General features: G+C 40.7%; 1 protein-coding gene across 1 annotated transcript; it reads left to right on the top strand.

The window, feature by feature from the left end:
* The first annotated feature begins 32,364 nt into the window (after positions 1-32,364).
* Positions 32,365-54,508, top strand: LOC128699506 (uncharacterized). The gene is made up of 6 exons (XM_053792269.2): positions 32,365-32,491; positions 35,612-35,762; positions 37,767-38,013; positions 49,282-49,407; positions 49,647-49,847; positions 50,461-54,508. Exons 2-6 carry the CDS (start codon positions 35,612-35,614, stop codon positions 50,663-50,665), a joined length of 930 nt encoding a protein of 309 aa, XP_053648244.2. The 5' UTR covers positions 32,365-32,491; the 3' UTR covers positions 50,666-54,508.
* The last annotated feature ends 17,581 nt before the right edge of the window (positions 54,509-72,089 follow it).

The raw sequence follows: 72,089 nt of genomic DNA, 5'->3' as shown, positions 1-72,089 counted from the left end.
AGGACCAAAGCATCCGAAAGGAAATAAGCAGCAGTGATTGGTTTTCTTATGTTTTCCTGGGTTAATAATCCTCCAGGCTTTATAATTCGAAAGAATACCGTTTTTATTTCATTAAAAATTCTTTCCAGAATGTTGAATGATAAACTTATCAGGGACGTTTCTCTGTCTTGTAAGACCTTGTCTCTACCATATTCAGTATTGTATTACATTAGCTACCCTCCATGCATATAGCAAACACCCTCCTGGGGCTTCAGAGATCCCCTCACAATTCTGACGTCGCTTGTGTTCCTGGATCCCTTTAGTCATGAACGGAATATTTTATTGATTACATATTTAGATTACAAGGATATGACCTGGAAATGTTATTATCTCATAGCGTTTTCTGCAACGTGAGAGAGAAAGAGAGAGAGAGAAACACTGATTGAAACACTACAAGGAATACAGATGGATGATAGAACACTCAGAAAGAACAGAGTAAACCTACAAAGAAACAACATAGAGTTATCGATGTACAGAGCACCACTTGGCGGAACGCCAGGCAGAAATGAAGCCAACACAGGAACAGCGGACGACAGGGCAGAAATAAAGATTACAAAAAAAATGAATTCACATACAACAGAACAGAAACAACAGACAGTAGAAGGCAGACATAGTAAGCTTCATACACAGAGCACACAGACAATGGAAAACCAAGTGCATGGAGCAGAAATCAAGAGCATGAAGTATGGAACAGGTGGGTCGCAGGAGAGAGCCACAGGAACACAAGAAGCGGGAGTGGAGGGGAGGGAATGGAGATGGAGATGAAGGAGGGAGGGAGGGAGGGCCGGATGGGCTATGGAAGAGAAGCTGTGCTAAGGGATAGAGAGGAGGGGCAAGCAGGAGAAAGCTGTATCACCAGCGACCTAATTTTTACTCTATAGTGGCGCCATGGTGCAGATACCACCAGCTCCAGGAATGTGGTGTGAAAGATGGCTGAGGAGAGTGTTGAGGAAAAACCTCAGTAATCCTTGTGTCACATTAAGTTAGTATGAGTAGAATTAATGAAGTGGGGAAGGTGTGGTAGTGGTATTGGTGGCAATGGTGGAGGTAGAGGTGGTGATAGTTTAGGAGTGACGGTAACGAAGGCCCGGGGATTCAAATTCAAATTCAAAGTTTATTGTGATGAATGGTTTGAAAAACCGACAAGTTGAAGATTGAGACACGCAGCATATGGGAATCTTTATTCAGGAAACGTTTCGCCACACAGTGGCTTCATCAGTCCAATACAAAGAGGAAGGCGTAAGGAGAGGAGGAGAATGAGGTAATCAGTCCCTCAACCTGGAGTCGATGTGTTCAGTCCAAGATTGATGGACTGAACACATCGACTCCAGGTTGAGGGACTGATTACCTCATTCTCCTCCTCTCCTTACGCCTTCCTCTTTGTATTGGACTGATGAAGCCACTGTGTGGCGAAACGTTTCCTGAATAAAGATTCCCATATGCTGCGTAAATGTCTCAATCTTCAAAGTTTATTCTCTATAAGGATTACAATGCTGAGTTTACAGAAATTTGGTTATTGTGTGGTTTACATGTAGTAAAATTGTGATTACAGAGTGTACCACTAGAACGCTTAGCATGGCTAGGCATTTCGGGTTGGGTAAAACCGTAGACTTTCAAGGTAGTAAATATAAAAGCACTTTTAAACGAACTTATATATATTAGTATTAAACAAATTGGATAAATTCATATTTAGAGAGACAAAAAAAAAAGAGGTGGTTTGACAGAGTTGTGGACGAATGGAACACACAGCCAAGAAGCGTCACTGCGGCGAGCACTTCCAGGAACTGTTGGGCAAATATTGAGTGGAAATTTTTAGTATGTGTAGGACCTCCTAAACATGAGCCAGTAGGCGTATTGCTGTGGTACTCTTCTAGTATGAGTTCTTAAACGAAAAAACTAAGTATAATCAAACCTACAATGTTCATCAAGGCAAAAGACCGGACGTAGCTCGAAACATATTGTTCTTTCTAGCAATAAATAGATACCTAGAAGGTATCTGTGGGTAGCATCCTGGGAGAGGATGGTAAGATATAAAGACCACAAGTGAAGTCAGCCACACCACTTGGTTTTCTTGGGTGATTAACTCCTGTGAACAGTGGCAGAATGAAGAATCAAACTATGTGGTGGTCAGGTGTTTGTATGCTCTACTATCATTGAATAATGACTTAAGAAATCGTAATGACACGATTGCAAATAAACCATTGAATAATGTTTGGGGTATTGTAAAGCTGTTCATATATAAATCAATGGATACTTTTCTTGCACAAAGCTCTGCTAAGAAGACGCCTCTGTTTTCCTTTGTTTATACTGTATATAAGACACTAGAAGTCAAAAATGGTTATAATCATAACTATAATTTTCAAAGGGGTGGACTGGCAAACCAACGGAAGGCCTCCGTCAGATGACCAAAAGCTCCAGCGGTGGGTCATTATATGACTAGGACCCGCGTCAGGAAACACTTGTCCTGTTTCCTGACGAACCCTAAAAAGAAAAAGAAAAAAACACTGGACCTCTCATACGTACATTTATAAACTGCAGAGACTTCTATGTCTTCAGAATTAAATTTTAATATAAAAAATTATGAGAGGTATGTATTATGAAGTTATTTAGAGTTTTACCTGTATTCTTATTATTTTTATAATATGACTGTACTCGTAAGGGGGTCATAACGTACCTGGTGGAAATAGAATTCATTGAGGTTCGATCCAAGAAAGGGTGGGGCAGGTCCGCTCCTTGGATCAAGAGCCCTATCACAGGCATCACGGATCCTCCCCAATGGGAATGACCAGTGTTCAGGGGTGGAGAGCCAGACGCAGGGGACGCTGCACCTGCTCAGCAAACACTGACTCAACTAATGCCAAAGAATTATCGTTTATATATATATATATATATAACTGAAGACCCAGATTCACATGCTGATTAAAAGAGCATTTTCAGCTACCACACTGTAATGCACAAGCTTTTATGAGCGCACACACACACACTGGTGTAAATGTCCAGGAAATCAAACAGAAACTACAAAATAGAGAAGTGGTCTTTACAATAGACACCTAAATTACAAGGCGAGCAAAAGACAACAAGAGATATAACACCAACGTTCGTTAACACTAATAAAACCATCACCATCGCCACCCCAACGCCATCGACGATGCCGGGAAACATCTCACTCGTATACTTTACCTGCTTCTTCCGCAAAAACTGGACATTAACCTCAGGTGTGTTGCAACAGAAGCATTCCACACTCATGGTAAATCTCCCGTTCTAACTGTCAAGGCCGGGAGAAGTAGGTCACTTTGCACTTTACAAGGTCACACCAAGTGCACTGATGCCACCGTTGAATCATATAATCCTCATGATCATCACGTTTTTAGCCTAGATGTGCTTTTATTAACATTTTTTGAGAAAGTCTATTCAGAATTGTAACCTTCGGAGGGGCATATACAATATACACAAATAACCCGCACATATGAGGAAGAAACTTTATGACGACGTTTCGGGTTGACTTGGACTATTAACTAGTAACACTAAATGGTCTGCGTCGGACCGAAACGTCGTCATAAAGTTTCTCCTATGTGCGGGTTATTTGTGTATTGTTCCAGTCACGGTATTTTGACTGTGTTCTTTCCTGAAGGATTAACTCGGATAATTCAGGGAAGCTAAGCAGAGTTCATTGGGGTCGTTTTCAGGATCTTCCCTAGAATGTAACACACAAGTGTCGATTAACTCTTAGATATCTATTTAATGTCTAAGTGAAAAAGATAATTTGTTAGGAGCCTTGACCATACGACAAGGATCTACTGTAAAAGTGGGTTGAGGAGAGTTGGTAGAGGAAGAGGGAGTGTTATTTAGGTCTGTAGGTCTACATGTTATTGTGGGTGATTGAGTCCGCTTGACCACAAGATGCGACGCTGTGTGTGTGCGCGTACTTGCTGAGTGTTGTTTGTGGAGGTTGAGACTCGGCTCCTGGCCTCGCCTTCTATACTGTGCACTCATCTGTATGCGGTTACAGGTGTCGAGTTACAGCTTCTGGCTCTGTGTGTGTGTGTGTGTGTGTGTGTGTGTGTGTGTGTGTGTGTGTGTGTGTGTGTGTGTGTCCGGTACCATGTGCTGCTACTTTTTTGTCTCGTTCAGAATACTAGTATACGTTAATTTATTTCACTATTTATTTATGAAAAAAATGCTTAATTCACAATCACGAAAAAAACTGTTTTAAACAGAAAATCTCTGAATTATTATTATTACAATCAAGGGGGAAGCGCTAAACCCGGAGGATTATACAGCGCCTGGGGGGGTATGTGGAAGGCATTCAGGCTTAATTTGGGGAACTGGAGCACAGATCCAATTCCCTAAATCAAGAGCCCCTCACCAACATCAAGGAACCTTCCTTGAGGGGAGAAAATCTCTGAAAAAATTGCCATAAAGAAATCCGTTGCAAAAACACTCACATCAACTCCTCGTTTCTAATGAGTATTGATCCCCCCCCCCCCAAAAAAAAAAAAAAAAAAAAAAAAATGTATATATATATATATATATATATATATATATATATATATATATATATATATATATATATATATATATATATAAATTATTTTTCGCCAAAACTCGTGTTTACTGATTATTGTTTAGCTTTGATAAATTGTATTTCCGCACTGGCGCCCCATGGCCAAGGAGGATAATGACAGTATTATTGGGTTGATCTAAAGAAGGCATGGGTAGTTCCAATTCCATGATGAAAGAGCTTTTCGGCAGCATCATGGCAACTTTATCCCTGCCATGAAGGGACGGTCGATTAGTGCTAGGTCTAGGCTTACTTGTTTGAGGAACGTGAGGCCCGTGACTTGTACTCGAATTTCTCTTTGGTTTTCATGATTAAAGGTTTTACTACTGGTCCCTCCTCGTTGATCAGGCCCTGATCCACCAGGAGGCCTGGTCATGGACCGGGACGCAGGGGCGTTGATCCTCAGAATCCCCTCCAGGTAGACTCCTCGCTGAAGGCCCCACCTTTAACAGACTCCCTCTTCGACGTTTTGACAGCAACAGATTTATTGCATAAACTTTGATTACATTTCGTTTAGCACTCCTCACCGCCCTCACTAAGTCTACCTGTTATACTCTCCACCCTCACTAGTCTAATCAAGCATTTTAAACCCTTAGCACGCCCTACCCTGCAGCGCTATATGACCCTTCTGGGTTTAGTGGTGAGTTATGATAATAATAATAATAATGGTTACTTGTGGGCGTGATGATAAATGATTTGTCTTCACTTAATACACATATAATCTGCTTGGTTTTCTGTGACAACGGAAAATCCTTAGACCAATCACGGTGGTTTCAGAAAATGGAGCGCTACCTGTTCCATGTGCTAGATCAGGTAGTCTGTGGTAGTGTTCCTTTGCAAGCAGCTAGCAACAACAGACTGGTTGACCAGTCACTGAACAAGAAAAATATCCTGGGGCCGGGCTGCCAGGTATGAACTCTCAGAGGGAAGTGCAAGTGAAATTCAGTCGCGTCTCTGGAAAATTTTGACGTCAGAGGTAAGAAAAAAAAAGAAAGTTCGAGGACCCGGCAGAAAATGTGGGGGAAAAAAGATACGCCAACTGAAAGTGACTCCATTACCAGCTTTACTGGTGTTCAGGTGAGTGGATGACCCCTGCACCACCTGTTCAGTTGAGTGTGTTGAACCCTATACCACCTGGTGAACTGTGTGGACCTCAATACCACCTCAAGTGAGTGTGTGAACCCCTGCACAGAGCAAGTACGTACAGTGTTCGAATCATAGGTTCAGTGAGACTTGTAAATAACTCACCTTACACCTGCTGCCCATATTCTACCTAGATGTTGGTTAACTATTTTCAGGACCATACTCTAGGGATAGAGCTGCTTTTGAAATAAATCACTCTGACTTCGTTTAAATCAAGGTTAAAAGCCTTTTTAATCTTATACATTCAGATTTGTAGAACGTTGCAAAAGCTGTAGAACTGATGTTATATTGTATAGAGACACTTAAATTATCTTACTTTTAAATCAAATTTGCTCTCTATTCTGCAGTTTTAGGGAAACATTGAGCAAAGTATTAGTATTTCATATGAAAGACCTTATTATTGAGCATCTTAAAATAGTTATCAGATACCTCAAAGACATTTTAATGTTGATCAAACACCCCAAGAGTGTCGTAAGGTAGCGATCAGAGAATCTTAAGGCTGATCAGACACGCAACTCAAGAGTATGTCTGGCCAGCGTTAAGTAGTGGTCAGACGCCTTACGAGTGTCTTCAGGTAGTGGTCAGCGTGGTTAAGGTTGGAGAGACTACTCAGTGTATGAAGGTAGGTAGTGGCCAAACATTCAACCGTGTGTGAGGGTGGTGGTCAGGTACCTCAAGTGTCAGACATCCTCGTGAGGTCTCGGGTGGTGGTCGGGTAAACACAATGAGTAACTAGAGTCGAACACAAGATGGGCCATATTGTCTTACTTTCCAAGGAAGAGGTAAGAGCAGACCACACAAAACAGGCTAGTGACACTCCTCTTGCAAGGCAGTTTTCTCTAGTATTAGCTGGTGATAGAGAGATGTGGTCTTGGGTAAAGTTGATTAGGTTAGGTTAAGTTAGATTAGAAGAGGTTAGGTTAAATTAGATTATGCTAGGTTAATACACAAGTAACCCGCACGTAAGAGAAAAAACTTATGACGACGTTTCGGTCCGACTTGGACCATTAACTAGTCATAGTGTAACTAGTTTCTTTCTATGTGCTTGTTATTTGTCCATTGTTCCAGTCACGGTATTGTGATTTTTTATTCTTCTGTTAGGTTAAGTCTGGTGCAGAGTATGGTAGTGAGGTTAAGTTATATTGTGTTGGGTTAAGCTTAATATGGAGTGTGGCTGTGAGGTTACTTGGAGTTTCCCTGATTTTTTCCTGAATCTTTTCTTGTGACTTTCTTTCGTTTAATCGTGGTGGAATATTCTTAAAAATCCTTCTATTATCTCTCTCTCTCTCTCTCTCTCTCTCTCTCCCTCTCTCTCTCTCTCTCCCTCTCCCTCTCCCTCTCCCTCTCTCTCTCTCACTTTCCCTCTTGCTCTTTCACTCTCACTCTTTGGGTTTATATATTTTTTTCTTTCGATTTCTCTTGCATCTTGCGATTTCACACACGGGTGGGGGAGCGCAGGAGCGCGTGAGACAGGGCCAGGTTCCGGGTCACAGTGCCTTCCATGTGAGCACTTTCTACAAGGAATGTTTGCCTCAGGCAGCTTATCTCACACCTCTCCTCTCTTCCTCCCCCTTTCTCCGCCTTTTTTTTTAGATTTAAGAGCCCTACCAGTGTTATGGGTTCATTAAGTTTGAAGCCTGTCGACAAGATTATTAGGACGTCTATTCACCTCTTCGCTGACATTGAGAGTAGTGTAGATCTTAGAGAGGTATCTTAAAGAGTGTATCTACACAGATACGCATGTCTGTGTATATACATAGGTATACATCTCTTAAGTTATATATACATTGAGGCGTATACTCACAGGTCATCCAGGAGAGTGGTCCACACTCAGTGAAAATGAACTCGTATCTCATAATGAATTTGCAGTCATTGTTGTTGAGCCAGTACATGATGCTGCTTGAAAGATAGTTTATTGGCTGACTTGCTTGAAACTTAGAGTATTGTCATACCTTTCCAGGTTTACCGTTAATGTGAGTGGAATAAAAATTAACCTATGGTTCTTAATGGTCATTGCAGAGTCCTTTTCCCTCTTAGTACTCCTGCCTTCCTTTCTCTCTCTCTCTCTCTCTCTCTCTCTCTCTCTCTCTCTCTCTCTCTCTCTCTCTCTCTCTCTCTCTCTCTCTCTCTTAAACATGTACACACAAAAGACTATCGACAATTGCCTTTGATGAGTGGTAACTAAAACAGTCACACCACACACACACACACACGATCAGTAAAGAGGCGGGGCCAGGAGCTATGAATCGACCCCTGCAACCACAAATAGGCGAGTACACACACACACACACACACACACACACACACACACACACACACACACACACACACACACACACACAGTTCCTCACAAGAGACTGGTGCAGAAACTAGAGGATCAGGCGCGTATAACAGGAAGGGCACTGCAATGGATCAGAGAATACCTGGCAGGGAGGCAACAACGAGTCATGGTACGGGATGAGGTATCACAGTGGACACCTGTGACGAGCGGGGTCCCACAGGGGTCGGTCCTAGGACCAGTGCTATTTCTGGTATTTGTGAATGACATGATGGAAGGGATAGACTCAGAGGTGTCCCTATTCGCAGATGATGTGAAGTTAATGAGGAGAATTAAATCAGATGAGGACCAGGCAGGACTTCAAAGTGACCTGGACAGGCTGGACACGTGGTCCAGCAACTGGCTTCTTGAATTCATCCCTGCCATGTGCAAAGTCATGAAGATCGGAGAAAGGCAAAGAAGACCGCAGACAGAGTTAGACTAAGTGGCCAAGGACTGCAAACCTCGCTCAAGGAGAAAGATCTTGGGGTGACCATAACACCGAGCATATCTCCGGAGGCACACATCAACCAGATAACTGCTGCAGCATACGAGCACCTGGCAAACCTGAGAATAGCGTTCCGATACCTTAGTAAGGAATCGTTCAAGACACTGTACACTGTGTACATCAGGCCCATACTGGAGTATGCAGCTCCAGTTTGGAACCCACACCTGGGCAAACATGTCAAGAAATTAGATAAAGTGCAAAGGTTTGCAATAAGGTTTGTTCCGGAACTCAAGGGTATGTCCTACGAAGAAAGGTGGAGGAAAATCGGACTGACGACATTGGAGGACAGGCGGGTCAGGGGAAACATGATAACGACATACAAAATACTGTGTGGAATAGCTAGAGACAGGTTGTTCCAGAGAGGGGACACAGAAACAAGGGGTCACAATTGGAAGCTGAAGACTAAGACGAGTCAGGGATGTTAGGAAGTATTTCTTCAATCATAGAGTCGTCAGGAAGTGGAATAGCCTAACAAGTGATGTAGTGGAGGCAGGAACCATACATAGCTTTAAGACGAGGTATGACAAAGCTCTGGAAGCAGAGAGGACCTAGTAGCGATCAGTGAAGAGGCGGGACCAGGAGCTATGTATCGACCCCTGCAATCACAATTAGGTGAGTACACACACACGTAACCAACAATCATAACCAACATTTACAGGGTCTCAGCTGTCACACCCAGACATGCACACAACTAGTCACTCCAGTTTCTCTCAGAGTGTGGGTTATGGCTCTCACGTTTTGGACATTAAACATTAGCGTTTATCATAAAACAAAATAGAAACTCTTCAGAGGAGTCCCCAGCTGACTGTGTGGAGTAATAGTGGGGAGGGGAGGGCAGCGCATACGGTATGTGGTGTGGAAACAGTGATATGCCACAACAGTTCCGGTCGACATTCCTAGCCATAAGTTTTCAAACATTGACCTTATGTGTTAGTGAAACTCCCACGTCAGGCGTCAATAAAAAACAGCACGAGGGATTTTTCTATTGTTTTCCACGGAGCTGAGGTGTATCAGCTGTTTGTGTCGAGTGTGTGACAGAAGGTTATAGGTTTTTTTTAGGTCAGACTTATTTATGCACACAAATAGGGAGTCCGATGGTAGTCACATTACACATTATTAGCACCTAAAACTTCAATACACACCATACCCACCTGAATGTTCCCAGGATAGTATTAAAAACCTGGTGCCCGGTGTGTGGTGAGAATTTTGAAATAAAATAAACAGGAAAAAGGAAAATACAGCATACTGATCCGTATAATGCCTGAGCCAGAGCTAAGGAATTGGCTTAAGCCTGATTGCCTCCCGTTCTAGGTTATGAGCGGAAACCTTGGAGAAAGAAAAAAAAATATCGCGACAGCCACTGTACATATATCCTATCGGAAGATGTTCGAGTGAATCTTGTTCCTTTTAGTCACCGAGTATAAACTCAGTGCAAAAGGGACACTGAAGTAGATGCTTAGTTTAGGTATAGTCACAATGCTAAGCATGTAGAGTTACAGGGGTAAACAAGTAGGTTCAGAACTAAACGATGTTTTGATGCCAGTGAGGAGTCTCTTGAGCCAAGAAAGTGAGCCTATCCTCCCTTGCCTTTGATCGAAGTTGATTACCCGATATTCCCTGGGCGCTGTATGACCCCCTACAGGTGTAGCACATCTTGAATATATAATGTTTGGCATGAGAACTATCCATCATGAACCTATCAGGAGGACGTTGTTTCCATATTGCTGAGACACAACAGACACTTGGTCGTAAATACACCAGAAGGGTGTTAATATTACGCAATAAAATGCCATAAACCGCATATTGTTTTATTAGTATACTGATATACATATGAAGTGATAGAGAGATACATAGAGAAGCGGTAGTAATGAGTGATCGGGGCGAACCTAACTGAACCTCTACAATATGTGGGTTGCACGCTGGCGCTGCACACTCAGCTTGTCCTGGCATACACAGCTCACTTTCCACAAGTGTGTTGCTACACTTGCAACTCAGTCTGCTGACGCTGTGTACGTGTACCTCGGGAACGTATATTTTGATGACTGTCCTCAAAGGACTCTCCTTAATGACCGCTTAAACTGGACATAAATCTCCATTTCCTTGAATCAAAACTGATAACCTCCATTTCCCCAGGCGCTGTATGACTCCTACTGGTTTAGCGCTTTTTTTCGTGATTATAATAATGGTACTGAACACTGGAATCACAAACACTTTCACATTTTCCAGTGTACAAAATAACGAAATTCTGAGAGAAAAAACGTTAAAAACTGAAAGTTGCAGTGAGAGAAAGTAAACCTGTTATCAGCGTTGATCAGCATTTTAGAAAAGTTACGAAAGTGAAATAACTACACGGAAAGAAAGTTGGAGATATTGCCTAGGATTAGCTAGAGAAAGTTGTTAGAAAGGAGGAGAAGGAGGAGGGAAAGCAGCAGCAGTAGAATAATAATAATAACGAGGAACATGACACGAAGAGGAAAAAACAGGCAGAAGAGGAGCATTAAGAAGGAGCAGAGAGAATAAGCATAAAGAAGAGGAGGAGGAAGAGGAGGAAGCCAATCAAGAAGTGACCATTACTTTATACTCAGAAAAGTCATTCTTCAACATAATATTAATATTATTAATTATTGGCTGAATATAGACACGGTTGACAGGTAGGAAGGAAGAGATATCCAACAATCCCCTAATTGCTATGCCAAGGCCTACCTGCTTTCTCCGACATACAAGGAATTACAGATTAAGCTATGTATTTCATTATTCTCTTATATCATCGTCGCATCCCTCTCACTTTCGTGCAGAAAATGACAATGTGTATAAGTTCCTCTAAATTTAATATGTACTACGACTCGTTCATGTGTTTTTACTTTTTCTTACATATATACCAGTCAGTATTGATGTCACATTTTCTTCTCTCATATGTGTAGCAGATTGTCTCGGGATTTGTTATAAAGTACAGTAATAAAAATTTAGCAAGCAACGTTCGTAGCAACTAAGATGCACGTGGCCGAGTCTCGGCCGACAGTGCTGTATAACTAGTGGGTTTATCGCTTCTTTTTTATTATAATAATCGGGCCTGTTGTAGATTCGCCGGTACAATCGCCGGGCCCCGGCCTTTTACAAGAGGTGGCCCGGCCTTGGCTCCCTGTCGTGGGAGTGTCTCAGACCAATGTCTGCCATGGGAGGAGGTACAATTACCTCCTCATCTTCTGAGACTAGCTGTCTCCAGGCCTAGCCCCATTCCCCGCTCCTACGTGGCTCGGAGGGAGAAGCTAGGCACCTTGGGCTGTCACAAACCCCACCCACAGTGGGCTCGAAGGGTATGGCAGCTGCATAGCAGCAGATGATGTCAGGAGGTGCAGAGGCAGCAAGCACTACAGGATCCTTTTGGAGCCACACCCCAGGTTTGGGCATTAAGCCCGAGCGCTGGGGAAGCTCAAGATGCCTCTTGCTGTGTGTGTTGCTGCTGCTACTACTTCACTTGTCCGTTGCACTCCGTGATAATCGGGATATATAAGTTTCTTGGGGAGGAGGGAATCCTATATTTGTTCACGTCTTCGTTATAAATGATCGACACTGTTTCCTTATCTTCAACGTCAAAGAGTCACAGAAAATTCTTCAGGGTATTAACTGCCGTCGTAGTAGTAGTAATTGTAATAATAATAATAATAATAATAATAATAATAATAATAATAAGAATAGTAGTAATAACAGCAACAACACATTTTAAGTTCGCTATAATCATCTGAACTTACACTGTTGTAACTTTCAAAAAACTAACTGAATTTTAAACCATCCTGTCACTCGAGGACAGTTCCTCGACGCTGATGAATGGGCTCTTGATGCAGGAAACATCACCTCCCCTTCCTTGAATCGAACTAGACTGACTCCCATTACCTCAAGGACGGTAGGACACCTATGAGTTTAGCGCTTTCCCCTATACAGGATTCTAGTCATGACCCCCAGGAGAAACTAAGAAAAAATTATGGTGAAAAAACCATTTGTTTAAGCTTCCTAACATGACGCTACTGTGAGTTACTTCCTTATAATACCTGAGGTGGAGTTTCAACTACCCTGTGTCAACATTAACATTAAAATTTAGTGGGTTATTATTTGCCTAAGCTTCTCTGGGTGTAGTTAATATGCAAGCTTGTTTCTCTTATTCTCTATATAAGCTGTGGTCAAACCTGACAGTCTCAGAAAGTCTTCATAACAGTTTCTCCCTTCAAAAAATGGATGCCTGTTGACTAAGAGAATTGGAGCTACCCTCCAATTCCTTGGATCAAACCTGTTTATTTTCCATTCCCCAAGCGCTATGACCACAGGTTTAGCGCTTCCCCCATAAAATTAATGGTAAAAATATTAATACTACTACCAATAATAATACTAAGAATCCGTATTAACTATATAGTTTACTATCTTAATGATCCTGTCAGTCGACAGATGTTCAACGTAAACACTTAACACACTCATACATTCCAACACACGTATAATACACACCGGTGACTAACGAACTAATTCTCCAGGTGTCACCATGCGGGTTCCTCCAGGTGTCACCATGTGGGTTCCTCCAGGTGTCACCATGTGGGTTCCTCCAGGTGTCACCATGTGGGTTCCTCCAGGTGTAACCATGTGGGTTCCTCCAGGTGTCACCATGTGGGTTCCTCCAGGTGTCACCATGTGGGTTCCTCCAGGTGTCACCATGTGGGTTTCTCCAGGTGTCACCATGTGGGTTCCTCCAGGTGTCACCATGTGGGTTCCTCCAGGTGTCACCATGTGGGTTCCTCCAGGTGTCACCATGTGGGTTCCTCCAGGTGTCACCATGTGGGTTCCTCCAGGTGTAACCATGTGGGTTCCTCCAGGTGTCACCATGCGGGTTCCTCCAGGTGTCACCATGTGGGTTCCTCCAGGTGTCACCATGTGGGTTCCTCCAGGTGTCACCATGTGGGTTCCTCCAAGTATAACCATGTGGGTTCCTCCAGGTGTCACCATGTGGGTTCCTCCAAGTATAACCATGTGGGTTCCTCCGTGCTACACACGCATTTCGCTGTTTCCCTACCTCGTCCCTTAGGTCCGATATTTCGCCTGCCGGACATTCCATTTCCCTCCATCCGGATACATTATGAACATTTACCACACCCACGGGTTCACTTTCTCCAAGGATCTTCCAACCAATCACCTATAATGGAAAAGTCCCCCGCGGGTAAAGTGTATACGAAATATTGCTAGGGATAACTGTGCACTCGCTTCAAGAATGAAATAACCATTAAGAAAGAACAGTACAGAAAAAAATCGAACTCTCTCTCTCTGGGGAGTAATAGTTATTTTATTAAGCATGACTGCAAGTGGGTCATTCAAGCTGCAGCATTTTACCAGTACACCAAAAATCGAGAGTTTAATTTAATCCTAAAATATGGATTAAAGTAAACTTACAGAGAGCATATTATGTACAGTGGGTGATATACACCTCTATGTATATACACTGAGATTAACAATAAGATATATACCTAGGTGTATATATATATATATATATATATATATATATATATATATATATATATATATATATATATATATATATATATATACTGATATCCACACCTCTGTATATATAAACATATATACATATAGGCGTATATGGTAAGTTCTTGATGTATAAATTTACCCGAGATATACAGTTCGAAGTTTATATAAACTGAGAGATGTACGTCTCTAGGTGTATATAAATTGAAATATCCACCTCCTGAGTAAATACACTTAAAGGGATAGACGCCTCACCGTGTATATACCCTGGGCTCTGGTAGATCCTCAGTGCCGTATGCTGATAGAATAGATGAAGGTTATTCTTAAACATGGACAATTCTTAGCAACATACTAAAGCTGTTTATCATATATATACATATATATATATATATATATATATATATATATATATATATATATATATATATATATATATATATATATATATATATATATATATATATATATGTGTGTGTGTGTGTGTGTGATCAAACTCGACCCCCTGCAACTACATATAGGTAAGTACACAAAAACATCACGCAGGCCAAGTGTCTTTGAGAACTGGTAACTAATATTCACACATAAAATGCACATATATACATACATACATACGCCTCCCTGAGCCGGGTACGCATCAGCAATGCTAGACAAAGTGGACCAACACAACACACTCGGCCAAATGACCTACATGAAGTGACCTCACAACCCTTGGTCTCTGGCCAAGATGGGAGAGGATGAGTACCTTGCAGTAAGGTTAGGTTCACGGTCATGTAGTCTTGACACCTCTCATGTCTAGTTTCACTTGAGTCTAGCCTAGTAGACATCTTATGCTTATGGCTTCACTTGTGTCTAGTCAGCTAGCAGACCTCTTATGTTAAAAGCTTTACGAATCTAGCCTAACAGGCCTCTCGTTTAGATGGCTTCACATGTCTAGCCTATTAGGCCTCTCATCATAGGTTCGCTTGAGTCTAACCTATGAGTTTTGGTTACACAATATTTAATGCAAGATAAAAAAAAAAAGTTCAACAATAATTTAACTCTCCCGTCTATAATTTTACTAAGGGTAATTTATGGATATTATTGGATTCTCATAGGGAATGTGTCACTTCTAAATTGGTTAAGATAGTTAATAGATCATCATGGGTAATGTGTCACTCTTATATTTACACCAGTTATAACCTAGTCTTGAAACTGCTAATATTTAAAATTTGACAATTATAAGCTACTGTTTGGGGCAACCTATATAACAAATACCCAGAAAAGTTATTAGTAACAGCTCTTTATATTGCATATATATAAATATTAAAAAATGAGTATATATATATATATATATATATATATATATTATATATATATATATATATATATATATATATATATATATATATATATATATATATATATATATATATGGGGTGAGTTGTGCCAAGGACCTTTCCAAGTTGGCTCGCCGCGCGTCACGTGTTTAAACCGTTGTGGGATCTGATAGTGAGGTGCCGACCAGACCCCTTATATAGCTTCCTTGGATGCTTTACTTTCATAGTTCCTTGATAATGTGAGTAGTCACGAAAGCGCTTGGAATTTCTCTATTCTTTCAGAGTGGTTGTTTTGCATATATATATATATGTATGTATATTAAGCGCATGTCTTTAAAAACATGTTTATGTAAAAGATATTATCCTAACAAAAAATTACGAAATTATATATGTTTTATAAACCAACTTTCTACAATGATTTCCAAGAGGGTAAGAAATTGCATAAAGAAGGAAGTATCTGCTGCCGCAATGTATATACCAAGACGCTTCAAGTTAGCACTGGTGCTCTCTCTGTGTGGTACCATGGGTGGCTATCACCTTGCTACTTGCTTATAAATGTATACACAAGTGTAACAACACAGGTTGTTTTACCGTACCTGCCTCCTGAACCCACAGCTGCAGGGGCTGACTAATAATAGTGGTCACGGTAGTTTGTTACTTGTGGTCGTCTGGGAGTTTACATGTAGCAGTAGTTTGTTAATGGTGGTAAGGGTAGATGGTCACTAGTGGTGGTGAAGTATTCGGTCGCCCGAAGTGACCAGGGTAGCCTTACCACTAGTGATATTGAGATATTGTCTCATTAGTGGTGATTATTACAATCATAACCAAGTGCTAAGGGTCATACAGCGCTGCAGGGTAGGGTGTGCTAAAAGGTGTAATATGCTGATCAGAGACCAGTAAGGGTGAAAGAGTATAACAGATAGAGTTAGGAAGGGCGGTGAGGAGTGCTAATGAAAATATAATTAGTTATAATAAAGCTGTTGCTGACAAAAGTCAAAAGGAGTCTGTCAACATGGGGTCACTATTGGTGAGAACCTTGCTAACTAGTGTTGTTTAACTAGTGGTACTTAAGTAGTTTCTTACTAATGGTAGTTAATGTATTTTTTACAAGTAAGGGTTAATCTAATTTCTAATAAGCAGTGGTTACAGTAGTTTCTAACAAGTTAGTAATGTTTATGGTAGTTTTTACTGTGTCTAAATTTGGTTTGGGTTGTTTCTAATTCACACACTGCAACATTCACCCGGATACACTATTAACAATTTTTTTTTACGTATTTTTATATTTAAGTTCTGGAGGCGAGGTACTTTTACTTCGCCCCCAAAAGCCAAAATTACCAGCTGGTGGGTTATGATTAGGAAAACCGTTACTTTAGCTTCAACATGTGACAATTTTCAATAACCGCATTATACGTGATTAGGTAGCTTACGTGTTATGGCTGCTGAATTATAGTGAGACTTGTTAGGCTTTTATATATGTTATCTGTGGTAAGATTTATTAGCAGTACCTCGAAGGTAGGAATTCGTATCTTGTCAGATTTTTTTTTTTTTTATCTTCAACCGACTTGTAACTGAAAAAAAGGATCGAACATATTCTTTAAATAATTTGATGTGTTACCTAATCGCCATTTAGGCTTTCACTGTTAAAAAAAATCCAAATTTTGCCTACCGTTTATTATTACACTAAATTATGATGTAGGGGGTCCAAGGGTATTTGAAATGGTCTAGCATAACACCGTTCCCGCTGGTAACATTATATTTTATGGCAAAAATTCGCGCTTCAGGCTATTACTTTTTGTGAATTTCTTTTCAGTTTTTTTTTCATTATCTGCCAACGTTTTTGTTCAAAAGAAAAATGCTTGGGTTTTTCTAAATGTGGTTTTTGTAATTAAGTTTCTTGTATCGGGTCCGGCCCCCAGTCTCCACTTTGTGCTGGAAGGCCAGACTTTCTCCGGCACTGTTCCTAGGCTGGATTGTACTTGTGAAAACAAGTTCTCTCGTTCTCTCTCTCTCTCTCTCTCTCACTCTCTCTCTCTCTCTCTCTCTCTCTCTCTCTCTCTCTCTCTCTCTCTCTCTCTCTCTCTCTCTCTCTCTTTCTCTCTCTCTCTCTATGTATTGACATATTAAATACACCTTCATTGTCACGTTTAATCTGTTTAACAGAAAATAATGTAGGCATCACTTTATAAGAGATTCCTTAGTCACCAACACAAGGAAGTCTTGTACACACCTACCTTTCAGTGCAGGAGGAAGGTGCCGTGATGTTGAAAGTCAGTGATAGAACGAACTTTAGCTACCCTTCACCTCCATTGGATCAAACCTGATTACCTCTCATTCCCCAGGCGCTGTATGACCCCTATGGATTCAGCGCTTCCCAGTGAATATACCAGTAATATACTATGCCTAATCTTGGAATGTCTAAAGGAAAAAAAGATCATTGCAGTAGGAGTGTTGTGATTTTCTTCGTCAGAGCATGTCTGCTACAGTGGGTCTTACGTCTTATGATTACCACCGGCTCAGTAGCCAAGCAACAGCTGTCGTATCTGAGCGTCCAACCTATTAAAAAAATCAGATCACTTCTGTCTTGCTTATTGCTGAAGAAGTTACCTATGCTCAGTCAGGTTTAAAATCTATCGACAACACGAGGGCCATTAAGGCTGTATATAATCTGTATACTACAAGTCAAGAATACTTTAGTTCTGAAAAATAGGGATTCTACTAAACTTGGTTTAAATACACCAAGAACTGTACATTTCTCGGTGTATATACCTTTGTTCCTTGTGCCGCCTGTCCGGGAACATAAGAGACGTAATTGACAGTACTTTACCGCAGGCCACAAATAAGGACCCTGGGGGCGCATTCGGCCCAATGGACTGCCCTGATCTGGGTCATGGATCCAAACAACTTATTCTTAATTTCATCAATTACTTTTGTTGTGTGACTTTGTTTTATCAAACAAAATATTTATATTTTTGTTGCTACAGAGAATAAAGACATTCTTGAGGTAAGATTATAAATAAAATAATAACAGTGCAAGCCACATCAACATTCAGATGTAGTGTCAGTGGGTGAGCCCAGTTATAAACAAGAGAAACTCTGTAAGCATGTGTTTCTTGTAGACGGGACACATCTACAACGCTTTGGCATATTCATTTTTTTTATATATTTCACAAGGTATATATTAAAAAATGAGTTTATTTCGAGGTATATACACCAAAAGGGGTATATCGAGGTACATACACTGCCAAATGTGTATCTCACTGTGTATATACAATGAGAGGCGTGTTTTTTTTTTTTAACAAGTCGGCCGTCTCCCACCGAGGCAGGGTGACCCAAAAAAGAAAGAAAATCCCCAAAAAGAAAATACTTTCATCATCATTTAACACTTTCACCACACTCACACATTATCACTGTTTTTGCAGAGGTGCTCAGAATACAACAGTTTAGAAGCACACACATAAAGATACACAACATATCCCTCCAAACTGCCATGAGGTGGTAAGTTAGACACATAGGCATCTTTATTTCGGAATAAAGATGACTGTGTCTAACTTACCAACTTGTCGGTATTGTATACCATTTTGATATTCACACCAAGAGGTGTTTAATGACTCGTTCACTGGAAACGCTTTAAACCTAACTATTATCATATGCACCATCTTCATCACTGAAGGTACAATAGAAGTTTTCGGGTTATTAACCCTCGAGGGTTAATAACCCAAAACAGCCAAGTAGTGACTTATTTCCGCCCACAAGCTACGATGCAATTATGCCAGTTATAATGGAGTAATTCTGGGCTACGGTGGGGGAATTCTGAACCTGAGTTTGGAGGAAAATTAGTGTCCACAGAGTCCATGTTTGATTTCAGTATTTTTATATTTTACAAAATAGTAACAGATATGAACATGTGGTTTTTTACATACGGTAGCTGAAGTGATATCTTTTCTGTACATAGCTTCACGATTGTTTAATTTATGCAGCTTGGCCCATAAAACACCTAGTAGCCCGTAAGACGCCTAGTGGCCCATAAAACGCCTAGTGGCCAGTAAGACGCCTAGTGGCCCGTAAGACGCTTAGTGGCCCGTAAGACGCCTAGTGGCCCGTAAGATGCTTAGTGGCCCGTAAGACGCCTAGTGGCCCGGAAGATGCTTAGTGGCCCGTAAGACGCCTAGTGACCCATAAGACACCTAGTGGCCCGTAAGACGCCTAGTTGTGTACGAATGGTATATAATACCGACAAGATGAGAGTAAGACACATGTGCAACATCTGGGTATCTTTATTGTAGACGTTTCGCCATCCAGTGGCTTTATCAATACAAATTCCAGGACATAACTTGAAGACAGTAGAACTATGTACAGAAAATGAGGTAATCAGTCCCTCAACCTAGGAGTAGGTGCGAACAGCACCATAGTCGTGGAGATTCTGAAGCAGAAGAAAGAATCCTGGCGCTTATATAGTAACGTCAGGTGAAGCAGACGAGGGCAAATTCACTGGTGGGCGGGATTCCCCAGTGGAAGTAGGTCCTTCCCAAAGAGATGGGTTAGTTGTTGTAGTAGTAGTTGTCGTAGTTGTGAAGGTTATGTACATGTCCTCAGAATTAAGATTCCATGATGTTGCAGTGTCTGACAAGTTGTGTACGAATGGTATATAATACCGACAAGATGAGAGTAAGACACATGTGCAACATCTGGGTATCTTTATTGTAGACGTTTCGCCATCCAGTGGCTTTATCAATACAAATTCCAGGACATAACTTGAAGACAGTAGAACTATGTACGGAAAATGAGGTAATCAGTCCCTCAACCTAGGAGTAGGTGCGAACAGCACCATAGTCGTGGAGATTCTGAAGCAGAAGAAAGAATCCTGGCGCTTATATAGTAACGTCAGGTGAAGCAGACGAGGGCAAATTCACTGGTGGGCGGGATTCCCCAGTGGAAGTAGGTCCTTCCCAAAGAGATGGGTTAGTTGTTGTAGTAGTAGTTGTCGTAGTTGTGAAGGTTATGTACATGTCCTCAGAATTAAGATTCCATGATGTTGCAGTGTCTGACAAGTTGTGTACGAATGATGTTGCACATGTGTCTTACTCTCATCTTGTCGGTATTATATACCATTCGTACACAACTTGTCAGACACTGCAACATCATGGAATCTTAATTCTGAGGACATGTACATAACCTTCACAACTACGACAACTACTACTACAACAACTAACCCATCTCTTTGGGAAGGACCTACTTCCACTGGGGAATCCCGCCCACCAGTGAATTTGCCCTCGTCTGTTTCACCTGACGTTACTATATAAGCGCCAGGATTCTTTCTTCTGCTTCAGAATCTCCACGACTATGGTGCTGTTCGCACCTACTCCTAGGTTGAGGGACTGATTACCTCATTTTCTGTACATAGTTCTACTGTCTTCAAGTTATGTCCTGGAATTTGTATTGATAAAGCCACTGGATGGCGAAACGTCTACAATAAAGATACCCAGATGTTGCACATGTGTCTTACTCTCATCAAGACGCCTAGTGGCCCATAAGACACCTAGTGGCCCGTAAGACTCCTAGTGGCCCATAAGACGCCTAGTGACCCATAAGACGCCTAGTGGCCCGTAAGACGCCTAGTCGATACTCCACTTCATTCTACATACTTTTCTTTTGTTCCAATGCCATCATTTCTTCTAGCTCGAAGCATTTTAATGTCAGCTAGTATCTGGAACACAATCCTACACAAACCACAACAAGAAAAAAAGTTTAAAAGCGTGATATCAGGAGAGTGTGGGAAACATCTGATGGAGTCATCACACTAGGTACAGCCAGCTGCCAGTCAAGTTCACATTACGATAATTACGCTACTTTAAGCAGAGGCTGTATCTAATAACTTTCTGTAAGAGGAAAAGAATGTTTATTCATGTATTATCATTTTGATTATTCGTCTTCTATATAACTGAGCTTAATATGAATGCTACAGCAATGTACTTGTAACAAAAATACATAATGTATATTTAAAGAATTCGTGAGTAATGTTTAATAAAATAATACATGTTTAATGTATAATAAAATATATGACATAAACTCCCGTCTACCTGGAGTCTGCCTAGAGGGTGTTCCGGGGGTCAACGCCCCTGCGGCCCGGTCCGTTACCAAGCCTCGCAGTGGATTAGAGCCTGATCAACCAAACTGTTATTGTTGGCCGCACGCAATCCAACGTACGAACCACAGTCAGGCTGGTCAGTATAATAAATGCATACATTGATTACCACTATAAAAGTATACGTTATTCATATAAATAACTAAATCACTATGGAAAAGCTGGAAGTGGGCGCTAGTTAGGTAGACTAATAATATAGCGAGTGTCTGATAACAATACACTGGCTATGCACTGGTAATTCAATGGATCTCGGCTATTTGGTATGACACACACACACACACACACACACACACACACACACACACACACACACACACACACACACACACACACACACACACACACACACACACACACACACACAATGTCGGCAAGTCTTCTTAATCTTTAACATGTAAATTATATACATATATTTGTAGCTATGCCGGAATTCAGAAAGAAACTTTAGACAACCATTCCAAGACTATTATCAAGTCGCAAATTATTTGATAATGGTTCTAGGCGGACCGAAACGTTGTCCAAAGTTCCCTCTCCGAATTGTGGGTTAACTAAACAGCTCTAGCTACCGTATTGTGAGTTAGCTGTAAATTGTTCCAGTAATATTATTCTGGGTTATGAATTGCTCCTGCCACGGTATTATAAATAAAAGGACACAAGTGCAACTAATGTGACATTTTATTGTGGCAATGTTTCGCCGTTACAAACAATACATGGACACAGAGGGTATATATAGGCTGTGAGTGAGATGTAGTACTCGTGCAGGTAGCAGTAGTAGTTATACATGTGGTGAAAAAGTCAGCTGGTAACATGAGAAAAAAGATTACAAAAGGTATGGCTTGGGTAGCATAAAAATAGGTTGGGCAAATGTATATGATAGTTGGATTTGAGAAGGCCTGTTTCAATGTTCCTCCTCTATTACATAAAAACATGAGAAAGTAGGAACACTGCAGCAGGCCTGTTGGCCCAAACTGGTCATACCCTTTTATGAAGTAGCAATTATGTGATGGTAGAGTTTACTGTTTTCAGGATTCTCGCTAAGACTTTCAGAGATGATAAAGCTCCTGGAAAGCGAAACGTTGCCACAATAAAATGTCACATTAGTTGCACTTGTGTCCTTTTACCTAACATAGTTGTGAATAGTGTCAGCCACGGTACTGTGGATTAGCCGTGAATTTTTGCAGCCCTGGTATTGAGTTAGCTGTGAATTGTTCCAGCCACCGTATTGTGAGTTAACCGTGAATTGTTCCAGGTATGTTATTGGTGCGTTAGCTGTCAATTCTTCCAGCCACGGTATTGTAATTTGGCTGTGAATTGTGAATCGGCTGTGAAATGGTTAGGCCATGGTCTTGTGATTTTTATTTTATTCATATTTGTTGATAATCGAAACAGTATCTTGGAATATGTATTGAGATACAGATTGACGATACTTAGTAAATGGGAAGGAGGAGGGGATTTGGTCGGAATGTGTACAACGGATATGGTTTTTTTCCTCTCGAAATAGCTTGTAATTTCTGTCAGATGCTGACTTCCGGAAACCTAGTAATGTGGAGCTTGTGCTACTTACCTCATTTTCTAAACTCCAAATCTTAGTTTTCTGCTGATAAATAATATTATGTGTGATAAATGGTTTTGAAAATCGAAAAGCTGAAGATTGAAACATACAACATATGGGAATCTTCACTGAAGAAACGTTTCGCCACACAGTGGCTTCATCAGTCCAATATAAAGCAGAAAGGTCTAAGGAGTGGAGGAGTTTGAGGTAATCTGTCCCTCAACCTGGAATCGATGTGTTCAGTCCATCACTCTTGCAGAAAGTACAGCATAGGGTCAGAGAAGTGGCTTACATACTGTAGTAAGGTGAGTGGAAGCAGGAGGAGGCGGGATCACAGTGGAACCATCCTCTAGTGTAAGTAGGTCTTCGTCCAAAGGTTGGACAAGTGCTGAAGAATTATTTGTATCAAGATCCCATGATGTTGAGCAAAGTGTTTAACAAACTTTGAGTAAACTAGAAACAATATTAACTTACGTTATAACCTGAAATTCGGAGGGGTTGATATTATTATTATTATTATTATTATTATTATTATTATTATTTATTATGAAGAGTTGCTCATCCTGTGGGGGTCAAACAGCACTTGGGGGATGTGAGGTAATCAGATTTGATACTAGGATAAGGAGAGGCTGTCAGTACACTAATGACAGGGAATCTCAAATTCCTCGGATCAGGAGCCCTTCACCAGGAACAAGGCACTACCCCCCCCCTCCCTACCCTTGAAGGGTAGTGTTGATAAAGAGTTAGAACACAGTGTCAGGTACAGCATGACTCGACTAATAATTCAAGTGGCTAACGCGACGGTCTGGAGTTTTGAGACTCTGATCGCGGGTTCTATCCCCACCCGTGGTATGGTTTAATTCAAGTGACAACATTCAGCGCCACAGTTGAGTGATCGGACGACGCCTTGATGCTAGCGTCAGGCTCTTGATGACAGGCAATGGACTTATCCTTCCTTTGGATCGATTCTGAATACATTCCATTTCCCATGTCATATGAACCCTACGGATTTAGCGCTTCCCCCTAATTAAAATAAAAAATATATTCACTTTGTATTAAAATTACACTTCAACTCGAAGCTAAACAAAAAATATATAAATTCTTCAAGTAATGGATTAAAGTAGCGTGTACATTAAACTAAGAGCTAGACATCTCCGTGTTTTTACCGTATTTGTTTCAATTTACATCAGCTGGTGATATATATTGTAAAGTTTAATTATTTCCTTTGAAAGAAGGTGCCTTGATGCAGATGAAGGGCTCTTGATCAAGATAATTGGAGCTACTCTACATTTCCTTGGAGTAAATCTGATTGCCTTTCATTCCCAGGTCCACAGGAGCTGTAATACCCATTCCACAGAACGTGTGGAATGGGAGGTAATCAGGTTTCATCCAGGAAGGGAATGGTCGCTCCTTATCCTAAGATCAGAAGCTCTTGACTAGCATCAAGGCAATCCCCCTCCTCCTTCCCCTTGAAGTGGGTGTATAGAGAAGCATTGGTTATTTATGGTAGTGGTCGTGTGCAAGTCTGCTAGAGGCGACAAGAATAAACACACCGACAGGTACATAGATCTCTGTGTATATATGGTAGGAGTTTACACTGATCCATATTTTCGGGATTAAAGTATTTTTGACTGATAGTGACTATAGGCTTAATGGCCGTAGGCTTTAAACCCAATTAATGGCTAGAGGCGCCCTGGTCAATACAAGTAAAAGCAAGGTGGCAACCGTCATGGCGTCAAGGTGGAGAATCACGATAGAAAGTGGAACTGGGGGAACTAGAGTATAAAAGTTGATCTTGCTGGTTCATCTTTTTGAGCAGTTGTTATATCAACGACATAACCCAGTCATCAAAGGGTTTGCGTGCTCTCCACCACGCTCAAAATTACGTTAGAAAAATTGGCTGCCATGGTATGATAATTCTTGCAGGCTTCCACCCTTCCTCTCAATGCACCGTATTAATATTCTCTTCTTAATATTTATATTTAGCTTCTGATTTTTCGTTTAGCTTGTCGCTAGTTTCAGGGCCCATTGCAGAGTATACATCAGATGAATCAAAATCATTACAATTGCTAGTACTAACTCTAAATGTCACATGAAATAGTGCGTGATGAAAAGGGCACTAAGAAGAGTCTAAAATTGTTCAGGTAAAAATGGTATAAGGAAAATAGATACAGGTTAAAATCGCACAAGTGAACAGTAGAAAAACATGGCATGTATATATATATATATATATATATATATATATATATATATATATATATATATATATATATGTAACAGAATACATTTACAGAAAACACAAACATGAATACAATGGTACAATTTATTAAAGATCATGAATTTCCTCCAGCTCCTCCGAAGCCGGACGCGAGCCAAGTATGCAGCAAGCATTTCCCCTCTGGATGGCCACGCTGAGGCGCTGGAACATGAAAGTGGCTGCCCTTGGGTCCCTGGTGGTGTCGATGAGTCTTTAAGGAAACGTGTGGCATTTTTTTCCCCATGATCCCAAGGTCTCTGATCCCACTGGGACAAATTGATACTGTTGGCTTATGTCCCTGTACTTGCTGATCTTGTATTCCTCCCTGTGGTCAGCAGCTCCTCCCTGTCGCCCAACACTATAATGAATATAGGTGTCAGCCAGTGTGGACACACAGGTATAGTCCCATGCTAAGAGCTTGTCATTCTTCCAAGGATAGATGGTGATCCCATCGGGGCAGTTTGCTGGGTTGTGGGTATTGTTGGCTGCTAGTGATCGGGGCTCCCTCTCGGCTGTAGCAAGGGTTCTCTTTATGATGTCGTTGACCTCATTGTGTCTTGCATGCCAGCCCTTGGTTTTGGAACAGTTCAGACCATGTAGACCATATTGGTCTGCTTGCGCTTCACCGCAAATACACGTATATTCTGTGTGAATTGGGGTAGCAATACGGAGGGTCTTAGGGTCGAGTCACGTTTCTATTGCCGATATGGGAACTGTTTGGAGGAAGTCCCCAGAGTGAGGTGCGCTCACAGTCTGGAGACAGGCAGTCTCCCTATCTGATGTTGCCGTCCTGAGCATGTTGGCAAGCACCTTTTCAGTGATCGGGCCATCCCAGCTTGACTGTGAGCCAGTGCTGCACTAGGGCTTAGTGCTGGAGCAGCAAGAGTCTCCCATTCAGTGATGGCACTGGCATAGCTAGGGTCCTGTATTCCTATACATACATACATATATATATATATATATATGTATATATATATATATGTATATATATATATATATATATGTATATATATATATGTATATATATATATGTATATATATATATGTATATATATATATGTATATATATATATGTATATATATATATGTATATATATATATGTATATATATATATGTATATATATATGTATATATATATATATATATATATATATATATATGTTATATATATATATATATATATATATATATATATATATATATCACACTGGCCGATTCCCACCAAGGCAGGGTGGCCCGAAAAAGAAAAACTTTCACCATCATTCACTCCATCACTGTCTTGCCAGAAGGGTGCTTTACACTACAGTTTTTAAACTGCAACATTATGTAAAACTGGTCAATTAGCAAGAACTCATTTAAAATTAAGTCTTTCCTAAAAATTTCTCTTATACGTTTAAAGGTATATTTTTTCATTTATGTTATTGTAAAAAATTATAATTTTGCACTAAAAGAATCTTAGAAAACTTACCTAACCTTATTATAACAAGCGCAATTTATTTTAGCCTAATCCTACTAAATATATTTTAAAAACGTTTACAGTAATTTAATACAAAACAAACACAATGAAATATATATTTTTCGTTAGGTTTAGAATGATTTTGGCGAAATTATTGCATACACAAATTATCGCTTATCCTATATGGCAAGATGAGCTTCTTCTTTCTTCTTAAAAGATTAGCCGGTATTCTCCCGGCCCGGGCCTTTTCCAAGTGGTGGCCCGGCCTTGGCTCCCTCTTTAGGGAGTGTCTGAGACCGAAGTCTCCCATGGGAGGAGGCACAAGTACCTCCTCATCTTTGGGACCAACTGTCTCCAGGCCTAGCCACAAGCTAGGCCTCTCTGGTCTGCCATCCCCGCCACAAGGGGGCAAATGGGAATGACAGTCTTACGAGCTAAAGGCTCGGGCTCAGGCACCTACCCTACCCTAGAAGGGTTAGGCATGGTGTCAATGCAAGATGAGCGTTGCTATTTAAGCCAAGATCGCAAGTTCTGCCTATTCGGCACGACATATATATATATATATATATATATATATATATATATATATATATATATATATATATATATATATATATATATATATATATATCTGTTTATTATTAAACGTTCACATAGAATATAAAATGTAGGGGGTGGTAGGAGAAGAAAATATTCCAACAGTTCCGGGGAGAACCTTGAGTTTTCCCTGAGGTACGTTTATTGTCTTCTCTGAGGATGAGGGTCCCCAGTCCAGCTATAGAGGTGGTACTTCCCTATATATATATATATATATATATATATATATATATATATATATATATATATATATATATATATATATATATATATATATATATATATATATATATATATATATATATATATATATATATATATATATATATATATATATATATATATATATGCATATGCTTATTACAAATAAAAAGAGAAATTTGTTAACAATGACTTATATGGTATTAACCTAGGTAATGTCTACACATTTTTTTCAGCTTTTTACCTGTTGTAAATTTTAGATTCAGAGAGATATTTAAAATCAATTAAAAATTTATATTACTGTAAAATATAAAAGTTATTTCTCTAAGTAATATGCATTGAGAAAATACCTGGTGATGGGTTCTTGATCCAAGGAACTTGAGATCTCTGATTCCGTGCATCAAACCTGACTGCGATGTATAATACAACTCCTACAGATTTAAATTTTTGAATGAAGAAAATTATAAAAATTTGCACAATTAGACAGGTACAAGGACACAATTGCAACTAATGCAACATTTTAATGTGGCAACGTTTCGCTCACACACGTGTCCATTTACTTAACACATTGTTGGTAATTCTACCAACATTATTATAATTAGAAAGTTGTTTCTTCCAGTATATTATAGAGTTGCTATGCTATGTACAGAGGTCAGAGACCGACCAGACCTGTCGTGGGAACTGCTACAACCGTCAATATCTCATACTTTCATTTTGATTGCCTCCCTCCCCCCCCCCTCCTCCTCTCTCTTACTGGCCTATTTAGCCACATTTTCTTTAATGTATAAATTGATATACTGCAACCTTGAACAAAACACTCTCTACTGTATTTCAATCAAAACAATGTATTTTTTTAACATATAATATCGTATCTTATATTTTAAATTCCTTTCAGTATTTTGTATCTTGATAACCCATGAGACACATTTACACAATGCCCGATGCAGTTAAATAAAGAAATTCCCCGTATGTATGAAAGTTATTGGGATTGTTTTATGTACCTCCTCATTCCGATGAAAAAATGTGATTTTTATAACTTATTGTTCCCATATGTTTAATTTACTGGGTTACACAAATAACCCGCACAGTGGTCCAAGTCGGGCTAAAGGTCGTCATAAGCTCCTCTCTCCTATGTGTTAGTTATATTTGTGTATTGTTCCAGTCAAGGTATTGTGTCTTTTTGTTATTTATTGCGGTACTCTTATATAACTGCCTGACAAATCACATGATAGCATATACACATTTTCTGAGTTTTTTTGTGCATTTCATTACTTCGAAGTTGAGGCTGAGCCCTGATGTTAGTGAAGGGATGTATATGTAAGAAATTAAACCTAGTAATCTCCCATTCTCTAAGCGGTATGATTCTTGCGGGTTTAACGTTTCAACATAATAGTAATTTTGCCCTTGTCATTTTTTCAATGGCAATATCTCTCACTATTGAAGTCTGTAATCACACAGACTTATCATTAAACTATACCACGGTGGGGATAGAACCCACGATCAGAGAGTCTCGAAACTCCAGACCGTCGCGTTAGCCACTGGACCAGCTAGGACCATCATTGGGATAGGTCAAAAGTACAGTAATTATTATCATATTAATGGGGTAACCCTAAACCCATTGCGGGATCATACAGCACCTGAGGAAGGGGAGGTAATCAAGTTTGATCCGAGGAAGGATCTACAACTAGTGCTATGAGAGTTTGCCAAGTTATAAATTTTATATAGATATGTAGCTAGCGAATCCTTTCAAGGTGCCTTGATGCCGGTGAGGGGCTCTTGATCCAGGGAATTTAATCTGACTTCCCATTCCTTGGATCGAAACAGATTACCTCCCAATCCCCCTGGCGCTGTATGACCCCTGCGGGTTAATCGCTCTCCCATTAATGTAATAATTGAAGACAAGGACCTAAAGGCATGTGCCTGTGTAATAAGCTAAACATTTGCAGATGACAATGATTATTATTATCATATTTAAGGAAAGCGCTAAACCCGTTGGGATCATTCATCGCTTTTGTAATGGGAGGTAATTTTGCTTGATCCAAGGAAGCGGAGGGTTGTTTCAATTCCCTGGATAATGAGCGTTTCTCCGGCCTCTAGGTACTCCTATTGAAGGGTACAGCTAAGTAGCATAGTTCTGTAACCCAGGTAATGTGTCTGCACTAAGTTAGATACAGTCGCGCAGCAAGTACCTAAGTTTACAACACTTACCAGCAAGTACCTAAGTTTACAACACTTACCAGCAAGTACATAAGTTTACACTAACTGTGCAGCAAGTACATAAGTTTACACTAACTGTGCAGCAAGTACATAAGTCTGCAACACTGAGCAGCAAGTACATATAAGTGCAACACTAAGCAGCAAGTTTTAAAGTCTGCAACACTGCAAAAACGTCTTTCACATTGCTTAAGTGAAAGCTGGCAAGGTGTTCACTACATTCACCTGTTGCATTATGTTCATTGTTATTGTATATTCATGGGGAAGCGCTATCTCATCAAGCCGACATGATAATGTTCCAGGATGGACTCAAACTTAGTCAAAAAATTTATATCCAAATTGTGAGTTATTCGCGAATTGCTCCAGCGGTATAATAACTTGTGTTCTAAATGTATTTGTTAATTTGAAGTGTTGAAAGAGAAAATATGTGACACAATTAACTAAAAATGAGAAGAATGTCTATATACGGGTATGTTTTTGAAGATTTTCTTTACCAGTAAATTCGCTCTATGTTAACAATACTTGAGAATATAACAGATATTAATGCTCTTAACAGCTAAGAAGTTGCTTAATGAAAGACTGCACATATTAATTAAGAGAAAGAGACGTTAGTCATCACTAGAGTTCTAAATACCAGAAGATATGGTTCAAATTTGTTACAGGGCTGTCTCTGTTTTTGTTGGGGATATTACCTTGACTCTCTATTGTATGAGACTGGCAGTTAATTATGATGCTACTTTCTATAGTGCAAGAACAGATCATTTCTCTAGCTCCGGGAGAGTGGTACCAGTACTGAGTGCGTAGATGAGTGAGAGGTGTGTCAGGATGGTAGTGTGTCAGGTGGGTATCAGTATATTGATACGTGTGAGAAGGGTGTCAGTATATTGATGCGTGTGAGAAGTGTCAGTATGGTGGTGTGCATGTGTAGAGCTGTGACTATGGTGTGTGAGGTAGTATGGTGGTTGTGGGAGTCGATTCAAAGCTCCTGGCCCCACCTCTTCGTTGATCGTTACTAGGTTCATTCTTCTGGCTACAAGATCCTTGTCGTACCTCTTCTTAAAGCTATATATGGATCCCACCTTTACCATTTCACTCTCCAGATTGTTTCACTTCCTGACAACTCTTAGGCTAAAGAAATACTTCCTAACATCCCCCTAACTCATCTGAGTTTTCAACTTCCAATGTGTGTGCAAGAGAGTGCTGTCAGTATGGACTAGTGTGGGCGAGAGGGTGTCAGTATGGATGAATTTATAGTCATATAAATAAAGAGGAAGTACCAGTATATTTATATAATTATTATAGAGCATGGAAACGAAAGACGCCTCGCTGGATATACAGTACGGAAAAGAATATCTTCTTAATCTCCAGTTGTAGTCGCATGACCTTGTGCAGGTCGCCCACAGGCGACGTGCCCGCCCCTTGAGGTATAACGTTCAACATACATGTGAACATTGCAACAGTCGCCTTTTGACAGCCACGTTAAAACACCTAGGTTTTATGTGTCATCGTCTATGAGTTGATAAGTAAGACACATGTGAATACAGACGAGGCTAAGCAGAAGCAGTAGAGATATAAAGACGACGTAGTCAGTCCATCATCCCTGATTACATCTTTACATCTCTACTGTTCCTGCTGCCTCCTCTGTACTTGACTGAACCTGAAGACGCCTAATGTGTAGGCGAAACGTTTCAGAATAAAGATACCTAGCTGTTATACGTGTGTCTTATCAACTTGTTGGTATAGTTTATCATTATCATATTCATTTTCTATGAAATTTATTTTAACGATCAATAAATATTTCACTGTGGTGTGGCTAGGTCAGTCACATCTAGCCAGCTGAATATTGATCAGTTATCGCGTCATGTACCATGTAAACTCTGTGACAGGTTATATAGAGTTGCCAAGTGTTATCATGGTGTTGCCCCCATGACACACTAGCAACAGACACCAGGAAACAGTATAATTAACTTTCATAGTCTTCCCACAATTATAGGGAGACATCCTCTGTACCTCCGCGTCTGCCTGAATCACATTTTTTACTAGTCAACTGAAAAAAAGTAATACGAGAAGAGTATAAGCTGGTAGAATGCAAGAAAAACGAATCAATGTTGCGAATCATAGCAATAGTGAGACCCCTCTTCGACTATTTCTAAAAAAAAAACATGACACAATATGTAAAAACTTGTAAAGCTACATGAAATACCTGCCCCGTCAAACCCACAACATGGTGGCTAACGCAACACACTGACCTCGTAGCCTCGATCAACAGGTTAAAATGCAAAGCTGATCACAGTCCCCAGAGTGGCAGATATGTTGCTCTAAGGCAGTACTTCATAAATGCATTAATTTATTTTAATTTAGTAAATCTTCATCGTACCATTAGACAATTGTGCAGCGTTTTACCTGTTCAGAGTCGATTTTCACCGGCGGTGGCCGGGTGGTTGACACAGATATGCATGTGTTCTTCCTGGATCATCATTTTTTTTTTTGTTTGGGGGCAAGTGAAAGCCCCTGAGCGAGCATGAAGTAAGTGGCGGGGCCCCTGAGCGAGCATGAGGAGGTATTAAACAGAGGGGGAGCCAGGAACAGCGTCACTAGTGAATATAATCCTGTCGTGTTATATACCAAGACGAGTGAAGCACAGGCAGTTAGAAACTGAAGTGTTACAGAGTAAGTTGCAAGAGTGTCAGTGCTGGGATCCTGGAAGGACTATTTTGTTTGGGACTCGAATTTCCACGATTCCATTCTAGTTTGAAATGCATGTCTTATCTAAGAAAATTTGTGAGCGGTGACAATATGTCCAACTGGATCAATACCTCAGTGTTGGAGTAACAAGAGCGACCTACTTTATGCCTGCTGGTGAAACTTGTAACCTAGTTATATAACGCTTCTAGGGTCATTAACTTCCATCTCTGAGTAAATCATGTCTATGATTGGGATGACATACAGTTGGCTTGGGTAGATTTACGTGTTCATCGACAGCTAACTTTTAAGCTTTTAGCTGGTTGTCCAGTATGATCTTTAAGACCACACTGGAGGGTCTTCCTCCTCTGATGATAGAAATAAGAGTATTTAAAGTTCATTTAAATAATATTTTGAATGTGGCCATTTTTTTGAGTCATGTAATTACCTGTTTAGTCGATTCCTGGGGTTATCGTCCCGGACTATATCAGGCCTGGATAATAGCCTGATCAATCAGGCTGATGGTACTAGCTTGCAGTCTAAACATTTATTTATACATTTTTCTCTTTAAGTAGAGCGTCTTTAAATAAACCCTTGCTCTGCATATTGTCCCTGTTTTTTTTTTATTTGTGGGCAAAACTTGTCGTGCAACACTACAGTATGGGCACCACAGTCTGGCTGATCAGAAAGCCAAATTAATAACTGTTGGGGTATAATGACAATTGCAGTGCTTTTAGGAACAGAATTGTGTATATTTGAGAGAGCAGTAATATTAAGCATGTCACTCAGATTTAAAAATCGATTAGGATCCAGGATTTTCTTGAGTTGAATCAGACATGATAGCACACGCGACCTGCTCAAATCAATCACCAGATCTAATTATTCAGTTCACTCCAGACCTGATCGTCAAGGCTAAACCAGACAGATACTGAAGACCACAACAGACCTGGTCTATTAGATTATACAAGACCGGGTCAAGCCCACAACGAGCGGAGAAAACCGCACTCTACCCAATCAAGATATATCTGGCCATTAAAGGCCATGGGAAGACCTGTCGATCATGACTTCGCCATACCTAGTCGTCATTACGACACTAAACCTGGTCGTTAGGACCACACGGTAAGGCAGGCAATCCGAGAAAAGAGTGGTAGGCGAAAATAAAGAAAAAGGGGGCGTCATATTCGTCACAGTCGCATGTATTTTCATGATTGCACTCATATAACTCGATATACGCGTAAAACTCAATTACAATATGAAACGCAGCATTATGAGGTAATATTTTGTTGTATCTTGAAGTTTCTACCTATAGATTTATATAAATATCGTTCTTTATTTGAATGTAATCCCTTCGAGGAATTGAATTTATCCCTTCCCTTCCCTTCCATGGATCATACCTTATTGTCTTCCATTCCCCAGGCGCTATAATCCTTATGGGTTTAACGCGTTCCCATGAATCTAATCTGAAAGCAATAAGTGAACTCCATGTAAGAGGTTAGGTTTTGCTTGCCGTAACTGATTATTTGATTATTATCAGCACTTCTTATAGGAGCGTTTTCCTCAAGTTAACTTAGGGTCTGTTAATTGCAAGATAGTGAAGCTTATCTTTGAAAATCGTAAATTATTTTGACGGGGGAAACCTAAATCCTTAACGGGTAATACGCGTTGTAAATTGGAGGCAATCAGGTTTGATCCGGAAGGGAGAATAACTCCAGTCACATATTTTGAGGATGCAAGATCACAATACAAGTACTATCTTCTTAATCGTCAGTGGAGCTTCTATCCCTAACATTTGATGAGCACACTAAGCTACGTTAAATTGCACAAAAACTTTGGTGTATGTATATCCCTATTGTTACTTGAATGATTTGTTAGATCTTATTATTATTGCTATAATTTATTACTGCTACTACATTCATGAGGGAGCGCTAAACCGTAGGGGTCACATCCCCTGGGGAATGAGAGGCAATAGATTCAGTCCAAGGAAGGCGAGGTCAGGTCCAATTCCTTTCACGAAAAGCCCCTTTCCAGTGAATCTCAAAAGCCTTTCCAGTGTCATGGACTCTCAGGCCTTTCCAGTATCATGGAATCTCAAAGGCCGTATTGAACACAGACACTATCATTGGCATTTTAATCCCTAAGTTACGAATTAAAGTAAATTTTAAGTGTATTTACGGTGAGGGATACCTTTTTGAGTATACACTGACATACTCCAGAATACCAGTTATAACGTTAGTTTCCATTTATCTCAGTAATTACATTTTGATTCTACTGAACCTTTATTCAAAAGAAGTATAATCTCATTGGTTTACATATTGTATTTAGCGTGTTATCGGATGCTAATTAAATCAATGAAGAAATAAATGTTCATGAAATACATTGTACAAGTTTACAGCGTTTCCATTCATATTTCACTCACATGTGGTTACAAAGCTTTGCGCTAAAAGATTAAAGATTTTATTTCTTTGCAAAAGTTATAATGTGTAATTACAATTTTGAGTTGTTAAGTACAAATAAAGCCACTATCATGCCTGGGCATTTCGGGCAAAGTTCACTAAGAAATTAGTTTATTTTATCACTATATGACACCAGAGACTTTCTCAGATGCAATACTTATGCAATCTCAGTGAATACTGAACTGTAGTTTCCACAAAGGAACCCACATGGAGATTACTATTATATATTTCGGCTTTATACTGATGCCGTTTTCAGTTTAGTGAAGTAGGCCTCAGTGTGAGGATGAAATATAGTGCTCATTTTGTTTTGTTTTATATCCATGTGAGTTCATTTGTGTTATTTACTAGTGCTTATTGCAAATTCATTTTGATTAACAGTACTTTTTTTATACAATATCTAAAACTAAGGGAAGGGGAAGGAGGGTATTTTACTGGGTAGGAGAAACTTAAAAATTTCTCCTAACGGAGTCATTTACTGCCTGCGGGGAATGATTCATATGGGTTTAGCACTTCAGTAGGTCAGAGACCGCGTTTGTTAGAGCCAGCCTCCACTCCTTGAGCTGAGTGACCTACATGGGTTTAGCACTTCATGAATTACAGGTGTAAACTAGTGTTAATCTTGGGTGATAAATGTTAATGTTGGTTTGTGGTACAGATGCAGGTGTTGTGTGTGGTGGTGATAGCAGTGGTGGGGGCGGTGGCGTGCCAGGCAGCGGCTGTAGTCGACGACAAGGATGATGACCTCGACGTGGTAGAGGTTATGGCCAGTGGTGAAGATACCTCGCTCGACAGTTCCCCAGCTACAGGTTGGTTTATGCTTAGTTACTCGGTGTATTGGGTTTTAAAGCCTATCAACTACACGAGGGTCAGTAAGTCTGCATAACATTTCCAACCAATCAAAAATATTTTAATCCCTGAAACAGGTATGAAAGTAAACTCATTATATGTACACTGAAAAATACATACACTTTTCGATGTATACACCCATGCTGGTTTATCTATCATGAGTCAAACTTTCTAGGCATTTTGTTATGAAGCCATAAATACAGCTGTCACTTCGACTTTTGGGTTATCTTAGGTTCTCTACACATGTGCTGCTATGTATGTTAATCTATATAGCTGTGTATACCTGAATAAATTTACTTACATATTTACGGTTAAACAATGATGGTTGAATAGGTCGTGCTGAAGCATATACTGAAATAAGTTAGAAAACGGACGTTGTTATTACGGGGACAGGTTGGGTAATGTTAGGTATCATTTTGTCAGAATATTAGTACCATAATGTTAGGCTGAGTACCACAGAACATAAGTGTAGTTTAATTGGTAGGAAATACATATTTAATTTTGTTTCATAGGGGTGGCATTATCTTACACAAGCTTTTATCTTGCCAAGAAAGGGATGCTCACGGCTGTTAACCTTACATCCATACATACACACGTGCACACATACGTACATCAGCACGAACATGTGCACGCATGCAAGCTTACAAATGAGCATGTATTCATCCGTACGTGCATACATACGCACTCATACATATGCACATGCATACATACGCACTCATACGTACATGCATACGTATTTTTATATATTAGAATTTAATGACTTCCCTGGAATATTCTTGTTACGTATATTAAGGTAGGGGGAGGACCAGGCTTAGGGTATACTGATTATACAGTGAACGAAACGAGTCTAGTAATAACATTTAACTGGGGTCAGCTTCAATTTGCAGTTTACGAATATTGTAGTACATATTTCATTTTTTATACGTTTCATAGGGCTCTGTCAAATAGTTGTAATATTTTAATTATTAGCCTTGATATAAGTAGAATTTAATGTGTGTAAGAAGTGATGGTAATCATAGAGACTCTGACCGCGGGTTCAAACCCCACCCGTGGTGTGGAAAATTGCATTTATCTAAATGTAACAAATTATGAACATAACAGTAAATGATAACAAATATAATTATTATTTATCAATGTTACATAGACAAGTAAGAATTTGGGACATCTAGGTCGCAAAAAATGTCCCCCTTCGATACCTACCACTGTCATAACCACAAGTTGCTCTGGATCTATTAATTAAATGAAATATACATACACCAGGAATACTGGTAAATATATAAATTTGTGGACTATATTAAAAATAATAAATGGTTATATATATACACAATTACATAACAAAGAAAATATATCTTAATATCACTCGCCAATTTGACTGGAGATTAATGTGTACCATACTCAGAAAACCTCACTCTAACTAAATCTATGAAAATAATGCTGGCCAGAATTACATACAAATCTAGAGAGCTTGTCTGATATCTCAAGTTATGCAGGAATGCACATCCACCAATTTCGCCTCCTATTTGAGAGGTGTCAACACAATTTTAACCTCTAGAACACGAAAAATTCTTCCCATTACACCGTTTGTACAAAATTCAAAACCAAGATGGCGAGTCCCCTGCCCAGACGCAGGCTTTCCATTCTCTATGACAAATATTATTAAATACAGTATAGGCCATCTATTTACCTATAAATTACCGTATTTCCGGAAAATATATACAGTATTTTCCACACGTGGTATGGTTTTTTAGAGGTTATCTATTATGTGTGTGAGCTTATTACAGAAGGTAGAACTAGTTAAATTGATATGACAGACTCCCTCACATTTTTGTGTTAGTGTGACTTGTAAATGGTCCAATTCGGACCGAAACGTCTTTATACGCTTGTCTCTCTTATGTGCAGGTTATTTGTCTACATATAGTATTCTACACCAATTCATAACTTTGGTTTTTATCACACCATTACAGGACGGACTTTCTCAGAGTGGGGCAAGACAATTATGGAATGGATGGGTTTTGACTATGATGACGAGAGTGAGTATGATTACGAATATACCTACTACTATCCCCCCAGCGCCTCCAGTCAGGTGGGCTATGGAATACCTGCTGTGGGCTATGTGTCTCCCTCTGCAGGTGGTCAACAGTCTTCATATAGTAGCTACTCTCCCGTGCAAATTGCTCCTCAACACTTCGGCCATCCTGCCCGTGATGACAAGTCAGTGTGATGCTTTATCCTTTCTTTTTGTTTGTAGCTACAGGAAAAGAGTTGTGCCCTCGGTGTTCTAACTTCAGTTATTATTGCTTATATATATATATATATATATATATATATATATATATATATATATATATATATATATATATATATATATATGTATATATATATATATATATTATATAATTATAGGTAGTAGGTTGGTAGACAGCAACCACCCAGGGAGGTACTACCGTCCTGCCAAGTGAGTGTAAAACGAAAGCCTGTGATTGTTTTACGTGATGGTAGGATTGCTGATGTCTTTTGTCTGTCTCATAAATATGCAAGATTACAGGTATGTCTTGCTACTTCTACTTACACTTAGGTCACACTACACATACATGTACACATTTAGTTATACACGCTCATCTGAGTTTTCTTTGATTTTATCTTAATAGTTCTTGGTCTTATTACTTTTCCTTTTATATCCATGGGGAAGTGGAATAAGAATCTTTCCTCCGTAAGCCATGCGTGTTGTAAAAGTCAACTAAAATGCCGGGAACAATGGGCTAGTAACCCCTTTTCCTGTAAAGATTACTAAAAAGAATAAGAAGAAGAAAATTGTCAAAGTGGGAAGTCTGAATGTGCGTGGATGTTGTGCAGATGATAAGAAAGAGATGATTGTGGATGTTATGAATGAGAAGAAGCTGGATGTCCTGGCTTTAAGTGAAACAAAGCTGAAGGGGGTGGGAGAGTTTCAGTGGAGAGGAATAAATGGGATTAGGTCATGGGTTTCAAATAGAGTTAGAGCTAGGGAAGGAGTAGCAGTAATGTTGAAGGATAAGCTATGGCAGGAAAAGAGGGACTATGAATGTATTAATTCAAGGATTATGTGGAGTAAAGTAAAGATTGGATGTGAAAAGTGGGTTATAATAAGCATGTATGCACCTGGAGAAGAGAGAAGTGTAGAGGAGAGAGAGAGATTTTGGGAAATGTTGAGTGAATGCGTGGGGAGTTTTGAATCAAGTGTGAGAGTAATGGTGGTTGGGGATTTCAATGCTAAAGTGGGTAAAAATGTTATGGAGGGAGTAGTAGGTAAATTTGGGGTGCCAGGGGTAAATGTAAATGGGGAGCCTTTAATTGAGCTATGTGTAGAAAGAGATTTGATAATAAGTAATACATATTTTATGAAAAAGAGGATAAATAAATATACAAGGTATGATGTAGCACGTAATGAAAGTAGTTTGTTAGATTATGTATTGGTGGATAAAAGGTTGATGGGTAGGCTCCAGGATGTACATGTTTATAGAGGGGCAACTGATATATCGGATCATTATTTAGTTGTAGCTACAGTTAGAGTAAGAGGTAGATGGGAAAAGAGGAAGGTGGCAACAAGTAAGAGGGAGGTGAAACTGTATAAACTAAGGGAGGAGGAAGTTCGGGTGAGATATAAGCAACTATTGGCAGAAAGGTGGGCTAGTGCAAAGATGAGTAGTGGGGGGGTCGAAGAGGGTTGGAATAGTTTTAAAAATGCAGTATTAGAATGTGGGGCAGAAGTTTGTGGTTATAGGAGGGAGGGGGCAGGAGGAAAGAGGAGTGATTGGTGGAATGATGAAGTAAAGGGTGTGATAAAAGAGAAAAAGGTAGCTTATGAGAGGTTTTTACAAAGCAGAAGTGTTATAAGAAAAGCAGAGTATATGGACAGTTAAAGAAAGGTGAAGAGAGTGGTGAGAGAGAGAAGCACTGTCAAGAAATTTTAATGCAAATAAGAAAAAATTTTGGAGTGAGTTAAACAAGTTAAGAAAGCCTAGGGAAAGTATGGATTTGTCAGTTAAAAACAGAGTAGGGGAGGTAGTAGATGGGGAGATGGAGGTATTAGGTAGATGGCGAGAATATTTTGAGGAACTTTTAAATGTTAAGGAAGAAAGAAGAGGCAGTAATTTCTTGCACTGGTCAGGGAGGTATACCATCTTTCAGGAGTGAAGAAGAGCAGAATGTAAGTGTGGTGGAGGTACGTGAGGCATTACGTAGAATGAAAGGGGGTAAAGCAGCTGGAACTGATGGGATCATGACAGAAATGTTAAAAGCAGGGGGGGGATATAGTGTTGGAGTGGTTGGTACTTTTGTTTAATAAATGTATGAAAGAGGGGAAGGTACCTAGGGATTGGCGGAGAGCATGTATAGTCCCTTTATATAAAGGGAAAGGGGACAAAAGAGACTGTAAAAATTATAGAGGAATAAGTTTACTGAGTATATCAGGAAAAGTGTACGGTAGGGTTATAATTGAAAGAATTAGAGGTAAGACAGAATGTAGGATTGCGGATGAGCAAGGAGGTTTCAGAGTGGGTAGGGGATGTGTAGATCAAGTGTTTAAATTGAAGCATATATGTGAACAGTATTTAGATAAAGGTAGGGAAGTTTTTATTGCATTTATGGATTTAGAAAAGGCATATGATAGAATGGATAGAGGAGCAATGTGGCAAATGTTGCAAGTATATGGAATAGGTGGTAAGTTATTAAATGCTGTAAAGAGTTTTTATGAGGATAGTGAGGCTCAGGTTAGGGTGTGTAGAAGAGAGGGAGACTACTTCCCGGTAAAAGTAGGTCTTAGACAGGGATGTGTAATGTCACCATGGTTGTTTAATATATTTATAGATGGGGTTGTAAAGGAAGTAAATGCTAGGGTGTTCGGGAGAGGGGTGGGATTAAATTTTGGGGAATCAAATTCAGAACGGGAATTGACAGTTACTTTTTGCTGATGATACTGTGCTTATGGGAGATTCTAAAGAAAAATTGCAAAGGTTAGTGGATGAGTTTGGGAATGTGTGTAAAGGTAGAAAGTTGAAAGTGAACATAGAAAAGAGTAAGGTGATGAGGGTGTCAAATGATTTAGCTAAAGAAAAATTGGATATCAAATTGGGGAGGAGTATGGAAGAAGTGAATATTTTCAGATACTTGGGAGTTGACGTGTCGGCGGATGGATTTATGAAGGATGAGGTTAATCATAGAATTGATGAGGGGAAAAAAAGGTGAGTGGTGCGTTGAGGTATATGTGGAGTCAAAAAAACGTTATCTATGGAGGCAAAGAAGGGAATGTATGAAAGTATAGTAGTACCAACACTCTTATATGGGTGTGAAGCTTGGGTGGTAAATGCAGCAGCGAGGAGACGGTTGGAGGCAGTGGAGATGTCCTGTTTAAGGGCAATGTGTGGTGTAAATATTATGCAGAAAATTCGGAGTGTGGAAATTAGGAAAAGGTGTGGAGTTAATAAAAGTATTAGTCAGAGGGCAGAAGAGGGGTTGTTGAGGTGGTTTGGTCATTTAGAATGGATCAAAGTAGAATGACATGGAAAGCATATAAATCTATAGGGGAAGGAAGGCGGGGTAGGGGTCGTCCTCGAAAGGGTTGGAGAGAGGGGGTAAAGGAGGTTTTGTGGGCAAGGGGCTTGGACTTCCAGCAAGCCTGCGTGAGCGTGTTAGATAGGAGTGAATGGAGACGAATGGTACTTGGGACCTGACGATCTGTTGGAGTGTGAGCAGGGTAATATTTAGTGAAGGGATTCAGGGAAACCGGTTATTTTCATATAGTCGGACTTGAGTCCTGGAAATGGGAAGTACAATGCCTGCACTTTAAAGGAGGGGTTTGGGATATTGGCAGTTTGGAGGGATATGTTGTGTATCTTTATATGTGTATGCTTCTAAACTGTTGTATTCTGAGCACCTCTGCAAAAACAGTGATAATGTGCGAGTGTGGTGAAAGTGTTGAATGATGAAAGTATTTTCTTTTTGGGAATTTTCTTCCTTTTTTGGGTCACCCTGCCTCGGTGGGAGACAGCCGACTTGTTGGACAATAAATATATATATATATATATATATATATATATATAAATATATATATATAAATATATATATATATATATATATATATATATATATATATATATATATACAGGAAGGCCCCACTTATACGGCGGGTTAGGTTCCAGGCTACCGCCGTAAAGCGGAAACCGCCGTAAAGTGGAACACCCTTTTTTTCCACTTAAAAATGCATACAAACACTAGATAACAAGTTTACACTAACATATATTAAGTTAGCAATAGAACCAGGCATCAAAAAACAATAAAAAAGTACAATACACACATAGTGCACTCATTACTTACCTTAAAATATTTATAGTCTTAATCTAGGGTGAGACAAGTAGTATTTATTGTAAGAAATCAAGTGTGGTATGTATTGTAATAGCCTCACCAGGCCACCCCACCCACACATACTATTCTATGATATTTAAGCATCCCAGAGCGATAAAATGTATATACAGTTCACTCATTACTTACCTTAAAATATTTGTAGTCTTAATGTAGGGTCAGGAGTAAGTAAATGAGATAAAACGAATAAATGAGAGAGAGAAAGAATGAATACATGAGAGGGGGCAGGCGCAGTTATGTAAACAAACCAGGCGAAGGTAAGTTTTGTAAACAAACGAAGTGTACACGTCTGGTTTGTGTACAAGTTACATTGTGTACAGGTTGTCTCTACATTGATACAGTAGAATTAATAAAGAAGAACACTCCCATTCTCATGTAACATCATTTTGAGAAGAAATGAAGCTCTGAGTGAAGGCAATGGAAATAAGTCACACTGACTTTTTTGGGTTATCCTAGGTTCTCTACACGTATGTTGTTATGTATGATAATCTATGTAACTGTATTTGTGTATACCTGAATAAACTTACTTACATACATACGAAAGGAATAATTTTCTACAGTTACCCCCAGTAACACATTTACTCTTATGTTAGATTAGAGAAAATGTTATTCTTGGCGTCACTTGTACAAGTTATGTGGCTCCCACATCTTATATTTATGTTTATTTATTCTATTGTGGGGTGTATTTATCATCTTTTTATGTTATGTATCGTGTTTATTATATAATTTTGAAAAAAATATCATGGATGGATTAATGAAAATGTGTATATTACCGTAATATACGACATTTAATGAGACTCGGTGAGTATTGTTATTATGGCGTCACTTGTGGAAGTCGTCTGCTCACATCTCACATTTATGTTTATTTATTCTACTATGGGGTGTATTTATCTTATTTATATGTTATGCATCGTGTTTATTATATAATTTTGAAAAAAATATCATGGATGGATTAATGAAAATGTGTATATTAACGTAATATACGACATTTAAATGACTCGATGTATGTAAGTTTATTTAGGTACAGGTATACATAAGTATAATTATCAGAGTATATATAAAATATGAAATAACTTTTAAAAACATTTGAAATTTTGGAGTTTCCAGACAAAATGGAGAGACTTAGTGCTTACTGAGCTCATGGAGAATGTAAACAAACAGGGTGGGGCACGGTGACCGTATTAGAAAGTCAGGTGGGGGGAGCCGTATAGTGAGTTTTGGTCATAATTTGAAATGTCCGTATTAGCGGAACGCCGTAAAGTGAAACGCCGTAAAGCGGGGCCTTCCTGTATATATATATATTGTGGAATATTGTGGAATATTGCATTTATCTGAATGTAACTAATTATGTACATAACAGTAAATGATAACAAAGATAATTATTATTTATCAATGTTACATAGACAAGTAGGAATTTGGGACATCTAGGTCGCAAAAAATGTCCCCCTTCGATACCTACCACTGTCATAACCACAAGTTGCTCTGGACCTATTAATTAAATGAAATATACATACACCAGGAATACTGGTAAATATATAAATTTGTGGACTGTATATTAAAAATAATAAATGGTTATATATATACACAATTACATAACAGAAGGAAAATATATCTTAATATCACTCACCAATTTGACTGGATATTAAGTTGTATCATACTCAGAAAAACCTCACTAATTAAATTTATGAAAACACCGGCCAGAATTACACAAATCTAGAGAGCTTATCTGAGGTTCCTGGAGCTGTCTTGTCCAGGGTCTAAAGCCAGCAACAAACAACAAAATACCTTTCATCCATGGACTGCTTGCAGAGGCAAAGGCAATGTTCGCGGCTTTCACTGAGACCCACATAAAGGATCACTTGGACAACGAAATATGGATCCCAGGTTACAACCTATACAGATGTGACAGAGTGAACAGGCAAAAGGGGGGGGGGGGAGGTTGGCCTGTACATTGCAGAGTCACTTGTTTGCACAGAACTGCTTAATGCCTCAAATGATATAGTGGAAGTTTTAGCAGTAAAGGTCGAGAACCAAAACCTAGTCATTGTGGTAGTCTACAAGCCTCCGGATGCAACATCCCAGCAATTCCAGGAACAGCTGTTAAAAATTGACCACTGTCTGGAAAAACTTCCAGCTCCTGCACCCAACATCTTGTTCCTGGGGGATTTCAACTTAAGGCACCTAAAATGGAGGAATATAGCAAATAATATTGTTGCAGTAATAACACCAGGAGGCAGCTCTGATGAAAACTCACACTCACACGAGCTTTTAAATCTCTGCACAAAATTCAATTTAAACCAGCAAATAATAGAGCCTACTAGACTGGAGAATACACTAGACCTCATCTTCGCTAACAATGATGATCTGATAAGAAATGTCACCATATCAAAAACAATATACTCAGATCACAACATAATTGAGGTTCAGACATGTATGTGTGGAGCCCCAGACCGACATAATGAGACTAGTCACGAGGAAGCATTCACCAAATTCAACTTCAATAACAAAAACATAAAGTGGGACCAAGTAAACCAAGTCCTAACCGATATAAGCTGGGAAGATATACTAAGCAACACAGACCCCAACTTATGCCTAGAACAGATTAACTTGGTGGCACTCGATGTATGCACAAGGCTTATTCCTCTAAGAAAAAGGAGGAGTAGATGTAAAATAGAAAGAGACAGGCGCTCCCTTTACAGGCGACGGAAAAGAATAACAGAGCGGCTAAAAGAGGTCAATATATCTGAAATGCGTAGGGAGACACTGGTCAGAGAAATAGCAAGCATCGAACTTAAGCTAAAGGAATCTTATAGGAGTCAGGAATCGCGGGAAGAACTAAAAGCCATAAATGAAATCGAAAGAAACCCAAAGTATTTCTTCTCCTATGCCAAATCGAAGTCGAGAACAACGTCCAGTATTGGCCCCCTACTTAAACAAGATGGGTCCTACACAGATGACAGCAAGGAAATGAGTGAGCTACTCAAGTCCCAATATGACTCAGTTTTTAGCAAGCCGCTAACCAGACTGAGAGTCGAAGATCAAAATGAATTTTTTATGAGAGAACCACAAAATTTGGTTAACACAAGCCTATCCGATGTTATCCTGATGCCAAATGACTTCAAACAGGCGATAAATGACATGCCCATGCACTCTGCCCCAGGGCCAGACTCATGGAACTCCGTGTTCATCAAGAACTGCAAGAAGCCCCTATCACGAGCCTTTTCCATCCTATGGAGAGGGAGCATGGACACGGGGGTCGTCCCACAGTTACTAAAAACAACAGACATAGCCCCACTCCACAAACGGGGCAGTAAAGCAACAGCAAAGAACTACAGACCGATAGCACTAACATCCCATATCATAAAAATCTTTGAAAGGGTCCTAAGAAGCAAGATCACCACCCATCTAGAAACCCATCAATTACACAACCCAGGGCAACATGGGTTTAGAACAGGTCGCTCCTGTCTGTCTCAACTATTGGATCACTACGACAAGGTCCTAAATGCACTAGAAGACAAAAAGAATGCAGATGTAATATATACAGACTTTGCAAAAGCCTTCGACAAGTGTGACCATGGCGTAATAGCGCACAAAATGCGTGCTAAAGGAATAACAGGAAAAGTCGGTCGATGGATCTATAATTTCCTCACTAACAGAACACAGAGTAGTCGTCAACAGAGTAAAGTCCGAGGCAGCTACGGTGAAAAGCTCTGTTCCACAAGGCACAGTACTCGCTCCCATCTTGTTCCTCATCCTCATATCCGACATAGACAAGGATGTCAGCCACAGCACCGTGTCTTTCTTTGCAGATGGCACCCGAATCTGCATGACAGTGTCTTCCATTGCAGACACTGCAAGGCTCCAGGCGGACATCAACCAAATCTTTCAGTGGGCTGCAGAAAACAATATGAAGTTCAACGATGAGAAATTTCAATTACTCAGATATGGTAAACACGAGGAAATTAAATCTTCATCAGAGTACAAAACAAATTCTGGCCACAAAATAGAGCGAAACACCAACGTCAAAGACCTGGGAGTGATCATGTCGGAGGATCTCACCTTCAAGGACCATAACATTGTATCAATCACATCTGCTAGAAAAATGACAGGATGGATAATGAGAACCTTCAAAACTAGGGAGGCCAAGCCCATGATGACACTCTTCAGGTCACTTGTTCTATCCAGGCTGGAATATTGCTGCACACTAACAGCACCTTTCAAGACAGGTGAAATTGCTGACCTAGAAAATGTACAGAGAACCTTCACGGCGCACATAACGGAGATAAAACACCTCAATTACTGGGAGCGCTTGAGGTTTCTAAACCTGTATTCCCTGGAACGCAGGCGGGAGAGATACATGATTATATACACCTGGAAAATCCTAGAGGGACTAGTACCGAACTTGCACACGAAAATCACTCACTACGAAAGTAAAAGACTTGGCAGACGATGCAACATCCCCCCAATGAAGAGCAGGGGTGTCACTAGCACGTTAAGAGACCATACAAGTGTCAGAGGCCCGAGACTGTTCAACTGCCTCCCAGCATACATAAGGGGGATTACCAACAGACCCCTGGCAGTCTTCAAGCTGGCACTGGACAAGCACCTAAAGTCGGTTCCTGACCAGCCGGGCTGTGGCTCATACATTGGTTTGCGTGCAGCCAGCAGCAACAGTCTGGTTGATCAGGCTCTAATCCACCAGGAGGCCTGGTCACAGACCGGGCCGCAGGGGCGTTGACCCCCGGAACTCCAGGTAAACTCCAGGTATCTCAAGGTATGCAGGAATGCACATCCACCAATTTCGCCTCCTATTTGAGAGGTGTCAACACAATTTTAACCTCTAGAGCACGAAAAATTCTTCCCATTACACCAACGTTTGTACAAATTCAAAACCAAGATGGCGAGTCCTGTCTGCGCAGACGCAGGTCCAGTTTCCCATTTTCGATAACATACTTCTTTTAAAAATACAATATAGGGCATCTATTTACCTATAAATTACCGTATTTCCAGAAAATATACAGTATTTTCCACACACACACACACACACACACACACACACACACACACACACACACACACACACACACACACACACACACACACACACACACATTTATATATATATATAATTATATATATATATATTATATATATATATATATATATATGTATATATATATGTATATTATATATATATTATATATATATATATATATATATATATATATATATTGGCAGTTTGGAGGGATATGTTGTGTATCTTTATATGTGTATGCTTCTAGACTGTTGTATTCTGAGCACCTCTGCAAAAACAGTGATAATGTGCGAGTGTGGTGAAAGTGTTGAATGATGATGAAAGTATTTTCTTTTTGGGGATTTTCTTTCTTTTTTGGGGCACCCTGCCTCGGTGGGAGACGGCCGACTTGTTGAAAAATATATATATATATATATATATATATATATATATATATATATATATATATATATATATATATATATATATATATATATATATATATATATATATATATATATAATACACCGAGCAGGCCAAGTGTTTTATCGAAAAGTGCCTTTGACAAAATGGTAACTAACACATACATACACATTTTGTATATACAAGTTTGACATTTTCCAGATCGGCTTCAAACTTTCAACTGTTGGTGGGCTTTCCTTTAATGAATCTTCGTGATTCGTTGAACAAAATGGTAACTTTCCATTTCTTTGAGCTGACTGTCAAGAAATTCTTCAAGTGTTTTCATCTCCTTTTTAGCTATAGACAACTTGTCTTTAGCCTCATCTAGAACATTCATCAGAGATAAAAGTGCTGGCCCTAATCTTTGCTCCTCCTCTTCAAGATCTTCATCCATATGATGAACATCCTTATTTTGAAGCTTCTTTATCCACTCCTTAACCTCTTGCACTGTTTAAAATGTCCATCTTTGATATTGTTAGCCATTTGTTGAAGTTCTTAAATTTTCTCCTTTCCTTTCATCATCTGTTTCCTGATTCATAAACATTTTTTAAAGCTGGATTTAGTCATTGCTGCAGCTTGTTATTTTTCTTTTTGTTGATTTTGATGTCTCGCACTGCCTGTTTCATTTGCAACTTCATCTTCAACGACACCGTCACTGACATCCAATTCATCTTCTTCAATTAGATAAGATTCCCCAAACTCTTGATCAACAGATATACTGTCATTATGTGTGGAGGCTGCATCAGTTTGAATAATCTTCACTCGTGCAGAAGTTGCAGAACCTCCTGACCTTTCAAGTTTGATATTAGGTTATCCTCATACTCTTCACTAACATCTAACATACTTTTTCTTATTTTTCTTTTTCTTTCTTGCTTTTACTATTAGTGACTTAATCAAAATTTTGAGCATTATCTTTAATTGTTGATATCTCATTTTTTCCTGTGGATAATTTTATTTCCTCCACTTTTAAATTAGCATCACTTTCTTCAAGCCTTATTTGAGTTTCTACCCCCCATGATACCCTCCTTAACTTCTGTTGATTGCTGGGGTTTTCGTTTTTTGAGAGGAGAGAGCCGGAAAATTTTTATTTTCATTTTGAGTTCATAATAGTCACCGTCAGCATCACCTGAGTCAGTCGAAATTGGCTGAAGAATTTGACTTTCCTCATTATTATTATTTATTATTATTATTAATTATTATTATTATTATTATTATCAAAACCAAGAGCTAAACCTACAAGGGTCATACTGCTTTGCTCTGCCTTTCCTCAGAAGATGATTCCTGAAGAATTTCTGCATTTTGCTTCAGCTATTTTTCTTTCTTGTTCTGCTCTTCTTTAACCATTTTGTCCTGATAGGTGAGAGATCTGTGATACTGCTCCTGTATGAGAGATGGAACACATGTAATGGTGTGTGGTGTTTGTACTGTCTGAAGCAGCAGGTATGGGTGGTGACAAACTCGGAAGTTGCCATAGTGACAATTTTCTGGTTATCTATTCTTAGAATATAATCCCCATCTCCAGTAGATTCTTAATCTCTTTAATATGTATGTATAATGGCTGTAAGTGCTCACTTATTAAATAAATATGATATGTTTGTGTGTTGCAGGTATGAAGAAGATGACAATAGCTGGTCCATGACAGACTTGATGTATGGTGTGGCTATGTCAGCTATTCCTATCGGCCTCCTCGTCTCAGCCATCCCTACTGGCCTCTTCACTGTTGCCCTTAGGAGGTAAGTATTGTCTGCTGAAGCACTTTAACTCTGTCACCTTTCAAGGTGGTGCTTTGAAGCTGGAGGATTCTTGATCCAGGGAATTTAAGCAACCTTACCCTTCCTTGGATCAAACCTGATTACCCCATATGGGTTTAGCACTTTCCATGAATAAAAAATAACAATTCTGGTAATGATAATTACCACCATCAGGAGAATGGATAGTTATTTTTTAATTGTTAATTTTTCCCTCATCATAGACGAAGCCTTGGTGATGATAATCTGCTGGAGGACAGTCTTAACCCAGAAGAATTACCCCTGCTACATGCTTTAGTGGAGAGTGACTTCCTGGCTCTCACCTCCCGGGAGTGCCAAGCGAAGCTCTTCTGTGAACTCACTCGCATTGGCGAACATGAGGGTGCCTCGTTCATGCAGAGAGCCTTCTACTATGTCTCTACTCTGTAAGTTAACTTATTGTACATTTATTTATTATTATTATTATAACTAAACGCTGAACCCGCAAGGATCATACAGCACTGATTATTTATTAATATACTAATAATACAATCGAGAACTAAACCCACAAGGGTCATACAGCATTATTTGATACTATATAGTACATACTGGCCTGGTGGCTCAAGCTCCTGCTTCACACACGGACTGCCTGGGTTCGATTCCCAGCAGGTGGAAACATTTCGACGCGTTTCCTGACACCTGTTGTCCTGTTCACCTAGCAGCAAATGGGTACCTGAGTGTTAGTTGACTGGTGTGGGTCGCATCCTGGGGAACAAGATTAGGGACCCAATAGAAATAAGTTAGTCCTCGATGACGCACTGATTTTCTTGGGTTATCCTGGGTAGCTAACCCTCCAGGGTTAAAAATCCTAAGAAAATCTTAGTAGTATTTTTTGGTAGAAAAAACATTATTATAATCAAAACTAAGTGCCAAACCTACAAGGGTCATACAGCACTGAGTAGAAAAACACATCCTTGTCTGTATTAAATTATTTTTATCAGACAACATCCATGATATTTGAAGCAAGCTCTTAGAATAAGCTGAATGTCATGTTTTCAGAACCCCAGACTTCCTGGCGCGGAAAGTGGGGCTTGCTCGGCTATTCCGGACTTCGAGGTCTGGCAACTGCAACATGTTCCAGTGCTCAGCCACCTCAGCACAGAGACCTCCCCCAAAGGTAACACATAAGCCTGTAGACACCAATCGCATCTCTGAAGATGTTACCAGCTCCGATAAGGACACTGTAGAGGTTGCAAAGGAATGATGAGGCATTGTCTTACCCTGACTGCTCTCGCTGCATTTTCAGCTGATCCTCCTGCTGTAAGAATTGTTTACTATTGTGAGGTGGATAAAACGTGTCTCTTTAAGATACACTGGTCTTAGTCGTAAATACCACACTAGACTCTACGATCACACATGTGGGCTAACTATAGGCCTAAGGGTTGAGCAGTATGTGTATTGATTTCTGACTTTACCTGTATTTTAGTTATTGACAGATTATTATTATCAAAAAAAGAAACGCTAAACCCACTAGGGCCTGTTATTGACAGCAATGTCACTCTTTGGTATGTGTAATGACACTGGTTGTATTATATATAGGAAAAACCAGTGACTTAGAAAAGTGCCTGAACAGACAGTGGGTATTTACACTGGAGCATCAGCTGATTAGGGCTCAAGACTCTCACTGCCAGTTGCCTGGACAGAATCCCTCAGTCTGTATGAGAAGTATAGAGCAACTTCTCGGAAATTCATCTAACCAAGAATTATGTACGTAAGAAACTCGACTGGACCTTCACAAGCTCTGTTAAATTCCTAGGATAAATGGACGACAATATGTTTTAGTGACCCTGTGACCAAGCATCCAGTATGACCCAGACTTAAGACTTATTCTAACTGTGCCATACGGGCCGACCATTCTTAATCACCCCTCCCCCCAGAGTTGTCCTCGACTAAACTTCACCGGACAGTAGAATCTGGTGTCAGCAACAGTGTAGCTTAATAGGATAGATCATCTTGATTCTAGTGCTTTAAGCAGTGTTTGAGACTTTCGGCCAGACTTAAAACTGTGATACCGTTGACTTGTAACACTTCACATCTCCCAGACTTGTAACAATATTTCACAAAACTTGACGTTCCAAATTCACTTTGCGATTTGCAGCTTTCCATTTGCAAGATTATTCATTTTAGCTACAGTACTTTCAGGTATGTAAATTTTAATTTTAATTAATCAAACAAGTAATACTCTTAGTGCTTTAACAGTTAGGTCAAAATCTGAGGGGATTATGTGAAGTATCATTAACTGAAGTGTTATTCCAGACGTTAGACTAGCTAATTTCATTTACTGTTATAATTAAGATTAACTACATGTACCAGCCACAGACGCCCAAGCAACGCTTTCACTGGCCACCCTTCTCACTCATCCGTAAACTGTAGATAGTGTATTTATTTTTATATGACAAGATTGTCTCTCGAGGCTGGACCTCGGTATGTGTAAACTCAGGCTCTTTCCCTTAATCTTGTATATTTTAAGGTTGCTCAAGGACACTGAACAAGAGGTGTGGTAAGGAGGCTAGTACGTTGTTTTAGCCAGTGAAAAAAAAACAAGCTGGTTATATCAATCATCTTTTGCTATCTTTAAAAAACATTGTAAGTAAACTTAGTTCACGTATTCACTAAACCGGTATGGATCATACAGTTCATTGTACAGAACCAATGGTTCCTCCTGGCAGGCAGTGTCCAGCCTCCTCCCTCCTCTCAGACATGACATAACCAGTGGTTTGCCCTGGCAAGCAGGGCATCCAGCCTCTTCCCTCCCTCATATACATGTGACACCTACGGGTAGACTCGCCGCCAAAGACTTAATTTTAACCCACGACTCTGTACATATGACACATTTTGCCACAGCTAATTTGACTTAAATGTATTCCAAGTCTCCCTACTCTTGCAACTGCTCATATAAGTATAATAGTAGTTCAATGAATGGATTCTCTTAGTTTTAAGACGAGGGGAATGTTAGGCTTTTACTATTTTGTTTGTTTTAAATGCTAAAGGTTTCTTGATAGTATTTTCTCTTTATTCTTTTCTTACATAATAAATGTTAGTCTATTTTTTTTGGCCATTTTAAAGCAACTGCTGTACGTAATAATTTAAGTTAATTGTTGGTGTCATGCTCTAGTCTCCATCTTACTAGTCTTTGCTACACGACATTGATATGACAGTAAGAAGAAAATTTTGACATAGGACTAACGACCTCAAAATTGTAACATTGATAACTGACCCACCTCAAATTTTTGCTCACTTACTGTATTTGGTTCATAAACTCTAATGATTCTTTAACAAATCTTCTTTTATAGATATTTATATTTCTTCAAATATGATGCAAGACTTGAGATTGCTGCCTCTTCTTAAAATACATAAATTTTAACACAACAGAAGACTTTGCAAGGACATTTTTCATGTTATGTAACAATGAACACATTCTTTATCTTACGTAACTTTTGGCTCATCAATGACTTGTCCTACTGCTTACTGACCTGTTATTGATCTTACTGACACTGGCATGGTTAACCTTGCAGAACTACAAAAAGGTTGTTGCCAATTGACTTGACAGCTATTTAATATCACAAAAAAAAAAAAATTGAATTGTCATTTAACTTTAACCTTGGTATGGATACCACTTACCAGTGCCATATTTAACTTGACAATTAAAAATTCTGACATAGTGACAGCATATACTGTACTTAAAATCTAATTAACCCAGTAGGCTTCTGCCTTACCATACTTTACAAATAGCAGATAGGTTATGGACAGCTAACAATACTAGTGCTACTAATCATACCTTAGAAGCCTTTCATCATAATCATAACTAAGTGCTAAGCCCACAAGGAGAGGCCTTTCAATAATTTTTGTTTGACATACAATATTTTATGAGCTCTTCAAAATATAAATATAGCTTAGTGGTGATTGAACAATCAATCTAGACAAAATACTAAACACTATACTTAACTTTTAATCAGAGTATATAACTAACAACAACAAACTAAACAATTTGATAGGAAACTATTAAACATTTACATACCAATTATGCACTTTATGTACCATAACAGTAATGCAGTGTATAGGCACAAAAAATACTGTATGTATATATAAGATTGACCCTAAAGCTAAAATTACAAGGATGCAATATAGTTAACAAGATCGACAATATAAGCGACATATATAGGTCATAAATATGCCCACTATCCTGGCTATTGACTGCCTGACTTAGCCTCTTAATATACCATTCAAACCCAGCTCTGTGACTGGACTGTTGTTATAATGTTTGTCAGGAGACAGAACAAGTGTCTCCCGACATGGGTCTTAATCATATAGATGACCAGTTAAGATTCTTGTGAATGAACTAGATTTAGCTGGTATTTATAAGATTATACAAAACCAACTTATAATAATATTGACTGATAAGATGACCTGGATGCTATACCTGACTTCACTGTGGTCATATCACCAGAAGAACTTTCCTAATTCTCATTTCTCAATTGTTTTGATGCCATAAGATTTGAGACTCCCAGTTTTGCCTTGCTTAAAAACTGTTCCCTCTTCCATCAGTTGAAGATTAGAGAAGACTCTCACCTAACTCTAGAGTGCACTTTGATTTACCTGGAGGTTGGAGCTGACTCCTCTAAATTCTGAAGTTGACTATAACCCAAAGACTGAAGGTTATTCGCAAGAAGACGAAGTGATTTACACAAGACTAAACCCGAATTCTAAGATGATTAATCTTTATTCGCCTGGCAACTGCATCTAGCCAGTGAATCTCGCAGATTTATCTAAAATTGTCTGTACCTTATAGCGACTACCCGACTCGTGACGACTGAATCCGACTTACCCATTGACTGAACCTGACTTAGCAACTAGTACTGAGCTAGCTACTGGAACTAGCACTTAGGGATAAAACTTGACTCGTTAAGTACTGCGCCTTTTAACAGGATTTGACTTCATCTTCATTGGCTAGACTAGAACTGCAGGCAGTTCATTTGTTATGTTGTATTTATTAGGAATATTTATTTTTCATCTTCCTTTTGTTAGCAAAATAAACTTATATTTTGACTCTCTTGTTTTCCATTGACCTTATATTTTATGCTATAATGAGTGGAAAAATGTGATTTTTAAAAAAACACAAACACTGTTTTACAAGGTAAACAGAACTACTATAGATTGTAATAATGTTGGTAGAATTACCGACAATATGTAAAGTAAAAGGACACAAGTGCAACTAATGTGACATTTTATTGTGGCAACGTTTCGCTCCTGGAGAGTGAAACGTTGCCACAATAAAATGTCACATTAGTTGCACTTGTGTCCTTTTACTTTACAGAACTACTCTAGCAAATGAAAAAAGAACGACTTCATAAATAACAATTTATGAAAAAAAATTAAATTTTAAAGGGTCAGCAGCTCCTGAGGAATAGGAGGAAATTAGGGGATTCAAGGGCAGAAAAACTAATTTCTCAGATGAACAGCCTTTCCCCAACATCAAGTCCTCCAATTTAAAGGAAGCTTTTGTAAAAACACCTCTTCAAGGGGGGCTCCTTGGCGTGGTGAAGAGGCTCTTGGTCTGAGGAATTAGCCCTGTCGGTCTTCTTCCTCAGACCGAACCTAATTACCCCCCATTCTCCCCTCCCCTATCCCATCCTCCCCTTTTTCCATTCCTCCTCCTCCTCCTCACCCCTCCCTTTTGCCCTTCCTCTTTTTAGCCTTCGTGATTTCTCCCACAGGCGCGCTAGTTCCTAGGTAGGGGAAAGGACACCGGGGTCCATCCCATTCCGTTGAGGTTTCTTGGCGGTGGCGTAGTTTGCCGTGGAATCTGGATTGCCTAGGGATGTCCCGATCCCTCTCCGGTATCCCGGAGTAGCTTTGGGTGTCTTTTGGGCGACGGGTGTATCTCTGGAAGCCACCTTTCGGATTCCGGGGGTGGTGGCTGAAGGAGGTATGCTTTGTGGCGGATATCCGGCCGCCCTCTCTTTTGTCCACCGAGGTAGCTCGGCAGATGTGAGGTTGCTATCCCAGATTGCTGGTTTACTGGCATGAAGGGTAGGGTATGGCACGGGTTCCATGCTGCATCTGCGCTACTAGCGGTGTCGAGTCCTCTTGGGCGCGGAGGGAGATTTCTGGCCCTTTCATTCCTCCTAGGAACTATCCCTCCCCGGTCCCCCCTTTTTTTTTCTTTTTTTTATTTTTATTTTCTTTTCTTCTTTCTTTTTTTTTCTTAAAAACAAAAAGAAAGAAGTAACCTAACCATGGCAGCCCTAGTCCATGAACCTGGTACCCCCGGGCCCCTTCTTGATACCGCACCCCGTTCTGACCCCGCCTCGTCTTTGGACCACTCTTCAGACATTCCTCATGCCTCTGTACCTATTGCCGGTGCTGTTTCCTCACCCGCTTCAGGTACTGAGGCCTCGACTGACTCCTTCGATTTATCAGACCTTCGCTCTCCTCTGACTATGCTTCCGGCCTCTCCCTCTACGGTGCGGCAATTTTCAAATCGCCGACCCGTTCCACGTCGGACCAACTCTGGTCCCACGCCTAAACGTCAACGACAATTACCTGCTGATGATACTTCTCCACCTTCACCTTCTCGTTCTTCTCAGAAACGATCGACACGTCCTTCACTACCTTTCCACGCTCAGTTTCAGACTGAACAGTGGACTAAATTCTTCACTTTACGACCAACTTCCTCTACTGCCTATCTTTCTGACCATAGTATTGGCAAGGCACTCCTACGCCATGTTGGTAAAGATATTTCTTTTCATGCTCTTAAGAGCGGTACGCGCATCATTACCGTACAGAATGCTACCCAGGCTCGTGAGCTCTCTCGTCTTTCCCATATAGATACTGTTCCTGTCACCCTTGAAAAACATCATTCCCTCAATTCTTGTAGTGGTACCGTTATTCTGCCCCATACCATAGTTCAACAAAATTTCCAGACATGTGGCACCGACATTCTAGAACAGCTGGAACTCCAAGATCTCCCAATCCTCAAGGTAGACACTTACGTTCTTCCTGCCCGTGGGCGGAGACGATACCCTAGCAATGTGGCTCGTTTAACTTTTGACAGCCGAGAACTCCCATCCTCCGTTTATATAGCAGGACATCGGTTACAAGTTCGAAAGGTGATCCCTACACCACAACAGTGTAGAAATTGCTGGCGATTTGGCCATCCAGCGAAATATTGCAGATCTATCGCCGAATGCCCAGTCTGTGGTGCCGATGACCATTCTAATACGTCTTGCAATCGATCTCCCTCTTGCCTTAACTGTCATGAGGCTCACCCTTCGTACTCTCGCCGTTGTCAGGTCTATTTAAACGAGCGGGAAATCCGTTACCTCAAAGAGACAGAAGGTCTCCCTTATGCCATGGCAGTTTCTCATCTCCGCCTCCAAGGGAGACTCCCACGTGTTTCTTATTCCCGTGTTTCAAAACGTCCCCCCACTTCTGATATCCCATCTTCTACACCCACCTCTGTGGTTACCTCTCCCATAATCACTCCTGTATCTAATCCTTTTGCTGTCCTCGGCTCAGACGTCCCTACTTCAACGCCTCAGTCTAATCTCGCTTCTTCGAGTTCTCTCTTACAAGCCTCAGTATCGACGAGACCTCGTACGACACCTCTTCCCAATCGTCCCTCTACTTCTCAAAAGTCAAAAAAAGGTCCGGTAACACCTCCTACCCATCTTCCACCTCCTCATTTTACCCTCCCTGTCTCTGTCCCTAGTTCTTCCCCTCTCACTGGCTCAGTTACAAGTGCAGAGGTTCACCCTCCTCCTCGTAATGTACCTTCCTCCCCTGTTCCCTCCCAAGTTTCTTCCTCTTCTGCCACCTCCCAGGTTCCTGTCTCTTCTGTCCCCTGCCACGCTTCTCCAGTTCCCTCCACCCTTTCGCCCCCCCCTACCTTGGTACAGTCCAATACAGTTCCAATCTTTACTCATCCTCCCCCTACCATTCCCAATATTGTCTCCCATACGACATCTCTGAATTCCGAAACACTTGAAGCAATCTCTGAATATATTGCAGAGACCAAACCGTCAATGGACACTGATCCACCTTCCGCTCTTTCTCTCTCCTCTGCTCCATCTGCGCAACTCCTTTCTTCACAGCGCACCGTTCCTTCGCTGCTTGAACATTTTCCACTGCCTCCGCATGTGGACTTTTCTAACCCTTCTAGTCCGTAGGAACCCTTACCTGCGGATTTCAAGTATCTTTATCATTGCCAATCATGGCCTTTTTACAGTGGAATATACGCGGCCTCAGGGGTAATCGGGGTGAGCTTCAGATGTTACTCTCCCAGTTTGCCCCTGTTGGTGTTTGCTTACAGGAACCAAAATTACACTCTGCTGTTATTTCTCACATCTCAGGCTATAATTTATTGTATTCTTCAGATCCTTTTCCTGATGGGACCTTTAATGAAAGTGCCCTTCTTCTCCGCATTGATATTCCGTACCATCAGCTATTTATTCATACTTCGCTGCATTACACAGCAGCCCGTATCCACTTACATAGGTGGTATACGCTCTGTTCTTTATATCTCTCTCCTTCTCGGGCATTATCTATTCCGGATTTTGCCTTCCTTGTTTCGTCATTACCGCCACCGATTCTGTTACTTGGTGATTTTAATGCCCACCATTTCCTCTGGGGAGGGTCTCACTGTGATTCCCGTGGAATTCAGTTAGAGGCTTTTCTTGCCACCCACCCCCTCCATGTTTTAAATACAGGTACTCACACCCATTTTGATCCTCGGACTCATACTCTCTCTTGCATCGATCTCTCAGTTTGCTCTTCCTCCGCCGCATTAGACTTTACTTGGTCTGTTCTCCCGGACTTACATGACAGTGATCATTTCCCAATCATTCTTTCTTCCCCTTCATATTCGCCACCTCTTCGCACCCCACGCTGGCAATTTAATCGGGCAAATTGGAACCTTTACTCACACCTGACTGTTTTTAAAGAGGTTCCTTCTTCGTCCTCCATCGATGAGCTTTTACACCTCTTCTCGTCCTCCGTTTTCACCGCAGCTTCTCATTCTATACCCCAAACTTCGGGCAGGCATTCTCAGAAATGCGTGCCTTGGTGGTCTCCTGCTTGTGCTCGTGCAGTACGTTTGAAACGCGCTGCATGGGGCAGGTACCGGTACAATAGAACCACAGAGCGACTCCTTGATTTTAAACAGAAGCGTGCGATCGCTCGCCGTGTCATCCGTGACGCTAAACGCACTTGCTGGCGAGATTATGTCTCCACCATCACCTCTGCTTCCTCTATGAGTGCAGTCTGGAAAAAAGTACGAAAACTGAGTGGTAAATATTCTCCTGACCCGGCTCCTGTTCTGCGAGTTGCCGGTGTTGATATAGCAAACCCACTAGATGTTGCCAATGAAATTGGCAATCATCTGGTCCGTATTTCTCAGGGACTCCATCTATGCCCCTCATTTCTTTCCTCAAAGTCTGCCAGAGAGTTAGCACCCTTGGACTTTTCTTCTCTCAGAGAAGAACAGTATAATGTGCCTTTTACACTTCAAGAACTGGAGGCAACACTCTCAGCTTGTCGATCATCGGCAGCTGGGCCCGACGACATTCATATTCGTATGCTACAACATTTACATCAGTCAGCCCTTGCAGTCCTATTACGCCTTTACAATCTTATTTGGTCACAAGGAGTTCTTCCACAGCTGTGGAAATCCGCCATTGTTCTCCCTTTCCGCAAACCAGGCACTACGGGACATGAAACCTCCCACTATCGTCCCATTGCTCTTACCAGTGCAGTTTGCAAAGTAATGGAACGTCTAGTAAATAGACGTTTAGTGTGGTATTTAGAGACACACAACAGTCTCTCCACTCGTCAATATGGCTTTCGTAAGGGACGTTCTACCATAGACCCCTTACTGCGCTTGGATACGTATGTTCGTAATGCCTTTGCGAATAACCACTCAGTTATTGCCATATTTTTTGACCTTGAGAAGGCATATGACACAACTTGGAGGTATAATATTTTAGCCCAAGTCCACTCCTTAGGCCTTCGAGGCAATCTACCATCCTTCCTTAAGAACTTTTTAACTGACAGGCATTTCCGTGTTCGGGTTAATAATGTGCTCTCCCCGGACTTTGTCCAAGCTGAAGGTGTCCCCCAGGGATGTGTTCTGAGCACAACACTTTTTCTCCTTGCTATTAATGATTTGGCCTCTAGTCTTCCATCAAATATTTGGTCATCACTCTATGTTGATGACTTCGCTATTGCCTGTGCAGGCGCTGACTGTCACCTCCTTACAGTTTCTCTCCAGCATGCAGTCGACCGTGTTTCCAATTGGGCCACCACACATGGGTTTAAATTTTCCAGCACTAAAACCCACCAAATCACTTTCACTAGACGCTCTGTCATCTCTGATCATCCTTTGTACCTCTATGGCTCACGTATCCCTGAACGTGATACAGTCAAGTTTCTGGGCCTCCTCTTTGATCGTAGGTTATCCTGGAAACCTCACATTACCTCTCTGAAGGCAACTTGTCACAGCCGGCTGAACCTTCTTAAAACCCTTGCTCATCTTTCGTGGGGAGCTGATCGTCGAACCCTCCTTCACCTACATTCCACCCTTATTTTATCGAAACTTGATTATGGTGACCAGATCTATTCAGCGGCATCTCCTGCTACTCTCTCTAGCCTTAACCCCATTCATCACCAAGGATTACGTTTATGCCTTGGTGCTTTTCGCTCTTCCCCTGTCGAAAGCCTCTATGCAGAAGCGAACGTTCCATCCTTGTCCGATCGCCATGATGCCCATTGCCTGCGCTACTATGTACGCTCTCATGATCTCCGCAATCCTTCCATTTATAGAATGGTCACTGATATTAGTAGACATTCTTTATTTGTTCGCCGCCCCTGCTTACTCCGTCCCTTCTCTCTTCGCCTTCATTCGCTCTTGTCTTCTCTTCAACTACCACCTTTCTATGTACATGTAGCATCTCACTTTTCCCTACCCCCCTGGGAAGTTCCAGCTGTTCGAGTCTGTTCTTTCTCCCTCCCTTGCTCGAAAGCCCAACTGTCTACGGTCGCTTCCCGCTCTCTTTTTCTTGACCACTTTCACTCTCATTCTCATGCCATTGCTGTGTACACAGATGGCTCTAAGTCTTCTGACGGCGTAGGATTCGCAGCAGTGTTTCCGGACAGCGTCGTACAAGGGCATTTACTATCTTCTGCTAGTATTTTTACTGCTGAATTATATGCCATCCTTACAGCACTTATCCGTATTGCATCTATGCCTGTGTCATCATTTGTGGTTGTCTCAGACTCCCTTAGTGCTTTACAGGCTATACAAAAATTTGATACACCTCACCCCTTAGTCCTCCGTATCCAACTTTGGCTACGCCGCATCTTTACTAAGCATAAAGATATTGTTTTTTGTTGGGTCCCTGGTCATGTTGACGTACAGGGCAATGAACAGGCAGACACTGCTGCGCGGTCAGCAGTACATGACCTACCAGTTTCTTATAGAGGTATTCCATGTACGGACTATTTTGCTGTAATATCTTCCCACCTTCACACCCGTTGGCAACAACGTTGGTCTACTATGCTCGGCAACAAACTTCAGTCTATTAAACCGAGTATAGGTTACTGGCCGTCTTCTTATCACCAGTGTCGAGGTTGGGAGACTACTCTCTCCCGTCTTCGCATTGGCCATACTCGTCTTACTCATGGATATCTCATGGAGAGGCGTCTTGCTCCTCTCTGTGAGAATTGCCAAGCTCCATTATCAGTCAGCCACATTCTGTTGGACTGCCCACTTTATCAACGAGCACGCAGAATTTACCTCTGTCGTCGTCTTCGCCCCGCTGCTCTCTCTTTACCTTCCCTTCTCGCTGATGGACCCACCTTTCATCCGGACTCTCTCATTGACTTTTTGACAACGACTGACTTACTTCACAAATTCTGATACTTTCAGCCCTTTCTACTTGTATCTCTTGCTACCCTCTACCCCCGTACTATCCCCTGCCCCGCTGTTTTCTGTAACCTGCTGATCATCCCCCCTCCCTTCTGCCATCCAATTCCCTTGCTTCCTTCCCTACCCTGCAGCGCTGTATAGCCCTTGTGGCTTAGCGCTTCTTTTTGATTATAATAATAATTTTGTAAAAACATTCAGTAGTTAGTTTTATGGAAAAAAAATCTATACATAGATGAAAGTTTACAAGCCCTCTATAATGATATACTGTATCCCCTTTACTGATTTATTCTACAAACTTTGTACATATTCTATATTTACATATTTATGATCAAAACAAAGCACTAAACCTACTATGGTCTCTATATTTACGACAAACCTTTGTGCCACTATAGGTTCCTGACAAGCCTCTACAATGATAGAATTTATAATCAAATCTCTATTGCTGTACTATTTTTGTATTAAGTATATGCATATTTTAATTGCATTTGTAGTGGCCATACAGTATGTGATAAATGTGAGGCAATCAGATTTAATCTAAGAAAGGAGAGGGTAACTCCCATTCCTTAGATCACGAGCCCTTCTCGAGCATCAAGGCACCTCGTCCTGAAGTGCACTACTGACTAGTTGAGCACTGAGTCACATCTAGGTTCCATGAATATAAGTGTAATGGTAGATCAGGGTGAGAAATGTGAATGGACTATAATCTTGTTTAATAAGCGTATTCATACTTGATGAAAATAAGTGAAGCATCATAGGCCAGAGTTTATAATTTCTTGTTCTGTTTAAACAAGTGATTTACCAGTATTAATAATATGGAGTATACAGAAACCATCTAATACAAATGAAAAAATTCAATTATCTCTCACTTGTATTTTGGGAACTACTACTATACATGTAGTACAATACTATTACAATCTCAGCACATTTCTAGTTTCTTTAAAGGATACACCTTTCCCAGACAAATGCTTCATTGTATTTTTGTAAGTAACTTTTTATTTATACATTCTTGCCCTTTACAAAAATAATTTATATTCACAAATAAGCGCTAAACCCGAATGGGTCATTTACGTGACAAAATATATTGCCCTCATAGAATGATTAATTTTTATTTTTGTTCCCTGTTAAAATATCATATAAAACTTATTATCACATGTATGCATGTGCATATGTGCCTGCACATATTTATCTTATGCAGTATGAAACTAACAAATTAAATTTCTGTAAAAAGTGGACAGTGTTTTTATAAATTTATTTTGCTAAATCAGACAATTTTTGTGTTCATTAAGCTTTGTAGGGTAGAGGGTAAAGAAGGCTTTGAGTTTTAGGGGCTTGAGCATCCAGTAGGCTTGGGCGAGTGTGTTATATAGGAGTACTGTACGTGGAAACACGTGGTTTTTAATGGAAGTGTTGAGAATGAGCAGGGTAACTTATGAAGGAATTCAGGGGAAACCAATTAGTTGAATTTGAGTCCTGGAGGTGGAACAGCAGTGCCTAAATGTAAAAAGGGGTTGGAATGTTGCAGTATGAGAGTAACCTTATTGAAATGTCAGCCCACTTCTGGAAAGACAGTAATTAAGTGAATGCAGCCTCTCTTCACTTAACGACGAATTCCGTTCCTAAGACCACATTGGTAAATGAATTCGTCGTTAAGTGAGGAGCATACTATAGTGGTAGTGGGTTTGTGTCGGCCATCTGTGATATTGTTTTAATGTCACATTTGCATCATTTATAACATTTCTGGTACATTTTTAAATGTTTGTACAGCAGTGTACTGTATACTGTAATAAACAGAATAGGTATTTAGGTTTGCATACTGGTCAGAGAACTTGTCATAAGTCTGAGTCATCGGTAAATGAGTACATCACTAAGTGAGGAGAGGCTGTATTGGTGATTGTTTCCTCCTTTGGGTCACCCTACCCTGGCAGGAAATAGCCATTCATTAAAAAATAAAAACATAACTGCAATCTTGACCTTGCTGTTTTCTGTTCCATTGGCTGTACATACTTACCTTTTATATGCTTATCATGACTCAAGTCCGGCCTGCCGGTTTCCCTGAACCCCTTCATAAATGTTACTTTGCTCACACTCCAACAGCACGTCAAGTATTAAAAACCATTTGTCTCCATTCACTCCTATCAAACACGCTCATGCATACCTGCTGGAAGTCCAAGCCCCTCGCACACAAAACCTCCTTTACCCCCTCTCTCCAACCTTTCCTAGGCCGACCCCTACCCCGCCTTCCTTCCACTACAGACTGATACACTCTTGAAGTCATTCTGTTTCGCTCCATTCTCTCTACATGTCCGAACCACCTCAACAACCCTTCCTCAGCCCTCTGGACAACAGTTTTGGTAATCCCGCACCTCCTCCTAACTTCCAAACTACGAATTCTCTGCATTATATTCACACCACACATTGCCCTCAGACATGACATCTCCACTGGAGAAGGCTGGAGGCAGTGGAGATGTCATGTCTGAGGGCAATGTGTGGTGTGAATATAATGCAGAGAATTCGTAGTTTGGAAGTTAGGAGGAGGTGCGGGATTACCAAAACTGTTGTCCAGAGGGCTGAGGAAGGGTTGTTGAGGTGGTTCGGACATGTAGAGAGAATGGAGCGAAACAGAATGACTTCAAGAGTGTATCAGTCTGTAATGGAAGGAAGGCGGGGTAGGGGTCGGCCTAGGAAAGGTTGGAGAGAGGGGGTAAAGGAGGTTTTGTGTGCGAGGGGCTTGGACTTCCAGCAGGTATGCATGAGCGTGTTTGATAGGAGTGAATGGAGACAAATGGTTTTTAATACTTGACGTGCTGTTGGAGTGTGAGCAAAGTAACATTTATGAAGGGGTTCAGGGAAACCAGCAGGCCGGACTTGAGTCCTGGAGATGGGAAGTACAGTGCCTGCACTCTGAAGGAGGGGTGTTAATGTTGCAGTTTAAAAACTGTAGTGTAAAGCACCCTTCTGGCAAGACAGTGATGGAGTGAATGATGGTGAAAATTTTTCTTTTTCGGGCCACCCTGCCTTGGTGGGAATCGGCCAGTGTGATGATAATAAAAAAAAAAAAAAAAATGAATAAACAATCTAACCAACCAACCCAAACCTAAATAACTATTGTACAAAAATCTTAAGAAAAATTATGTAAATAGCCAATGGTTTTATTGTGGCACTGTAAGTATGTACAGGCAGGGGGGGGGGCCTGTTTATACAGCAGGGAAGGTTCTGGGCTACTGCTGTAAAGTGAAAAGGACTTTAAAGTGAAACAGCCTTTTTACACCTTCAAATGCACATAAAAGCCTGATAACATGTTCACACTATCATATATTAAATGAACAATAGACCTAGGCCTAAAAAATGCATATACACTATACACATTACTTACCTTAAAATATTTTTGTCCTTTGTTTATAATGAGTTTTGAATATATTTACTGTAGGAAGTCTGAATAAATGAAGAATGGGTTTAATTGAAAACTGCTGCATTAGTGAAATACCGTGAAATGAAGCACTGTAAAGAGGGGACTCTCCTATATATTATGTATGTTTGGAGACAGTTATTACATTGCATTCTGACTTTTATGATGGAATTTATATTGATATGAGTAACTTACGAAAATGAGGATGGGGTGGGTTATGAGTGTTAGGAGTCTTGGTCATTCATCTTGTCTAGCCATGCTAACAGAACACTAAAAGGTCTCTCCAGAATACTTTAAGTAAACTTAAAAAATATACAGGAAAAAGTAACACGGTACTGTATATAGCTACTATAATTTAATAAAATATAGTTCAGAAAGATTAGCCTGAGTCTTAAACTAACATCAATACACATCATATCAATGTCAAAACAGAATATGTCAGTTAGCTTAGGTGATATGGCACAGTTATCTTTACTGCTCTTAAGAGACCTAAAACTCTTGAAAAAAATATACGAAAAATAGTACACGTATGCTTCACAAATTTAATGACAATCCATGGCAGAAAATGTAACATGGATCAAAAATAAATGAACTTCATTACAGATAACTGGGTAAAAATAAATAACTTCATTGCATAAAACTTTATATGGGTAAAAAAATAGTTATATCTGCTGGGATAATCTGGAATCATTGATCCATTTATTTACAAATAAATAGAAGTGAAAAAACATGGTATCTGCACACTAAACAACACAAAGCAGAACACTTGTAAAGTATAACAAAAAATTCATTCTTCAGTCATGCATGGAAGGAAGTATTTGAAGTTTATGTAGTTTTGCAGACTAAAGCATTGTTACAATGAAATGTATTTACAGATCAACCAATTGAGTGAAAAATAAGAAACAAGTGTATGAAAATGAACAAAGTACAATACGTACTATAAATCAGAAATTATGAATGCTGAAGAAAAACGTCAAAGTAAATTACCAAATAAATGGTGACAAGTTACTTAACATAATGTGCACAAGTCTGGACTAGTAAATTCCTTTTTATATGGAAAAATCTTATCACACTTAGTAATAAATAGGAAAATACCACATTAGAAGAAATCTCCATAAATAAATTAGAACATCCTTGAATATATATTATTATTATTATTATAATCAAAAAGAAGCGCTAAGCCACAAGGGCTATACAGCGCTGCAGGGTAGGGAAGGAAGCAAGGGAATTGGATGGCAGAAGGGAGGGGGGATGATCAGCAGGTTACAGAAAACAGCGGGGCAGGGGATAGTACGGGGGTAGAGGGTAGCAAGAGATACAAGTAGAAAGGGCTGAAAGTATCAAAATTTGTGGAGTAAGTCAGTCGTTGTCAAAAAGTCAATGAGAGATTCCGGATGAAAGGTGGGTCCATCAGCGAGAAGGGAAGGTAAAGAGAGAGCAGCGGGGCGAAGACGACGACAGAGGTAAATTCTGCGTGCTCGTTGATAAAGTGGGCAGTCCAACAGAATGTGGCTGACTGATAATGGAGCTTGGCAATTCTCACAGAGAGGAGCAAGACGCCTCTCCATGAGATATCCATGAGTAAGACGAGTATGGCCAATGCGAAGACGGGAGAGAGTAGTCTCCCAACCTCGACACTGGTGATAAGAAGACGGCCAGTAACCTATACTCGGTTTAATAGACTGAAGTTTGTTGCCGAGCATAGTAGACCAACGTTGTTGCCAACGGGTGTGAAGGTGGGAAGATATTACAGCAAAATAGTCCGTACATGGAATACCTCTATAAGAAACTGGTAGGTCATGTACTGCTGACCGCGCAGCAGTGTCTGCCTGTTCATTGCCCTGTACGTCAACATGACCAGGGACCCAACAAAAAACAATATCTTTATGCTTAGTAAAGATGCGGCGTAGCCAAAGTTGGATACGGAGGACTAAGGGGTGAGGTGTATCAAATTTTTGTATAGCCTGTAAAGCACTAAGGGAGTCTGAGACAACCACAAATGATGACACAGGCATAGATGCAATACGGATAAGTGCTGTAAGGATGGCATATAATTCAGCAGTAAAAATACTAGCTGAAGATAGTAAATGCCCTTGTACGACGCTGTCCGGAAACACTGCTGCGAATCCTACGCCGTCAGAAGACTTAGAGCCATCTGTGTACACAGCAATGGCATGAGAATGAGAGTGAAAGTGGTCAAGAAAAAGAGAGCGGGAAGCGACCGTAGACAGTTGGGCTTTCGAGCAAGGGAGGGAGAAAGAACAGACTCGAACAGCTGGAACTTCCCAGGGGGGTAGGGAAAAGTGTGATGCTACATGTACATAGAAAGGTGGTAGTTGAAGAGAAGACAAGAGCGAATGAAGGCGAAGAGAGAAGGGACGGAGTAAGCAGGGGCGGCGAACAAATAAAGAATGTCTACTAATATCAGTGACCATTCTATAAATGGAAGGATTGCGGAGATCATGAGAGCGTACATAGTAGCGCAGGCAATGGGCATCACGGCGATCGGATAAGGATGGAACGTTCGCTTCTGCATAGAGGCTTTCGACAGGGGAAGAGCGAAAAGCACCAAGGCATAAACGTAATCCTTGGTGATGAATGGGGTTAAGGCTAGAGAGAGTAGCAGGAGATGCCGCTGAATAGATCTGGTCACCATAATCAAGTTTCGATAAAATAAGGGTGGAATGTAGGTGAAGGAGGGTTCGACGATCAGCTCCCCACGAAAGATGAGCAAGGGTTTTAAGAAGGTTCAGCCGGCTGTGACAAGTTGCCTTCAGAGAGGTAATGTGAGGTTTCCAGGATAACCTACGATCAAAGAGGAGGCCCAGAAACTTGACTGTATCACGTTCAGGGATACGTGAGCCATAGAGGTACAAAGGATGATCAGAGATGACAGAGCGTCTAGTGAAAGTGATTTGGTGGGTTTTAGTGCTGGAAAATTTAAACCCATGTGTGGTAGCCCAATTGGAAACACGGTCGACTGCATGCTGGAGAGAAACTGTAAGGAGGTGACAGTCAGCGCCTGCACAGGCAATAGCGAAGTCATCAACATAGAGTGATGACCAAATATTTGATGGAAGACTAGAGGCCAAATCATTAATAGCAAGGAGAAAAAGTGTTGTGCTCAGAACACATCCCTGGGGGACACCTTCAGCTTGGATAAAGTCCGGGGAGAGCACATTATTAACCCGAACACGGAAATGCCTGTCAGTTAAAAAGTTCTTAAGGAAGGATGGTAGATTGCCTCGAAGGCCTAAGGAGTGGGCTTGGGCTAAAATATTATACCTCCAAGTTGTGTCATATGCCTTCTCAAGATCAAAAAATATGGCAATAACTGAGTGGTTATTCGCAAAGGCATTACGAACATACGTATCCAAGCGCAGTAAGGGGTCTATGGTAGAACGTCCCTTACGAAAGCCATATTGACGAGTGGAGAGACTGTTGTGTGTCTCTAAATACCACACTAAACGTCTATTTACTAGACGTTCCATTACTTTGCAAACTGCACTGGTAAGAGCAATGGGACGATAGTGGGAGGTTTCATGTCCCGTAGTGCCTGGTTTGCGGAAAGGGAGAACAATGGCGGATTTCCACAGCTGTGGAAGAACTCCTTGTGACCAAATAAGATTGTAAAGGCGTAATAGGACTGCAAGGGCTGACTGATGTAAATGTTGTAGCATACGAATATGAATGTCGTCGGGCCCAGCTGCCGATGATCGACAAGCTGAGAGTGTTGCCTCCAGTTCTTGAAGTGTAAAAGGCACATTATACTGTTCTTCTCTGAGAGAAGAAAAGTCCAAGGGTGCTAACTCTCTGGCAGACTTTGAGGAAAGAAATGAGGGGCATAGATGGAGTCCCTGAGAAATACGGACCAGATGATTGCCAATTTCATTGGCAACATCTAGTGGGTTTGCTATATCAACACCGGCAACCCGCAGAACAGGAGCCGGGTCAGGAGAATATTTACCACTCAGTTTTCGTACTTTTTTCCAGACTGCACTCATAGAGGAAGCAGAGGTGATGGTGGAGACATAATCTCGCCAGCAAGTGCGTTTAGCGTCACGGATGACACGGCGAGCGATCGCACGCTTCTGTTTAAAATCAAGGAGTCGCTCTGTGGTTCTATTGTACCGGTACCTGCCCCATGCAGCGCGTTTCAAACGTACTGCACGAGCACAAGCAGGAGACCACCAAGGCACGCATTTCTGAGAATGCCTGCTCGAAGTTTGGGGTATAGAATGAGAAGCTGCGGTGAAAACGGAGGATGAGAAGAGGTGTAAAAGCTCATCGATGGAGGACGAAGAAGGAACCTCTTTAAAAACAGTCAGGTGTGAGTAAAGGTTCCAATTTGCCCAATTAAATTGCCAGCGTGGGGTGCGAAGAGGTGGCGAATATGAAGGGGAAGTAAGAATGATTGGGAAATGATCACTGTCATGTAAGTCCGGGAGAACAGACCAAGTAAAGTCTAATGCGGCGGAGGAAGAGCAAACTGAGAGATCGATGCAAGAGAGAGTATGAGTCCGAGGATCAAAATGGGTGTGAGTACCTGTATTTAAAACATGGAGGGGGTGGGTGGCAAGAAAAGCCTCTAACTGAATTCCACGGGAATCACAGTGAGACCCTCCCCAGAGGAAATGGTGGGCATTAAAATCACCAAGTAACAGAATTGGTGGCGGTAATGACGAAACAAGGAAGGCAAAATCCGGAATAGATAATGCCCGAGAAGGAGAGAGATATAAAGAACAGAGCGTATACCACCTATGTAAGTGGATACGGGCTGCTGTGTAATGCAGCGAAGTATGAACAAATAGCTGATGGTACGGAATATCAGTGCGGAGAAGAAGGGCACTTTCATTAAAGGTCCCATCAGGAAAAGGATCTGAAGAATACAATAAATTATAGCCTGAGATGTGAGAAATAACAGCAGAGTGTAATTTTGGTTCCTGTAAGCAAACACCAACAGGGGCAAACTGGGAGAGTAACATCTGAAGCTCACCCCGATTACCCCTGAGGCCACGTATATTCCACTGTAAAAAGGCCATGAATGGCAATGATAAAGATACTTGAAATCCGCAGGTAAGGGTTCCTACGGACTAGGAGGGTTAGAAAAGTCCACATGCGGAGGCAGTGGAAAATGTTCAAGCAGCGAAGGAACGGTGCGCTGTGAAGAAAGGAGTTGCGCAGATGGAGCAGAGGAGAGAGAAAGAGCGGAAGGTGGATCAGTGTCCATTGATGGTTTGGTCTCTGCAATATATTCAGAGATTGCTTCAAGTGTTTCAGAATTCAGAGATGTCGTATGGGAGACAATATTGGGAATGGTAGGGGGAGGATGAGTAAAGATTGGAACTGTATTGGACTGTACCAAGGTAGGGGGGGGCGAAAGGGTGGAGGGAACTGGAGAAGCGTGGCAGGGGACAGAAGAGACAGGAACCTGGGAGGTGGCAGAAGAGGAAGAAACTTGGGAGGGAACAGGGGAGGAAGGTACATTACGAGGAGGAGGGTGAACCTCTGCACTTGTAACTGAGCCAGTGAGAGGGGAAGAACTAGGGACAGAGACAGGGAGGGTAAAATGAGGAGGTGGAAGATGGGTAGGAGGTGTTACCGGACCTTTTTTTGACTTTTGAGAAGTAGAGGGACGATTGGGAAGAGGTGTCGTACGAGGTCTCGTCGATACTGAGGCTTGTAAGAGAGAACTCGAAGAAGCGAGATTAGACTGAGGTGTTGAAGTAGGGACGTCTGAGCCGAGGACAGCAAAAGGATTAGATACAGGAGTGATTATGGGAGAGGTAACCACAGAGGTGGGTGTAGAAGATGGGATACCAGAAGTGGGGGGACGTTTTGAAACACGGGAATAAGAAACACGTGGGAGTCTCCCTTGGAGGCGGAGATGAGAAACTGCCATGGCATAAGGGAGACCTTCTGTCTCTTTGAGGTAACGGATTTCCCGCTCGTTTAAATAGACCTGACAACGGCGAGAGTACGAAGGGTGAGCCTCATGACAGTTAAGGCAAGAGGGAGATCGATTGCAAGACGTATTAGAATGGTCATCGGCACCACAGACTGGGCATTCGGCGATAGATCTGCAATATTTCGCTGGATGGCCAAATCGCCAGCAATTTCTACACTGTTGTGGTGTAGGGATCACCTTTCGAACTTGTAACCGATGTCCTGCTATATAAACTGAGGATGGGAGTTCTCGGCTGTCAAAAGTTAAACGAGCCACATTGCTAGGGTATCGTCTCCGCCCACGGGCAGGAAGAACGTAAGTGTCTACCTTGAGGATTGGGAGATCTTGGAGTTCCAGCTGTTCTAGAATGTCGGTGCCGCATGTCTGGAAATTTTGTTGAACTATGGTATGGGGCAGAATAACGGTACCACTACAAGAATTGAGGGAATGATGTTTTTCAAGGGTGACAGGAACAGTATCTATATGGGAAAGACGAGAGAGCTCACGAGCCTGGGTAGCATTCTGTACGGTAATGATGCGCGTACCGCTCTTAAGAGCATGAAAAGAAATATCTTTACCAACATGGCGTAGGAGTGCCTTGCCAATACTATGGTCAGAAAGATAGGCAGTAGAGGAAGTTGGTCGCAAAGTGAAGAATTTAGTCCACTGTTCAGTCTGAAACTGAGCGTGGAAAGGTAGTGAAGGACGTGTCGATCTTTTCTGAGAAGAACGAGAAGGTGAAGGTGGAGAAGTATCATCAGCAGGTAATTGTCGTTGACGTTTAGGCGTGGGACCAGAGTTGGTCCGACGTGGAACGGGTCGGCGATTTGAAAATTGCCGCACCGTAGAGGGAGAGGCCGGAAGCATAGTCAGAGGAGAGCGAAGGTCTGATAAATCGAAGGAGTCAGTCGAGGCCTCAGTACCTGAAGCAGGTGAGGAAACAGCACCGGCAATAGGTACAGAGGCATGAGGAATGTCTGAAGAGTGGTCCAAAGACGAGGCGGGGTCAGAACGGGGTGCGGTATCAAGAAGGGGCCCGGGGGTAAAAGGTTCATGGACTAGGGCTGCCATGGTTAGGTTACTTCTTTCTTTTTGTTTTTAAGAAAAAAAAAGAAAGAAGAAAAGAAAATAAAAATAAAAAAAAGAAAAAAAAAGGGGGGACCGGGGAGGGATAGTTCCTAGGAGGAATGAAAGGGCCAGAAATCTCCCTCCGCGCCCAAGAGGACTCGACACCGCTAGTAGCGCAGATGCAGCATGGAACCCGTGCCATACCCTACCCTTCATGCCAGTAAACCAGCAATCTGGGATAGCAACCTCACATCTGCCGAGCTACCTCGGTGGACAAAAGAGAG

The sequence above is a fragment of the Cherax quadricarinatus genome, chromosome 61, assembly GCF_038502225.1.
Source record: "Cherax quadricarinatus isolate ZL_2023a chromosome 61, ASM3850222v1, whole genome shotgun sequence".
NCBI classification, from domain to species: domain Eukaryota; kingdom Metazoa; phylum Arthropoda; class Malacostraca; order Decapoda; family Parastacidae; genus Cherax; species Cherax quadricarinatus.
Note: the sequence above shows the minus strand (reverse complement) of the source record. Positions and strands in the feature narration are given on the sequence as shown.

Excerpts from the sequence above, each read along its gene's own strand:
- LOC128699506 (XM_053792269.2), top strand. The coding sequence starts at position 35,612 with ATGCAGGTGTTGTGTGTGGTGGTGATAGCAGTGGTGGGGGCGGTGGCG. Across the intron at positions 35,763-37,766 it reads CGACAGTTCCCCAGCTACAG|GACGGACTTTCTCAGAGTGG; the intron begins GTTGGTTTATGC and ends ACACCATTACAG. Across the intron at positions 49,848-50,460 it reads TTCTACTATGTCTCTACTCT|AACCCCAGACTTCCTGGCGC; the intron begins GTAAGTTAACTT and ends TCATGTTTTCAG.